The sequence below is a fragment of the Oncorhynchus keta genome, chromosome 10 (assembly GCF_023373465.1).
Source record: "Oncorhynchus keta strain PuntledgeMale-10-30-2019 chromosome 10, Oket_V2, whole genome shotgun sequence".
Lineage (NCBI taxonomy): Eukaryota > Metazoa > Chordata > Actinopteri > Salmoniformes > Salmonidae > Oncorhynchus > Oncorhynchus keta.
The window spans coordinates 63,161,713-63,222,660 of NC_068430.1; the positions used below are offsets into that span (position 1 = coordinate 63,161,713).

The 60,948-nt window shown below is 42.0% G+C and overlaps 5 protein-coding genes across 8 annotated transcripts; 2 read left to right on the forward strand and 3 right to left on the reverse strand.

Moving 5' to 3' along the window:
* Window positions 1-1,081: 1,081 nt before the first annotated feature.
* LOC118389180 (protein FAM161A-like) lies at window positions 1,082-9,315 on the reverse strand. Its single transcript, XM_035778997.2, has 7 exons — window positions 9,035-9,315; window positions 7,290-7,552; window positions 5,903-7,129; window positions 5,434-5,601; window positions 5,001-5,100; window positions 2,903-3,060; window positions 1,082-2,170 (listed from the first exon to the last, which is right to left on the reverse strand). The coding sequence occupies exons 1-7, from the start codon at window positions 9,191-9,193 to the stop codon at window positions 1,741-1,743; spliced, it is 2,505 nt and encodes an 834-aa protein (XP_035634890.1). The 5' UTR covers window positions 9,194-9,315; the 3' UTR covers window positions 1,082-1,740.
* A 13,504-nt stretch (window positions 9,316-22,819) lies between these two features.
* Window positions 22,820-29,255, reverse strand: cct4 (chaperonin containing TCP1, subunit 4 (delta)). Its single transcript, XM_035779000.2, has 13 exons — window positions 28,915-29,255; window positions 28,389-28,441; window positions 28,208-28,297; window positions 27,841-27,949; window positions 27,351-27,615; window positions 26,492-26,624; window positions 26,192-26,331; window positions 25,830-25,926; window positions 25,601-25,711; window positions 24,843-24,973; window positions 23,743-23,977; window positions 23,213-23,326; window positions 22,820-22,992 (listed from the first exon to the last, which is right to left on the reverse strand). Exons 1-13 carry the CDS (start codon window positions 29,036-29,038, stop codon window positions 22,978-22,980), a joined length of 1,617 nt encoding a protein of 538 aa, XP_035634893.1. The 5' UTR covers window positions 29,039-29,255; the 3' UTR covers window positions 22,820-22,977.
* Window positions 29,256-29,478: 223 nt separating this feature from the next.
* LOC118389181 (tRNA pseudouridine synthase Pus10-like) lies at window positions 29,479-39,214 on the forward strand. The gene is made up of 18 exons (XM_035778999.2): window positions 29,479-29,645; window positions 30,134-30,266; window positions 30,521-30,787; window positions 31,126-31,212; window positions 31,671-31,705; window positions 33,811-33,925; window positions 34,339-34,415; window positions 34,619-34,664; window positions 34,871-34,935; window positions 35,061-35,146; window positions 35,411-35,536; window positions 36,215-36,271; window positions 36,363-36,439; window positions 36,628-36,683; window positions 36,784-36,901; window positions 37,095-37,237; window positions 37,422-37,521; window positions 37,820-39,214. Exons 2-18 carry the CDS (start codon window positions 30,141-30,143, stop codon window positions 37,856-37,858), a joined length of 1,620 nt encoding a protein of 539 aa, XP_035634892.1. The 5' UTR covers window positions 29,479-29,645; window positions 30,134-30,140; the 3' UTR covers window positions 37,859-39,214.
* A 282-nt stretch (window positions 39,215-39,496) lies between these two features.
* Window positions 39,497-53,045, reverse strand: LOC118389183 (RAC-gamma serine/threonine-protein kinase-like). 2 transcript variants are annotated; one of them, XM_035779001.2, is made up of 15 exons: window positions 52,799-53,045; window positions 50,992-51,072; window positions 50,095-50,431; window positions 48,141-48,266; window positions 46,218-46,329; window positions 45,564-45,711; window positions 45,292-45,423; window positions 44,657-44,722; window positions 44,295-44,363; window positions 43,722-43,844; window positions 43,382-43,510; window positions 42,598-42,812; window positions 41,915-42,002; window positions 41,467-41,569; window positions 39,497-41,142 (listed from the first exon to the last, which is right to left on the reverse strand). In XM_035779001.2, exons 3-15 carry the CDS (start codon window positions 50,138-50,140, stop codon window positions 41,057-41,059), a joined length of 1,443 nt encoding a protein of 480 aa, XP_035634894.1. In that variant the 5' UTR covers window positions 50,141-50,431; window positions 50,992-51,072; window positions 52,799-53,045; the 3' UTR covers window positions 39,497-41,056. The 2 variants fall into 2 exon arrangements, with proteins under 2 accessions (XP_035634894.1, XP_035634895.1); XM_035779002.2 differs by lacking the exon at window positions 50,992-51,072.
* A 30-nt stretch (window positions 53,046-53,075) lies between these two features.
* On the forward strand, window positions 53,076-60,602 carry LOC118389184 (uncharacterized protein C1orf100 homolog). 3 transcript variants are annotated; one of them, XM_052527497.1, is made up of 5 exons: window positions 53,076-53,214; window positions 55,209-55,323; window positions 55,865-55,948; window positions 57,695-57,879; window positions 59,241-60,602. In XM_052527497.1, the coding sequence occupies exons 1-5, from the start codon at window positions 53,166-53,168 to the stop codon at window positions 59,342-59,344; spliced, it is 537 nt and encodes a 178-aa protein (XP_052383457.1). In that variant the 5' UTR covers window positions 53,076-53,165; the 3' UTR covers window positions 59,345-60,602. The 3 variants fall into 3 exon arrangements, with proteins under 3 accessions (XP_052383457.1, XP_035634896.1, XP_052383458.1); XM_035779003.2 differs by lacking the exon at window positions 53,076-53,214 and adding an exon at window positions 54,378-54,790; XM_052527498.1 differs by lacking the exons at window positions 53,076-53,214; window positions 55,209-55,323; window positions 55,865-55,948 and adding an exon at window positions 56,946-57,570.
* The last annotated feature ends 346 nt before the right edge of the window (window positions 60,603-60,948 follow it).

Here is a 60,948-nt window from a genome sequence, read left to right on the forward strand (position 1 = left end):
TTTGATGATTTATTGCCAAATTGTTTTATGACAACTAAACTCAGCAAAAAAAGAAACGGCCCTTTTTCAGGACCCTGTCTTTCAAACGATAATTCGTAAAAATCCAAATAACTTCATTATAAAGGGTTTAAACACTGTTCCCCGTGCTTGTTCAATGAACATGCACCTGTGGAACGGTCGTTAAGATACTAACAGCTTACAGACGGTAGACAATTAAGGCCACAGTTATGAAAACTTAGGACACTAAAGAGGCCTTTCTACTGACTCTGAAAAACACCAAAAGAAAGATGCAACAACAACTGCCCGAGTTACACCAGGAATGCACAATCCCTCCATCAGTGCTCAGACTGTCCGCAATAGGCTGAGAGAGGCTGGATGGAAGGCTTGTAAGGCCTGTTGTAAAGGCAGGTCCTCACCAGACATCACCGGCAACTACGTTGCCTGGACCAGACAGGACTGGCAAAAAGTGCTCTTCACTGATGAGTCGCGGTTTTGTCTGACCAGGGGTGATGATCGGATTCGCGGTTTTCGTCGAAGGAATGAGCGTTACACCGAGGCCTGTACTCTGGAGCGGGATCGATTTGAAGGTAGAGGGTCCGTCAGGGTCTGGGGCGGTGTGTTACAGCATCATCGGACTGAGCTTGTTGTCATGGCAGGCAATCTCAGCGCTGTGAGTTACAGGGAAGACATCCCTCATGTGGTACCCTTCCTGCTGGCTCATCCTGACATGACCCTCCAGCATGACAAAGCCACCAGACATACTGCTCGTTCTGTGTGTGATTTCCTGCAAGACAGGAATGTCAGTGTCCTGCCATGGCCAGCGAAGAGCCCAGATCTCAATCCCATTGAGCACGTCTGGGACCTGTTGGATCGGAGGGTGAGGGCTTGGGCCATTCCCCCCAGAAATGTCAAGGGGACGCAGGTGCCTTGGTGGAAGAGTGGGGTAACATCTCTCAGAAATAACTGGCAAATCTGGTGCAGTCCATGAGGAGAAGATGAACTGCAGTACTTAATGCAGCTGGTAGCCACACCAGATACTGACTGTTACTTTTGATTTTGCCCCCCCCCCTTTGTTCAGGGACACATTATTCCATTTCTGTTAGTCACATGTCTGTGGAACTTCTTCAGGTTATGTCTCAGATGTTGAATCTTATGTTCATATAAATATTAACACATGTTAAGTTTGCTGAAAATAAACGCAGTTGACAGTGATAGGAAGTTTCTTTTTTTGTTGAGTGTAGTACAGAAATATAAATATCCCATAATGTACATGAAATACATAACACCTTTATGTTCCCAAATGTGATGTATATACGCAACGATTGAAAAAAGTATGACCCTGAAATATATAGCAAATGTTAGGCTACATATATTTAGTCACAAAACATTAGACAAATAATTGTCGAAAGAAAATGTATCACAAGCATCCAAATGTAAGTGGTCAACCTATTGTATTTCCAGCAAAGTAGGATATCACAAGACAAAGAGTACCCTAAACTGTTCAATGTGATCCTTTTTATAACCATAGCCTAGTACTATAATTCACTTTGGTCTGTCTCACACAACAAAATAATGTAATAAACATGAAATTCCCCATTATTACTGTATGTATACAGATATCCTACCATGCATTTATCCTTTATTATAATAGAAGCACCTCGACCACTGTGTGTCAGTGTTGTAGACGTTCGCCTCAATGTAGCCCTGCCTACCTGTCAGAAAATGCACTCCTTTTACTTTTTAGTCATCCTCATTACTTTTCTTTTCCGCTAATTGCTGTGTTTTCCTATCCCTCTCTGACTTCTGACTGTTTCGGCTGTGCTGGCCGCTTCTATAGCTTGGGCTGCTCTGGGTACTCTCGGGCCTTTTGAGGATGTCACTCCCTTTATTCTTTTCATCGTCCAGGGGCAAGTAATGCTCACTGGCATCTGAGTAATGGTCATCGGCATCTGAGTAATCGCAATCATCTGAATAATGCCCAATATCTGCCCTCCCCCGCCCTGCTTCATCATGGCCTTCATCCTCATCTTCTTTTTTGGACTTTAATTCATCTTTCTCAGCCTCCTGCTCTCCTTCCCGTTTTTGGTCAGCAAAGCTGTCTTCATAATAGTCTGGGTATTCATCCTGGAAGACCGTGTTGTAAATAGCTGGTGTATCTGTCTCCTTTTCACTGAGAAAACAAAATGAATAAACATTTAAAACAAAAATATATATAAACTCTTATACCATGGCATTGTTGAATACTCGTTTCTGATGGACTTGAAGGGCATTCTAGAGCGTGCATTATGTCAGCACGGTAGAATTCAATAGCTTTAGTTCATTCTTACATGTTCTATGTTTGAGCCGCTTTTGAAACCAAAAGTCAAACTGAAAACATTATTGGCATTGTTGAATTCGATTTTTAGAAGAGCAAGCTAATGGTGCGTTTGTAAATTAAATCTGGAGTGCCAGAGTTCGCTCTGGGCGTTCGTAAATTCAGAGCGTGTCGCTCTCGGAGCGCACACTGGACGCTCTGGCCAAGGAGAAAAATGGATCCAAGCGTTCTGACCTCCCAACCGCAGTCAAGCACCCAAGCTAACTGCTAGCAACTTCCAGACACAAATGAGAGAACACCTCACTCTGACCATTTTACACGCCCTAGCAGAGCTGGTTCGTATGTTTTCATGTTATCCAGAGCGTTGGTGACTGTAACTGTACTGCTGGCAACAATTTAATTATGATATTTTTACTAACACCGGGGCCATATTCAACGGGTATTGAACGATCGCAAATCCATCAGTTATTCTGCGCTAAAACTGATGGTTTGGCTAGCTAAACTAGCAAGTATGTTTGACTAATGATTTTGACTAATGAAGTATGTTTACAAAATGTATAATTCACTGTCATTGAGCCAGAAGTCTACCTTTGTTTTGGGTCACTGGAGGAGGTGGTCCAGCATGCAGATTCTTGGCCACCTGGCTGCTGGGACTTGGGCACCTTGCCACTGACAAAGTCCTCACTCACTCCACAGCCTCGCAGGGTGTCTGTGTAGCGCTTCACTGCAGCGTGTTTGGCATTCATCTGTCAATAGACAGAAGTGAAAAATTGACCAGCGATGGGAAAATAGTCAGTCATACCTTTATTATCCATGCAATATACACTACCGTTCAAATGTTTGGGGTCACTTAGAAATGTCCTTGTTTTTGAAATAAAAAATGTTGTCCATTAAAATAACATAAAATTGACTGATGTTTGGCAGGTACTATTTAATGAAGCTGCCAGTTGAGGACTTCAGAGTCAGAGTTTCTAGTAGAGGTCAACCGATTAATCGGAATTGCCGATTAATTAGGGACGATTTCAAGTTCATAACAATCGGAAATCGGTATTTTTATTTATTTACCTTTATTTAACTAGGCAAGTCAGTGAAGAACACATTCTTATTTTCAATGACGCTTCACCTTGTCAGCTCGGGGGATCCAATCTTGCAACCTTACAGTTAACTAGTCCAACGCAATAACGACCTGCCTCCCTCTCGTTGCACTCCACAAGGAGACTGCCTATTACGCGAATGCAGTAAACCAAGGTAAGTTGCTAGCTAGCATTAAACTTATTTTATGAAAACAATCAATAATAATCACTAGTTAACTACACATGGTTTATGATATTACTAGATATTATCTAGCGTGTCCTGCATTGCATATAATCTGACTGAACAGATGCAGAAGCAGGCGTGTAAACATTCATTCAAACAGCACTTTCGTGCGTTTTGCCAGCAGCTCTTCGTTGTGCGTCAACTATTGCGCTGTTTATGACTTCAAGCCTATCAACTCCGAGATGAGGCTGGTGTAACCGAAGTGAAAAGGCTAGCTAGTTAGCGTGCGCTAATAGCGTTTCAAACGTCACTCGCTCTGAACCATCTAGTAGTTGTTCCCCTTGCTCTGCATGGGTTATGCTGCTTCGTGGTGGCTGTTGTAGTTGTGTTGCTGGTCAAGCCCAGGGAGGGACGGAAGCTATACTGTTACACTGGCAATACTAAAGTGCCTATAAGAACATCCAGTAGTCAAAGGTTAATGAAATACAAATGGTATATAGGGAAATAGTCCTATAATTCCTATAATAACTACAACCTAAAACTTCTTACCTGGGAATATTGAAGACTCATGTTAAAAAGGAATCACCAGCTTTCATATGTTCTCATGTTCTGAGCAAGGAACTGAAACGTTAGCTTTCTTACATAGCACATATTGCATTTTTACTTTCTTCTCCAACACTTTGTTTTTGCATTATTTAAACCAAATTGAACATGTTTCATTATTTACTTGAGGCTAAATTGATTTTATTGATGTATTATATTAAGTTAAAATAAGTGTTCATTCAGTATTGTTGTAATTGTCATTATTACAAATAAATAAATAAATGTTATTGGTCCTCCAATAATCGGTATTGCCGTTGAAAAATCATAATCAGTCGACCTCTAGTGTCTAGTTTGTAAAACAAATGTCCTTGTCTTCTTGCTCAGTTGTGCACCAGGGCCTCGACTCCTTTTTCAAGTTTTATAGCTTCTTTCAATCAGCACACCAGTTATCAGCTGTGCTAACATAATTGCAAAAGGGTTTTCTAATGATCAATTAGCCCTTTAAAATTATAAACTTGGATTAGCTAACACAACATGCCATTGGAACACAGGAGTGATGGTTGCTGATAATGGGCCTCTGTACGCCTATGTAGATATTCCATTAAAAATCATCCGTTTCCAGCTACAATAGTCATTTTCAAAATGAACAATGTCTACACTGTTCCTGATCAATTTGATGTTATCTTAATGAACAAAATAAATATATTTTTCTTCCAAAATCAAGGACATTTCTCAGTGACCTCAAACTTTTGAACGGTAGTGTATATTTGTGTGAATGAGTGGTGTGAGGAGATATGGAAAGGATGCCACTTATAACTACTGAAATGCAATCCATGTCATGTCACTCCACGACTCAAACGCGCGTGTGTGTGTCGTCTCTGGTCACCTGTGCAACCTGCTCCAACAGCAGAGGCCTCCCCTTCACTCTCTCCTGGATTTCCTTCATCTCCTCCTGGTACTCCTTCCTCCGCTGAAAGTCCTGCTTTCTGTTTGAAACACACAGACAACCTTTCACCCCTGTCATCCCACAACCCTCAGCCCTGAAATAACCCTCAGCCCTGACCTATTCAACAAAAACATCACTTTTACAACCACAGCTTACTATTACTGATATGGAAAACATAGTCATAATTGAGACTATTGAGGCAATGTTCAGTTCAGTCTTCAGGTTTGCATTTCCACTCATCATTTTCATATGAAAAGACCCAGATACATCAGATTGATAAACTGTTTGGGGGGGTTCGTACTGGTCTCAGGTGGGGTGAGTTTCTTGGTTGCTACAAGTATAATTATAATGTTATGGATTTCTATATGGGTACCTGAACTGCTTGAGCTTGGAATGGTTGGTCTGGGAGAGGGGCACGTGGGCATCATTGGCTTGGGCGCACTTCGAGACCACCTTTGCAAGCTTCTTCTCTCTCTGCTTCTGTCTCTCACTCCATCTCTCCTCCTCTTCTTCTGCCTTCTTTCTCTGCTCAAGCACCTTTCTACTCAAGGAGACAAGGCAGTCATCGATGACAGGAAGTCATTGGTGGAGGAAGGACTTTGTCAAAAGAGAAAATGAAGGCCAAGGGCACTAGAAGTAGGACTAGGGGGGGTAATGTCAGAGGTTGGGTATTTTATTGTTTTGGAGCTGGGAGTGTATAGGAAGTCCACAGGATTCAACAGACAAGGGTTTCAACTTTCAGGCCACAACTATTCCTAAAAAGAGCAACTAAAAGGTCTTCTGAGGCTCTGACTAGCTTGTCTAAAAAGGAGACGCCCCTTGCTATTCTATGTGGGTAGTACCTTACAGCCTCTTGGCGTTTTTTGCTGGCATCGGTGACTTTGGCAGGCAGCTGTTCCAGACTGCCTGAGAGGGAAGAGCAGAGGCTAGAGTTGTGTGAGTGGACGAGCCCAGCTGTGCTGACGTAAGGCCAGCGCTTGGCCCGCGGACTCATCTGCTCCTTCTCGATGTCGGCCAGGATGCGTCCGCGGTGCGAGTGGATCTGTGACGTCCGGAGCTGGAACGGCTCGCACGTCGTCAAAGGCTTCACGTCACGCCGGCTCTCCAGCTGCTTCTTGAACCTCCTGTAGCTGGCGTCGAAGTCGGGCACCACCGGGTTTATCTTAGGCCTGTAAGGGGCCCTGTTGTCATCCTCGGATCCAGCGGTGTCCCCCCGGGCTCCATCCTTAGCATGCTCCCTTTTGCTAAGGTGGCGTGCCAGCATGCTGGGTGGCATGGAGGCGCTGTGGAGCAGCTCCTGGGCCCTCATCTGCATCTTGAAGGCACGGTACAGCTGCTCCTCCTTCAGTTGCTCGCCCGTAGCCGCCTCATACACGGCCTTGGGCACGGGTTTGGCCCTGAATGGTCGGACTCTCTCCTGGCTGATTTGCTGGAGGTTGCGGAGCTGCTTCTCTCTCTGCTCCCTCTTAAGACATTCACGCTCCAGGAAACTGAAGGGCTGCTGGGTGGAGCACAGACGCTGCTGCTCCCGCTCGTGCATGGCCCGCCGCGCCTCGTCGCGTTCGTGGAGCTCCTCGTATGGGGGCAGGCGGACGTGGACGGAGCTTGCACGGAATTTGTGCTGGCACTCTGTCAGCTCCTCCAGCTGCTTCCGCAAGGCCGCGTTCTCCAGCTCGATCTCTGACCATGTCTTCACACCTTTATGGCCCTTCTGGTTCTCCCGCAGCGTCATGTGGAATGGCTTGGGGACGGTCACTCTGGGTTTCCAAGGCTCGTGTTTGACATCTTTGCACCCTTGCTTCTGGTCCTTACCCTTGATGCCTTTCTTGTGGCCCCCAATGAGGCTCTGGAGGGAGGATGTGGACGGGTGGCGCTGGCGAGGCGACAGCTTGAAGTCATGCCACATGTTCTTGATGTGCTCTTTGGGGGAGGACTGCAGACCCTTCTCCACGTTGTTGACTACAGCACCTTCCTCGTCAGATGTGTCCGATAGCCCAGAGCCCCTCCTCAGCTCCAGAGCCGAGTGGGCCTTCCTCAGACGCCTCACGGGCATGATCTTCGAGTACGATCTGGTGAGCGAAAAAAATATTTTTACACCATTAGAATATGAATTGACTGAGTACAGTACACCTTCCAGAAGCAGATATAATGTACCCTACCAACTTCAGAATATTATCTTGGTGGTTAATCAAGAAAAACAACCAATTCCAAGCAAGAGCAACAACACACCTGTGTGCCTGTGCCCCCTGCACGTTTTCTGAGGGTGGTGCACCTTTGGGCTCCAGCTTCTTGCGGTACATGCCCTCTAGCTCGGCCATGGTGCGGAGGTGGGCCCTCTTCAGCTCCTCCAGCTTACAATAGTACTCCTCGTTGGAGAAGTAGAACTCACGCAGGTCGATGTGGTCCCCCGTAACTCGGTAGTCTTTGATCATCAGGGATCTGCCCTTCCCGGGGGCATCCCCATCACCGTAGTCAGACCTCGAGACGTCATACTGCAGCAGAAAAGTCAAAGAACGTCAATAAAAAAAACATTTACGTTGTGCACGGACTGTAGATAATGTGTCTGTGGAATCCATCCCATACAAATAATAAATGTTGCCTACATTTTGCATTGGTCAAATGCAAAATCGACCTTGTCTCTGGCCGTAACAACACCCGTGCCAACATACCCTCCAAACACTGGCTTCTCTGGCATTATCACTTAAGTAAGCAATTGGAAGCAAAGGATATCTTGGATAGGATTGTGGCTCCAGGAAGAAAAAGCCTTTCAACTGTATTTCTATGAAGCCCCATATATGTTAATATGCCAAATGCATGGAAGTGTATCATCATGTAAGAGTAGCACTGATGACTGGACGTGTTGTAGATGGTTAAAGCATAAGGCCTAATATGAATTGAGTAGAGCATAATATGAGATGGCTACTTCATGCCTAAGCTCATTATCCCCAGCTCTGTGGGTTTGGATGACCTATCCATATGGTCACACACAGAAGGTGGGGGGATAATGGAAGGAGCATGTGTTCAACTGTCATACTAGCTGCTCTGCCTCCAACCATTTCGATCTTCTTTCCTTCCGGTGATGAATGGATGAGATCCAATCATACATTTACAAATATTAAGAAAAGAAGTCTAAAGCTTGGACAAGCAATTCTAACGAGTATCCTACTGATTACGGTACAAGCCAGATCAAAATGAATGTACTTTCTAAATTTAAAAAACTATTTGGAGATGCCCAGATGTAGGGCAAATCCTTGTCCAGTGAGGAAAATAAAATGGGATTGGAAATCATGTTGTCCAAAGGTAATTAAGCATTTAGGATTACTGGCAATGTGACGTCAGTGTAATCTAGTAAATGAGGGAAGCCATAAATAGGCCAGTAACAAATTATGAAGGTCAAATCCTCTCCCACACAGGCAAGTTGACCTGAACAGGCAAATCTCTGTAGTAACATTTGAGAACAACATACATTTTATGAGAATCCACCTACATAAGTAAATGCTTCACCTGAATTTCCCAATCTTCAACATGAGTCTGACATGAAAGATAATTCAAGGCATATCCACTTAAATGTACATCACTATCCAGTGTCATAGGCTTGTAGGCTATAAATGATGCCGAGTTACATCAATTTAGATGTTTGGTAGCAATGTATGATCAATATGTTGTATGACTAAACCATCGAGCAGATCAATGAGGGAGGATCCAAGAATTAGCCTATTATGGAATGAAGAACCAGAAATAAAATAAAAAACGCTGGCTTCCTGTGTGCAACTGGTGTTCTATTTGTCTTCAGGTCAACATAATGAATGAGGGTATAACGTTGATGGATTAGTTAGTCGGATGAATGGCATCTCGGCAAGTGTCGGATGGTGTCCTCTTTCTACCCGTATGATGGATTTCATCCAATCATTTAAGAATATTTCTGGATGCTTAGCTCAGGTTTCAAATACAAAACTCATCTGCCTATAGCTTACCTCTTTTTCGTAGTCTCGATTGTCAATATGACCAGCTACTGAAGAATATGGAAGAGTTCGCTGCCTTTCATACAACGCCAACGGAGCCTTGGTATGTGGGTCTACCGGCGTTTTCAAACAGGAGGTCACCAGGACGTTGGCGCGATGGGCATTCGCCATTGTTTCCCCTGTTCTTGCTTTCGTTGTCAAAGTTGAATCTAATAGAGACGCTGCAACTACTTGGCAAAAGCTGATAAAAGCACAGCAGATGCTCTCCAGAGCACCAGCATCGTGTGGTTGTAAAGGAAATTACTAGCCGTTTCAGGAAGTGAATAGTTTTTCCTTTAACTGTTAGATTTACATGTATTAGCATTTATATCCTAACGGATTTTTTGTTGGTAGAGTATTTAATTGTCTTAATATAGTTAATTATATATAATAGTATATATTATAGTTTATTTTTGCAAGGTATGAAAATGTGTTTTGTTTGTACATTTACGAATATGACATTTGGCCAAAATAAGGAAATTACATAAAATTGTTTCAACTTATTTCTATCGTAAGTAAAGAATCCAAGCAGTACTTCTCTCCATAACAGTGCAAAATCGTCATGAATGTGTTCAGTTATAAATTTACTGTTGTCTTGCCACAGATTCCTTACATGAATACAATGCCAAAAACAATATGCTACACGTTTCTGGGTGGTCATTACAAAAGGTAACGTTACAATTATATATTTTTAAACTTCCTCATATAGAAGTTGGCAGGATAATATGTATCAATCATTTTAAAATAAACTTCATTTTGTTATTGAGTATGTGTGTGTGTGTGGCAACATCCAACCTTTTTTCCAGTGGTGGAAAAAGTATCCAATTGTCATACTTGAGTAAAATTAAAGATACCTTAATAGAAAATAACTCATGTAAAAGTCACCCAGTAAAATCTTACTTGAGTAAAAGTCTTAAAGTAGTTGGTTTTTAATATACTAAGTAAAATAATAAATCATTTCAAATTCCTTGTATAAAGCACTTACAGACAGCCAGGGCACGCGCCAACATTTAGACATAATTTACAAATGAAGCATGTGTTTAGTAAGTCCACCAGATCAGAGACAGTAGGAATGACCAGGGATGTTCTTGTAAGGGATTTCCTCGTCTGAAGAGGAGAGGCGAGAAGGATCGGAGGACCAAAATGCAGCGTGGTAAGTGTCCGTGGTTTTTAATAGGAAAACTCAAACATGAACACAACAAGAACCGTGAAAACCCTAAAACAGTCCCGTGAGCCACTGACACAGTAGACAACCACCCACAAAATACCCAAAGAATATGGCTGCCTAAATATGGTTCGCAATCAGAGACAACGATAAACACCTGCCTCTGATTGAGAACCACTCTAGGCAACCATAGACTTACCTAGACAACTACACTGAACACAACGATTAATCTAATAAACCCCTAGACAAGACGAAACACAATAAATCACCCATGTCACACCCTGGCCTAACCAAAATAATAAAGAAAACTAAGATAACTAAGGCCAGGGCGTGACAGTTCTCTTGATAAGTGTGTGAATTATACCATTTTCCTGTCCTGCTAAGCATTCCAAATGTAACGTGTACTTTTGGGTGTCAGGGAAAATGTATCAAGTAAAAAAGACATTTTTCTTTAAGAATGTAGTGACATAAAAGTTGTGAAAAATATCAATAGTAAACTACAGATACCCCAAAAAGTACTTTTTACTTAAGTACTTTACACCACTGCTTTTTTCCAACCGATATTATCAATAAAACCATTCCAATAAGGCATGACATAAGGTATAGATAGATAAGGTACAACGTCCTGTTGAAACAAGGCTCTTATAGCTCTATTGTTGTTTAATGGACAAGAAGAAAAACACATTTTCTTTCCTACTGATGAGTTTCATACTGATGAGTCAATTCATTAATTCTAGGTATGTTCTGAGGATCAGGTCTTAACATGTTCCTGAATAATAAAGCAACACCTGAGGGAATGGCATCTAAAACAATTGAAAAATCTTCAGGTGTTACAGGGATCTTGTAAAGTGATAAGAATTCCTTGAAAAGCAGAGTTTCACTGGAACTTTGTCAATATTATAATTGAAAACCAACATGAAGTTAAAAGGCCACCAAAAAGTAGAGAAGACATGATGACGAATAAAGTTCGACATAGAAGTGTGTCTTAGGATTTTTTTTATCCAATTGATCTTAAAAGTATTATTTAAGGAAAATTATCATACTCATAAGTGTTCATTACAACAGTTTTCCTGATGAAATGGGTTCGGTTTCTCCAAAGAAAGTTGAGAAGCATCTGGTCTATCTCTTTGCTTATTTTACCGTCAAGATCTAAAGACAGAATAGCATATGTTAGTCAAGAGATACCTTCAGCCTTGGTTATTAGGACTCTTCCTTTTAAAGATAAGTCACTCTGTAGCCATTGACTTATCTTCTTCTGGGTTGTTTTTAATAACAAGGTTAAATTTTAGTAAGCATCTATATTTCTGATCCTTAGTAATGGTTATGCCTAAATATGAAACTTCTTTTTTCACTGGAATACCATAATATGAAGTTGCCACACAACATTTGACAACCATGAGTTCCCATGTATTAATGTTTAGACATAGAATCCTTTTCCAAAGCATCTGGTCTATCACATTGATCGATATGGGAATCTGACTAGCATCTTTCATAAAGTGTAGTATCGTCAGACAGCTGGCTTATAATAATGTATTTACCAGCTATGGAAATACCGTGTATAGGACTACTATTTAAAGAATTTGTAAGAAGTTAATTAATAAACACAGATAGTGAGATAGGACAACCTTTAACTCAAATCTAGGTGAGGTGCTATGTTTGTTTGATAGAGATGTGACCATTCCTATAGAGAGTCTTGAAACCCTTACAGAAAAAAATTGCTGAAGACATATTTCCCAAGGGAGTGGAAGAGGAACTGATGCTCCACTGTGTCAAAAGCTGTATAAAAATAATATGAAGCTATCCTCGGTTATTAGGTCTGAGTAGTCAAGTATGTCTAATACTAGTCTGACATTGTTAGAAATATGTATGTTCCTCATAAAGCCAGACTGTGTTTCATCAATGATTCCATCCAGGACTTCTTTAATTATTTTTGCAAGTAGTAATGCTAATATCTTAGTCATTATTCAGAAGACAAATTGATAACCCCAGAGTCATTGTAGGAGGGATAACATTGTTTTTAATACTCTTTAAAAAGCTACTTTTTCAGAAAATAACTTGTACAATTCTGCAGTAATTCCATCAATACCTGGGGATTTATTGTTCTTTTGATGGCTAATTACACTCGATAATCTCTTCAACTATGATGGGTTCATCACACTGTTTAGATTCTGTATCACTGATAGGGTGAACATTATTCAGGGAGTCAAAAAACATCTGTGATTCCTGATTGTACGTAGAGCTATACAATTCTCTGTAAATGACCTTCAGTGTTGTCTTGTGATCATGCCATCAATGTTATGTGATTATTGGTGTCGTAAAAATGTTAGCTAACGGTCAGCAATTAGTATGTTTGACATTTCAGTGGAAATGCTAATCATATTTTTGATTAACGGCTTGGCAAAAAAAATATAGGTCCCGTATTATCGGCAACCTTACTATTTTCCGAAGTGTTTATTAGATAGTTGACTAGTTGGCTAGCCTCCCTTAAAAAAATAAAAAAGACTTGCATGGCAACTTTTCATTGCGTAGCCCGGTGCGCCCTCCTGTGGACTCATTAAAAAAAGTTTCTTCAGCAACATTCAGTGCTGTAACCAAATAAAGTCTCATTTGTTTTACAGATTAATCTTATGTTTTGAGAAAGAAGATAAGTTTAATACTAAAATATGAGTTTAAATCAATACACCTTTAGTTTCAGAGTTATGTGCATTGTGTCACGAACCGGCTCTAAGTTCGTAGCAAAAAGGGAGATAACGTGGAGATAAGGAATAACTAAATATATTTATTAACTGAAGTAAACTAAAGAAGTAAAATTAAATTAAATTTAAAAATTAAAAATTAGGGATAAAAGAACGTCATTAAAATTATAGCTCACAGCTGTGCATGGGGAGAGGGGTGGGGGTGCTAAGGAGTACATTCACATATATCTACACATTTTTTTTCCCTCTCTTCCAGGTCAGTTTCAGAATTATGGACATGGGTGTATCTGTGGTGCATTTGGCCTGTCCCACGGTTTCCTTCAATGATGGGTTGTGGGTGGCTCTGTTGATGAACTTCTGACCAATGATTGACTGCCTATTGTTGATTGATGTCAGTCCAGATATGCTGTTAACGTAGTGGTTGCTGACGTATCTTGGTAGTCTGTAAGACATTTTTGCTGCCATGTTTTGGACTATCTGTAGCCGATTAATCTGCTGCGGTGAAGCTGTTATCCAGGCTGGCAGGGCGTATTCAAAGAGGGATCGGATGTAGCTGATGTAGACTTTCAGCACTGTGTGAGGTGAGGCTCCAAATTTTCTTCCGCACAGCGTTTTTAGGTGGTTTAGTCTTTTTCGTCCCGCTCTCTCTATGTTGGTGGTGACTCCATCACAATTGACAAACAATTAAAACACTGTTGGAGTTTGTGTTGCAGAGATGAACTTGGAAAGCAAAGGATGAAATACACAAGATGGGTTGAATAAATATTATATTTTAGACATGTTTTTATGAATAAAAAATGTAATATGAAAACAAACAATTACATCTCGACCTCCATCCCTATATTGTCACAGAAACCACAAAAAAAAATCCAGCTTCACCACCACCTCTAGAACCCACTGCAGGTAACCAGTGCTGGCAGAAGTCACAGCACACCCATAGCACCTCGGACCTACACTCCTGCGGGAGCTTGCAGATGGATCATGCTCCCTGCAGTGAGCACAGCAGGTGGTGTCATCTTTTATTTGGAAAACATAAATTCAAAAACACATTAAATTGATAAACATGGTTTTGCAAAATGTAGAAGTACTACAGCAACAAAAGTAATTGATACAACAGAGAGAGAAAGAAAGATGATGATGTACCTGAGAATGCTGCCATGGGTGGCATGACAGAGGTGGCCGGTGGAGCTTTTCTCTTCCTTTTCTGTGCTGCAGTTAAGAGAAGAAGTAGTGTTAGACAGAGCATGTTTCATGAAAACGGGGAGACGGAGGTGGCAGTTGGTTCAGAGGAAGCCACATCTTCAGCTGGACGGCTCCTACAGGTGTTGCACACTGGGAGGCACTGGTCAGGAATGGTTCCAGCGAGAGGTCCAGCAGAGGCAATGGAGTCAATGGTTCTGAGGGCTGCCCGACGCTCTTTCTCCTCTGCCTCGGCCCTCTCCTTCTAACCCTTCTCCTGCCACTGGAGCGTGTATTTCTCCCTGGTGAGGTATGTGGCAACCACAGAACCACAGGGAGTCTTCTGTATCGGTCTAGACGATACTTCAGGACCCAAGGTCCTTCGCTATCAGCCCCCCCCTCTATTAGGGGGTGCTCTTCTAGACCTAGGGCTGGGACTGGAGCATGGACTGGAGCACTGAGGGTCCTCCTGTGGTTGCTGGGGAGGAGGTGCTGATGGACGGCACAGTGTTGCTGGTTCCAGGAGAGGCGGTAGTTGGACCCGGTAGAGACCGAGATGGCATTAAACGGGACCCTTCAAATGGCTGAAGGGTCAAAAGGGAAGAGGCCACACTTCTTAAACCCTTCCACCACGTAGCGCATGTCCTTGAAGTGCTGGTACGGGTAGTGGAATACTCTGGCAAATTCTGATTTGTTTACAATCTAGGAGTGGTCAAAATGGCTGAGGTCTCCAGCTACCTTGGAGAACTCAGCATTTAAAGGGCCAAAGTATGCCACATCCAGCAGCTGCAGGACATGGGTGCAGTGTGGTGAAAGACAAAGAAGTATAACCCCTTCCCTTAGTGCCGCCACGAGCACCTCCAGGTCCATGTAGCTCGTGTCCATTGAAGAGAAAGAGAGGGCGCTCCTTCAGTGCTGAAACCACTTCCTGAACAGGTCCCCGTCAATGTAGCCACTGTTTGACCGTCCATACAAGGCTTGGGCCACCGGACTACAATTGTGATATGGTAAAGCTTGACAACATTCCATTGTTTTCGTGATATTTATTATCTAACGCTTACAATGTATTTCCTTTTTGCTTACTTAGCAATTACTAATATATCAACATTTGGCAACCAAGCTAGCAACATTAGCAAATCCGTTAGCTATATTTCAGAGGTAAAAAGTTGGATATTAAATGATGTGTGGTCTGTTGCGCAGTGGAATTTTACGCTATACAGTGGGTCCTACAAAATGTCCAACATGTGACTTTTTTTGAAAACTCTCAAACCCAAAATTACATAAATTGCAATAAAATAGAAATCGATCAGCTAGCTAGAAGGGTGTCTTTAGTTGCAAAACTAACGGTTATTTTACAATCCATTTAAAATATTGAGATCAAGGTGATTTAGTCCTCCAACCTCTAGAGAGTGTCCGAAGTTAGGCGGCGGCCGATATTGGGGGAAAATTTGCTATATTATCCAGTTTATTTAATCTATATCTATTATTCAGGTTATTTTGTAACTCAATCAGTTCTATCTTCTCCTCCCCGAGAGGCCGGCTGGGGACCTCTGAGAAAGGGAAGTTATCTTAATGATCACATTTTCTTCCTCAGCTCTTCTAGTTTTAGCAAGATTACTAAAGATTTAAGGTATTTGGCCATTTCAAAATTTAAAGAGCTCCCAGTTCTTGCAATACGATTTTTCTTCACAAGCTCTTTCCCAAAAGTGTGAGAGCAGACCTTTAACCTAAAATGTAACTATAATAAGAAGCAATTTAGCTTCCAGTAGGATTCTCTACCAAGGTTAGTATCAGGGGTAAATATTTTGACATCAATGTAAATGGCGCTATGGTCTGTGAGGGGAGTAGTACAAATATTTGTAATAACACACTATCAATACATTTCGATATAAGCCAACAATCTATCCTGGACTGTCTGGAACTTGCTTTGTTACTCAAAGTGAATGATCTGTCAACCAGAAACCTCTGTCTCCATAAAATCAAACTTTTCCATAAAAAATATTAATCCCAAATTCTGATTGGTTGGACTACCTGGGGGACATCGATCAGTTGTATTATCTATAGTAATATTAAAGTCCCCTCCTGTCAATAATAACGAATTGGGAAATTTAGATAACCAATTAATGTTTCTCTACAGATTCAAGAAACTCATCATTCTCATGTTTGGTGTTGTACCAGTAGAAGTTTACAGTAATGAGTGTAATGTCATTGTAACTGATCACAAGACAAATAAAGTGACCATTGGGGTCACAGTCTGAGTGTAGAATATTACCACCAAATGTATTTTTTATTGTAATGACCCCAGCGAAGCATTCAGAGCCATGGGAAAGCCAAATATCGTTGCCCTAACTTCCAAAAGTTGGCATCAGCAGAAATTGAGTGTGACTCTAATATATATATATTTTTTTTTCTTCATCTGTTTTAAGTTGTTTCACATTGTTTCGTAACCCCCTAGAATTAAGATACACTATAGACAAAGACAAAACAAAAAAGGTAATATAAAAGTATAAACTGTATTATGAGGCAAAAACGCAGGAGCAGTGAACGTAAACTATAAGGAACCGAGATCTGCACAGAGCACTTTTTTCTGAAACTCGTCAGTCTATTCTTGTTCTGAGAAATGAAGGCTATTCCAGGCGAGAAATTGTGTACTACTCCATTCACAGAACAGCTCAAACTGGCTCTAACCAGTATAGAAAGAGGAGTAGGAGGCCCCGGTGCACAACTGAGCAAGAGGACAAGTACATTAGTGTCTAGTCTGAGAAACAGACGCCTCAAGTCCTCAACTGGCAGCTTCATTAAATAGTACCCACAAAACACCAGTCTCAATGTCAACAGTGAAGAGGCGACTCCGGGATGCTGGCGACTCCGGGATGCTGCCTAGAAGGCCAGCATCCCGGAGTCGCCTCTTCACTGTTGACGTTGAGAGTGGTGTTTTGCGGGTGAGTAGGGACATCTTTTGTATACCACCACTACCTTGTCACAACACAGCTGATTGGCTCAAACGCATTAAGAAGGAAAGAAACTCCACAAATTAACTTTTAACAAGGCACACCTGTTAATTGAAATGCATTCCAGGTGACTACCTCATTAAGCTAGTTGAGAGAATGCTAAGAGTGTGCAAAGCTGTCAAGGCAAAGGGTGGCTACTTTTTTTGGTTACTACACTATTCCATGTGTTATTTCATAGTTTTGATGTCTTGACTATTATTCTACAATGTAGAAAATAGTAAATATAAAGAAAAACCCTTGAATTAATAAGTGTTCTAAAACTTTTAACCGATAGTGTATATTGTCCATAATGTCTATACACACCACCATATATATACATACAGTTGAAGTCAGAAGTTTACATACACTTAGGTTGGAGTCATTAAAACTAATTTTTTCAACCACTTCACAAATTTCTTGTAAACAAACTATAGTTTTGGCAAGTCAGTTAGAACATCTACTTTGTGCATGACACAAGTCATTTTTCCAACAATTGTTTACAGACAGATTATTTCACTGTATCACAATTCCAGTGGGGTCAGAAGTTTACATACACTAAGTTGACTGCCTTTATACAGCTTGGAAAATTCCAGAAAATTATGTCCTGTCTTTAGAAGCTTCTGATAGGCTAATTGACATCATTTGAGTCAATTGGAGGTGTACCTGTGGATGGATTTCAAGGCCTACCTTCAAACTCAGTGCCTCTTTGCTTGCCATCATGGGAAAATCAAAAGAAATCAGCCAAGACCTCAGAGAAAAAATGTAGACCTCCACAAGTCTGGTTCATCCTTGGGAGCAATTTCCAAACGCCTCAAGGTTCCACGTTCATCTGTACAAACAATAGTATGCAAGTATAAACACATTGGGACCACACAGCCGTCATACCGCTCAGAAAGGAGATGCGTTCTGTCTCCTAGAGATTAACGTACTTTGGTGTGAAAAGTGCAAATCAATCCCAGAACAACAGCAAAGGACCTTGTGAAGATGCTGAAGGAAACCGGTACAAAAGTATCTATATCCACAGTAAAACGAGTCCTATATCGTCATAACCTGAAAGCCGTTCAGCAATGAAGAAGCCACTGCTCCAAAACTGCCATAAAAAAGCCAGACTACAGTTTGCAACTGCACATGGGGACAAAGATCATACTTTTGGAGAAATGTCCTTTGGTCTGATGAAACAAAAATAGAACTGTTTGGCCATAATGATCATCATTATGTTTGGAGGAAAAATGAGGAGGCTTGCAAGCAGAAGAACAACATCCCAACCATGAAGCCCGGGGGTGGCAGCATCATGTTGTGGGAGTGCTTTGCTGTAAGAGGGACTGGTGCACTTCACAAAATAGATGGCATCATGAGGATGATGTGGATATATTGAATCAACATCTCAAGACATCAGTCAGGAAGTTAAAGCTTGGTCGCAAATGGGTGTTCCAAATGGACAATGGCCCCAAGCATACTTCCAAAGTTATGACAAAATGGCTTAAGGACAACATTGTCAAGGTATTGGAGTGGCATTCACAAAGCTTTGACCTCAATTCCATAGAAAATTTGTGGGCAGAACTGAAAAAGCATGTGCAAGCAAGGAGGCCTGCTAACCTGACTCGGTTACAGCAGCTCTGTCAGGAGGAATGGGCCAAAATTCACCCAAATTATTGTGGGAAGTTTATGGAAGGCTACCCAAAACATTTGACCCAAGTTAAACAATTTAAAGGCAATGCTACCAAATACTAATTGAGTGTATGTAAACTTCTGACCCACTGAGAATGTGATGAAAGAAATGAAAGCTGAAATAAATCACTACTATTATTTTGACATTACACATTCTTAAAATTAAGTGTCAGGAATTGTGAAACTGAGTTTAAATTTGGTTAAGGTGTATGTAAACTTCTGATTTCAACTGTATATATTTCAGACTGACATTGCTTGTTCTGATATTTCCTCTCTTTTTTGAGGATTTCTGTGTATTGTTAGGTATTACTACACTGATGGAGCTAGGAACACAAGCATTTAGCTGCACCTGCGATAACATGAAAAAAATGTGTACGTGACCAATAACATTATATGTCCATTAGACATTGGACTCAGAATCACTGTTTTCTTTTTCCCGTTCAAGTGGGACCATAGTCAATTCTGCAGTGATATATGGTTACATTAGGTTGTTACCGTTCCCCTCCTTTTTTGTACCATAGTACTAGTTTTGTTTGTGTCATTCTAGACAGTGTTACCCAGTCTTGTTCAGAGTCAAAAAGGCACCTCTCTTTCAGTCGCTGAAGGATGATATTGTTGGATGCATTACTAAAGTCTGTTTTTTATCCAATTGTTTTTTTGATTGTTTGCCTGTTTGTTTTCTTACCAAAACATTAGGGCAAGAAACCAATAGTGGACTTGCATGGTAGTATTTATTTTGAATTAAATTAAAGAATACATTTCAGGGTTTTTCATGGTGTAAATATTTGTATTTTTATTGCCCTTCTGATGTTTCAATGAGTGTGTTCCCTTTGGAAAGCATTTCCCTAAACAATGTTCAGCAAGGGTCATGTTCAATAGGAACCAAACAAAATAAAACTGAAAGAGGGAGATAGAAACTAGTCTTTTTCCATCTACGTGGGCGGGGACCCGTGTCTGACTGGGCGGTGGCTCCGACGGGCCTGCTCTGACTTGTAGCCAAGGCAAGGCCATGGGTACTTTTTTTTTTAGCTTGGATTTACATAACAATGGCAAACTGAATATTAACACCTCAAAAAGCAACAGTCTTGAATGGTGCAGAGGTTTGGGAAACAACACGAGAGCTTACATTAAAGGGATACTTCGGGTTTTGCCAATGAGGCACTGTATCTACTTTCCCAGATTCACATGAACTCGTGGATACCATTTTTATGTCTCTGTGTCCAGTATGAAGTAAACTAGAGATTCACGAGCCAATGCTAAGTAGCGTTACCCATAGACTTCCAGTCACTTCCTTAAAACTTCACGCAGAGACATAAAAATGGTATCCACGAGTTCCTGTGACTCCGGGGAAATAAATTGCCAAAATCCTGAAGTTTACCTTTAACATAAAACATAGGCAACACCCAGTGCTTCATTTGTAAGTCGGGTGGTGCCGGAACAAACGTGAGCATGAGAGGGGGGTGACCTGGGGAGTTCGGAGGTAACAGAATGCATGATGAAACATTTATTTTTTATAATAAATATTGCATTCATACAATCACATTTGTGTAGTGGCATAGAGCAGTAGAGGCACTTTCAGAAGTTGCATACGTGGGATAATTTTTTTGTAGCATAATGTTCAGGAAAATGTTGGCCTTTTATAAACGCATTTCATGCAATTCTACGTAATTTTACACGATTGGAGACTTTGGCAGAAGCTTTCTTAATACCACACAAATGATGGAAATGGCAGGCTACTTTGACACTGATAAACTAAGAATCAGAGATCAATAAAAAACAACCTTGTCCTGAATCCATCAATAGCCCAGGCCTAGGTGTGTGGAGACACATATTGTAGGCTACAAAATTAAGTGGAAATTATAGTCCTAAAAATGCTTTCCAGTTTCATTGACTCACCCAATGATGCGCAGCTCACTCGCTGTTGATGGCCGATGCGCTCGTGCCAAAAGCCTCATTCTCTTTTGTACAATAATATTTGGAAGTTGATCAAATATTTTGGTGGCCTACCGCAGAGTAAATACATTATCAAGCATAACGCTTGAGAGATAAGGCTCATGTCTATCAGAGCAGAGGGAGAGAGATCATAGAAATTGAATCTCATTCTAGTTACAGTGCATTTGGAAAGTATTCACACCTCTTCACTTTTTCCACATATGTAACGTTGATTTGAACCTTCTGGCCAGCTAGTGGGTCAGGGGTCGCCCCACTGTTTGATTCATATTGCGTGATTTCTGATGATAGTTCTGGATAATATCGACTGATCACAATTTTAAGGGGTAGCCTACTAGCTAGTGGAAGTTCCGGTGATGATGCTGAACAAGGCAGTTAACTCACTGTTCATAGGCCGTCATTGCGAATATGAATTTGTTAAATAAAATAAATAAAAATGCTGAACTGGCGGGATAAGCAGCACTGCTTGCTAAGGCATCTCCACCAGGAGCAGTTTGCTTCTCACTCCTCTCATCCGGCACCAGGGCCGGCCCTCCCATTAGGCAAGATTAGGGTGCCTTGCCCCAGCTGGTAACAGTTGCTGCAGTTCCCGCCCCCACCCCATTCCTACTTCTCCCTAAATTCACTCCCACTATCCTTGGTAGCTATGGTGATACGTGTTTTTACAGGATTATCCAATTGTGAAACATAAAAATAAAAAAAATCTGCCAATTAAACTATTGTATTGTTTTTTTGTTTGTGTGATTTAGAGGATTAATGACTAGGGCAGTAGGCTAACCTAGCCTGCTAACTAGTGGAAATAATTTTATCTGAAAGTAAACTACAGAGATTCTATCAGGCAGCGAATATATATATAAAACTAATGAGAAAAGAGGGACAATCTAAGCCAAAGAGATTCGCTGATGAAATGCATCAGCTGTCCATCAGCCAGTGTGGAGAACAAGCCTCCAAGGACAGGCCGTTCAATCGCAGAGACTGACTAGCCCGTTGGCTGGTTCTAGCAGCGAAGAGGGCAAACCGGAGTACGAGCCTTCCACTTCCACGGATGATGACAGTTCTCTGGATGGACAAGAACAGGTGGTCACACCTAACAATGCCGGGGGAGACAGTAATATCTGGGACCCAGACAAATAACATGAACAAAAAACAAGATTGAAATGCTTCTTTATGGGATTTGTTATGGCAGGCTGAGCCACATCAGGATAAGGGAAGAGGCTCATAGCCCTGATACGTGTAACTACCACTCATAATATTGCGTTACGTAGGACCACCGACAGGCTGAAAGAGCCAAATAATGGGAACTTTCTGAAAATGCTGGGTATCTTTGATTTCAGGACCATTAACAGCTACAAAGACAAAACATCGCTGACTGTAATACAGCACCACAGCAGAGGAAAGAGGCCACTCTAGGTGGGCCATGAAATGCTGAAAATTATGTAACTTAACAAAATCCGTTAACTGCGTTAACCGTTATTTTACGCTGCTCCAGCAAAGCCCGCCATGCATTTGCTCTTCTACAGGAATATTAAATTGTTAAATGTGCAAAAAAAAAAAATTGTAACAATTGTGTTGTGCCATGTGTTATAACAGGTGTCAAATTGTTAGTAAGAAACTGTTTCCTACTATAGGCAGCCTAATGATTGCAACATTTTGTCAAATTAAAGCAAAATTCCTTTATGCCCAGTAAGTGACCTCCTATATTTGCACACGAGCACCAACAATTTTTATGGGCCTAATCTTAGAATTGGACCCTATGACAGCTCTCATATTGAAGTTTTAGCAGTGGCTTTAAAATGCTCCCATAATTCCCCCAGATTAATACCAAAAACATGGCATTTAAATTGAAAAAATATAGAGTCAACACTTTATTCCATTTCTAAATTGATCACTTTCAGGCATAAAATACATCATGACCCACAGATTGATTTATGTATTAAAATGCAAAATGGTGATAACGGTCAACCCTGGTTTTGGTAGTTGACTGCCAACGCCACCTGTCGTTAACACCATGCCGTTGGTGACACGAGCCTGAGATTTAAAGATTAACTGCTCAGTGGGGTCAGTCACTGAGGGAGCCCAAGGAAGAAGTACACAAAAATACAAAGACATGGCTTGTCAAAAAAACCTGTTTAATTAAATTACAGAATGCATCAACTACAGAGGACTTCTGGACATACGGGTCTTTGTAAACAGCCAGTCCTTTGATTCCTTGTGGCACAAGCATGTGCAGTAACACACTGCTACATTGACAAATCTTCTCATAACTCCTTATCGGGTGTTCACCTGCAAGACAAGGGTAAAATATTATTACCATATAAAGGACAATTTAAGTGAAGGGGGGGGGCTTTCAATAATTACAGCAATGTGTGTTTTTTCTGCTGTTCTGTTCCATACTAAAAAAATCTATCATAATTTAAAAGGCATACAAGATATAATGCAGGTTTAATGAGAGATCTGGTGGAGATCTCCACCAGTGACACCAGAGGGTGGTCTGGTCTCTTACCACGTCATCAATTTTAAGGATGCTGCGGACCGTCTCGGTGGCGAGGGTCAGAGCGCTGACAGACACCAGCAGAGGCTGCACCACCAGCTCCTCTAGAATGTTGGAGATACCGCCCTGAGAGGAATGGGGAGATTATTACCCCAGGGGTGTTTAACCAGATGTGAAACATTTCAAACGATGCAGAGATGTAATTAGAGGAGACAAGTCAAATCCCCATTCTACATGATAAACAATCCCATATCTGGTATGCAAACTGCAGTAATGTAAATCTGAACGACACTCAAAAATGAAGGTCCTGTATCGAGCTGGTGAATGGCTGGGCCACAAGAGACTACAGTCAATGAATAGGCAAATAAGTTTACTGCGAGCACACCAGGACAATGAGGTGTTGTCAAGGCGTGCCTTTAGCCTCAGGAGAGTCACATTTGTTCGAAATCTGAAGGTTCTCAGGATGCAACGTTGAACAAACTATGGCAGGGTGAAAATAAGCATCAAACAAAACAGAATCCAGGAGTGTGGCAGGGCCGTACCTTGCGGACATTGATCCCGGCAGTCTTCTCGCCTTGGGCGTGCCTATTGCGGAGCTCTGTGACAGTGGAGATTGGGTTGAGGCCAGCGTTCTCGGCCAGTGTGGACGGAACAACCTCCAGAGCGTCTGCGTAGGCCCTCACGCAGTATGCCTCCATGCCTGGCAGCGTGCGGGAGTACTCAGCCAGACGCAAGGCCAACTCGATCTCAGGGGCGCCGCCACCGGCGATCAGAGCCCTGGGAGGGAGAGAAAGTCAAGGTATAGAGATTAAAACCTAAGTGTCCCCCCCATTCTTATAAACTGGTGAAAGCAAATAGGCTGTAGTAGAGTGGGGCGATAGGGACAAAAATCCATACCGCAATAAATTAACTGTATTAATATAAGTTAAAGATAAATTTACAACATTGTGAACCACTGTTATTCACATGTCCAGTATAGGCTACCTACAGTAAGGAACTGCAAAATGCCCACGATAAGTGGTTGGTATAGTCAGAGTCGATCGTTTTTGGTTTATTGTCAAAGCTTGAGGCTATAGTGCTAACATATACTACATTTTCAGATCAGATTGAGTGAAGGATATGGGGATGGAGATGAACCCCACTGATAGAAGTTAACCAAACAAGGAATTTAATGAATGCATAGAAAATGGTTATTAGCAAATTACTAAGCTGGTATATACTTTGGTGCCCCCCTCTTTCGTCTGTAATAAAAAGGAATTAGATCTGACCAAACTGGATGATATCAAAACAGAAATAGCTATGGTTGGTTTCAAGATCTATTGGGATCGAACACAAGATCTTTTAAACTCTTTAACAAGGTGCACATCCGTCACAGCTATTTTAGGCGTAGTTGCAGTCTCTCAGAGGAGTATGTTCCTCTCAACAGGTCCAGAGCCAGGGGTGAAGCCACTGACCCAGGTTGAAGAGAGGGTTTCTCTGTCCCCCGGAAATGGCCACTTGTGACATGGACAGCCACGAGTGGGCAAAGCTTAAAGGGACTGGTGCTTACTTTTCTATGTAATAATGCCACATACGTCACTGCATGCATCTACAGAGGCAAGTGTTGCTCAGACAGCAGACCAGAGCGACTGCAGTAACGCACCTCTTCTTCACCAGGCAGCGGATGACACACAGAGCGTCGTGGATGGAGCGCTCCGCCTCCTCGATCACCAGCTTGTTGGAGCCGCGCACCACGATGCTCACCGTCTTACCGGGGTTGGTGCAGCCTGTGATCTATGGAGGGGAACAGGCCAGAGAGAAACGGCATGAATTCACTTTCAATTGGAATTTGAAACCAGACGCATGTCAAAGTTATTATGCAACATGCTGACCAGACCAGGACACGCAGGTTGAAATATCAAAACAAACTCTGAACCAACTATATTCACCCCTATAAACCAATGAGAAAGGAGAGGTGGGACTTGCAGGGTCTCAAATAGAAAATAGTTACATTTTAGCGCAAGCATTGTGAGTGCAATGACTGAATAGCATGTGCGTGAGCGTTGCAAAATACATTTACACGCGACGCGAAGGGTGTGGTTAGCATGTTAGAGTAAGTTTTTCTGAAACATTCAATCGTTATTACATTGAACATTAATAGCAAATAATTTACATTTTCATTCAAGGTTACCTGAGGATGGACTTCTGGATACACGTAGTGACCATTTTAGGGATTGCATGTAGCCGGTTTGATGACCATTTAGTTCCAAGGCTATTATCATTAGGATAAAACGTAGGTATTTTGACACAAGTCTTTCTTCCACATGCATAGTTGTGATGGAAGCAAGAAAGCAGTCCCGTATCCAAGCACGGGAGATTACTTGAACCAAAATTGTGATTAGTTTAAGTGAATTTGTATACCTTGACTAGCTTGCCAGAGCCATCCAGGCTGACCTCCTCTGCCAGCTCGGCGGTGCCCATCATCTCAGGAAGGAACTGATCAATGTGGGCGATGGGCTTGGTGCCAATAGTCTGTAGGTGTGAAAGGTGGGGGGGGGCAAGGTTAGCGCAGCATCAGTCAGCCAGCATTTGGCTGTAACAGAACATGACCAACAAAGTAAAAGCCAATCGAACATTATTTTTGTTTTACCTTGCAGATGAACTCAATATCCTCCCTCTCGATCTCCTTGACCACCATGATCTTCATCTTATTCAGGAAGTGGAGGGCCAGATCGCTCAGAGCATCTCTGAAAGAAGTAGGGTCTACTTTTTAACCATGTCTACATCCGCACATCATCCAGTGATCGAATCAACAGAGAAGCAGACAGAGGTCCACCTACGGGAAGAGTCTAACATACAGTGGAACACCTAGCAATTATGCTAATGCTTGCCCTTCTATTGAACACATTTCTAGATATTGTGAGTGATTGGACAAAGTGAATTGATTACATTACAGTGACGTGAAATAATGACTCGACAGTGATAATGTGACAGTAATGCATCAGGTGTTACCTGAGGATGGACTTCTGGATGAGCAGGACGTTGCAGCCCGCCTTCTTGATCTGTTTGACGAGGTTGAGGATGTAGGCGCGCTCCTCGCGTAGCACGCGGTCCATCTGGGCATAGTCTGACACTACTATCTGGTTGTCCATCTGGATACAACACGCGAGGGACCAAAAAAAAAGTACATTGAGATGGAACAAAACAATTAAGAAAATTAGAAGATTGAGGGGTAATAAAAAGGTAACATAAAATACTTGTCGTAGTCCATAACGTCAAGGACATTGACTGACAAACATTGGGATGACTTACGTCGGTTTTGGGCGGGGACAAGCAGAACTGGATGAGGGCGATCTTGGCCTTCTCCACACGGGACACGCTGGAGTTGACCACCTTCTGGGTCAACACTAAGCCATCCACCAGCTCACAATCATCAATGGTCCCACTGCAGAGAAACACCCAGGACATTATTATGGGTGGAACATTGTCTAAGAGCAGCAGCGTCTACCTAGCTGAGTAATTAACAAGAAAGCATGACGAAATAATTTGCATTGTCGATTGTGATCAGTGGATTGTATGTCTATTCATACACAAGCCATTGATAAACACTCAAGTAGGACATCAGTGTGGTTGTGTTGCTGATTACACAACTATGTTTTTGATGTGAGATTGTCAGAAGGTGACTGGCAGGGAAAGCAAAGTGGAGCCATTCTGCTAATAGACCGCCTGAGATTGATCTGGCACATCAGACATATCCACATCCCCACAGAGAGAGAACTGGGGAGTGAAAATGTGCATAGCCAAACTGAAATTTTAACTGTTGGAAGCTGTCAGAAGCTTCAGGGAAGGGATGGTAACGGTATGACACTGATAATATATTAGTAACCCATGGTATACTATTGGATCATGTTTTCATTAGGCACGAAATGGCAGAAAAGGAACTACATAAGGGGAGGGACTACCTGGACTTTATCAATAAGAAAAGCTAATTTTCCATTGCTAAACATATTAACATTTCCTGTTGCGTGCCCTAATGAACATGACCCAGAAGTCAATCCTGTTTGTAATCCTAACATTTACATTTTGGTCATTTAGCAGACGCCCTTATCCAGAGCAATTTACAGTAGTGAGTGCATAATCTGGAGCCACCACCCTTCCCCTCCCTCCTCACCCCAGCTTTTTGACAATGTGGATATCGTGCAGGTCCACGCCAGTGGCGGTGGCCGGGTCGATGACGCGCATCACGGCGTCCACGCTCATGGGCGCTAGCAGGCTGGAGTACTGCGACACCACCTTGGAGCACAGAGAGGTGGTAGCACTGTTCAGCAGTGTCTCGCGGTCGCTCAGGAGCACCGGCTGGCTCATGCCCGTCAGCACCTCCACGCCCTTATCCACCGCCTTCTGGAACGACTCAGAGATTGTGGTGGGATGGATTCCTGGTGGAGAAGGAAAGGACAGGCAGTTTGTATTAAAGCTTTCGGATGCAGGGACTCCGTTAGATTAGAACTGATTCGGGTCTAGGAGTTTATAGTGTAAACCAGTTGCCTGGTCCTAGGAGACAGCCTGGCATAAACAATATATATATTTTTTTTTAAATATGTCTGCAAGACGGGTGGGATTTGTCCTTTTGATAACTATTCCATTGGTTCCTCATCATTTACCCTTCTGAAGCAACTTGGCGCATGCGTCAAGCAGGGCACCAGCAATCACCACCACTGAAGTTGTGCCGTCGCCAGCCTCAATATCCTGGGCTTTGGACAGCTCCACCATCTGAAAGACAAGCATAGCTTCAGACTCCTGATATTGGTGATCTTTCAAAGGGACATAGACGCTAGAGAGGAATGTTCCCAAAACATGCCTTTAAGAAATAACCTTTAAGAAAATTTGAATTATCACTCAAAATGACAGTGCCTTGCCAGATGTTAGCGCAGTAATTTAACATTTCAACAAAAAAAATGCCACAACAATTGTTGATGACAGTGCAGAAACTTGGTAACATATCCCCAGCTCCCTTATCTTCAACCTTACCATCTTGGCCGCAGGGTGCAGCACTTGCATTTGTTTCAGGATGGTGGCCCCATCGTTGGTGATGGTCACATCACCCTTCCCATCTTGAATCTGAAAGAATCAATTCCTCTAAGTTACAAAATGACCAAACCTTGAGAGATGGTGAAGAGAAGTCAAGATGTAAATAACTACATTTAATTACCATTTTGTCCATGCCCTTAGGGCCAAGGCTGGTTCTGATGCATTCAGCCACAGCTGTCAAACAAAACAAATCTGTTACTTCCACAAAGGGGACACTCCTCTAACACTAGGACACGGACAATATTTACTGCTTGACTACTGAGGGGGATAAGACGACTCCAACATACTCCATTGGTTAAAGAGTACATAAATGGATGCTCATGACAGTTCATTTTGTCAATTGTTGGTCCTAACAAAGCTAGGGTACAATAATCATCTGGTCACTGTTGCTAGTTAGCTAGATTGCGCACTAATGCCAATGTTCTTTAGAACCTTCATGATTTTCTCTGTAACAGATTCTAGCTTGCTAACTGGGTACCAACTTGTGGCTAACGGTGGCCCTGCCCAGATTGAGCCAGCAGTAGCATCCATCCATTCATTCATTCGTAAAGGGAGTGTCGCAGCAGCCGTCTGGGACAAACAGAGGCGTCAGGGGTAGGTATTTATTCGTCCAACAATGAAATACGAATACTGTATTTGTAGTTTACCCTTTCCTGCGGAGATGTTACTGAAACGAATCTGCGCTGGCTTGTCACGGTCCACATATGCCCCTCGTCCTTTGTTTTTCATCCCACCACTTGGCATCTTCGGTCCAGCCATTGCTTCAGGCATCCTTACTTATTTTCTTCGGAATATGTTACTAAAATACTTTTGATGGGGACAGATGTAACAAAAAACACAGAAAGGGCTGCTTGACTTCAGATGGGTCCAGATTCGAATTTATCTCTCCTTCCTTCCAGAAGCTTCCAGAGCCACCGATTACGACCCTAGTAGAAAAAGGACCCTCCTGTCAACTTCGCAGGCGCCTTGATATGACGTGTTTAGCTGTCTGACAATTTGCCATGCGGGTTTATATGTGGGATGAGACAAGGCTAGTAGAGCACTGTGCGCATCAAACTATTTTTTGGGGGTACATTTTAACGAATTAATATGTATATACAGTCATGTAAATGTACTGGTAGAGATATTGTATACAATTAAGGGACGTGTGGTGTTGATCAAAATGATTAAATCCATCATCATCAACAGATGAATCTATCTAATTTGACTAGTTGTGTCTACCTCTGATGACGTCTTGTTCCTGTAACGTTAGCTGCATGCTGAGAAACCAAATGACTGAACCACAGAATTTTCTAAACTATCTTTGACTGAACTGTGTTCTCGCTCTACATAAACATTTGATTGTCTTGCAAATGCTGTAATTCATTTGCCATTCAAGGTAGGTTTATGACTTGTTGTTTTTTGCTTCGCAAGCTTGTGCTTATTTGTATTCTCAGATAAAGCTATAGCTATTTTAGAAACTACAGTAGCGAGCTAGCTGTATTGGCTAGCTGCACATCATAACATGAAATGCATCAACATCCACACAGCGCTGCGAGTGTGACCTAGTGCTAGCAATGTGTGGACAGGTCTCAGAGCAAGCAGCCTTGTCCAGTATTGTACAGTAGTACACATTACATTTTACTTCTGGGTTAACAGAGATTATAGCCCCCCATAACTAGATTTGTAGTGCAACGTGTTCTTGCAAGCTTAGCTTCAGCTACCAATGATAGTAACCTTGGTGATGTGCATATGATATTACTCTGAGATAACTTACAGTAGTACTGGTTCTACTGTCAGCTAACTTGTAGTGGGTTTGCCAGACATAACTGTACATTCAATTTTCTTACTGATCTCATTAATCTATGATCTCTGTCCATTTTACAGCAGTATTATGTTGCCCTTGAAGGAGAAAGATAGACCAATAGTGAAGAAGCTGCTGGAAGCAGGATGCTGCGCCCGCTGTGTCCTGAGGTTCTGCTGCTTGGGTGTGCAGTCGGCCTACCGCCAGTCTTATGAGGCCAGTGCTCTTGCTGCATTGTATTGTCTTTGCACTTAAAGCAGGGACATATATACAGACATTTCAGAGATACAAGTGCAAAGACAATTAAGTAGCTCCAACATTCTTCTTTGTAGGTAGCCTTGGTGTGCTCCTTTTGAAGAATTGTGCCCATGACCTAACTTGCTGTCATATATTTGGTTAACTGAACTGCTGGCAGACATTTTAATATATTTTCTGTTGCTGAATAATGTTCTTCTGTTTGTCATACTCAGGATACAGCAAGGGAACTTTGTGCTTTCGTCAGTGATTCAGAGAATAACGAATCCCAAGATGCAGCCGTGCTGGAGCAGCACAAAGAAGACCCCCCTAGTAAAAAAATGAAGATGGATGCCGCAAAGACGGACGTCCAATCAGAAGGCGATTCTGCTGTGGTTGCCACGGTGATGGAGGAAGGCGACGCCGAGCCAGCGGACTCAGACGTGTGTGTGGTGTGCCTGGGAGTTCTACAGCAGTTCTGTGATGAAGCCTATGCCATAAAGGTGTGTTTGGTCACTATTAATCCTATTGCATTAGGAGCCACTGTTGTTTTACACCTATGACTATGTATGTCTTTATGTGTGTCCCAAATGACACCCTGGTCAAAAGTAGTGCACTATATAGATAATAGGGTACCATTTTAGGACACAACCTTGAAGATTAAAATGAAATGAAAGACCTTAGTACCTGCCTAGTGATCAAATACCCCATCATCATCATCATGATCAATCAATGCTCCAGGCTACCAGAATATGCCTTAAATACCACAGCTTGAGGCCAGAACCAACACTGGAATTTGGGGGGGGGGGATTCATGAAACTGTTTTTGTGTGTGTGTGCAGATATCGGAGGTGGTGAAGGCCAAAAACTACCAGTTTGACACAATGGTACTGTCCGTCTCCCTACCGGCCCAGCTGTCTGTCAGAGAGGTCAGTGGTTACATTGTAGGCCTTGGCTGATAACTGATGTACCGCAATTGTCTACCTATCAGCTTACAGTATATCCAAATGGTTTGTCTCAAAACAACTTCCATTCAATAGAAAAGTATGATTATTTCAACCTCAGTTGATTCTGTCATAGAAAATCTGTCAGTCTAGCCTGGACCTGAGTCGTTCTATACAGGGTGATGTGTGGCAGTGCGAGACTTCGATACAGTCAATAATGCAGTATCATGTCCCTGGGTTGGCCATTAGAGTGCATAGTTACCTCAAAGTTAGTGTTACTGCGTCTGTCTACTCCAGAGTAGACTGAAGTGCAATCGCAAGAGCCATTGTTTCTACAGATGTAGCACTCCCATTAGGGTGTGCATGACGGATGCTTGTAAACAGACAGGGGGTTACTCATTTCTGAACATGTACCCTCCTCTCTCTCTGCCACACTCCTACAGCACTCTTGTTGGCTGCATGTAAAGAAGGAAGTGAGGTAAGTTCGCTACACCAGAGTGGCAGCCATCTATCTAGCCTAATTTCTGTCCGTTCAAGAAATCATTCTAATCTCAAAGTATCATCACATTGAAATATTACAGTGTTCTATACTATATTATGACCACACATCTTTCACGTTACCTTTTAAGTCGGGGGAGGGCGGGGTTCTACTAAGCTATATGGAATTGTTTTAAGAAGGTCATACCAAGGATCAGTTAGCTATTTGATTTTGAATTGTAAGACCCCTGGAAGATTCCCCAAAATATATTTAAAACATTTTTTTAATGAAAAATGCTATCTGGCCTTACTGCTATTAGCCCATACAAACGCATTGAATAACAGTCACTACATGGAACAACAGATAGTCCCCCCCAAAATAAATCTAAAGGAAGTTTGTTCTGAAGTGTCTGTCCACTATCTGAGAGATATAAGAAAGATCAAGAAATATTTGTTGTTGTTTTTTGGACGAAACAGTCTCCATATATACTTACATTCATTTTATCAACTTGTACGGGGGGCCTCTGGACGTCCTAGAGCAAAACAACCGACATGTACGTGTTCCTGAGAGTCTCGCCCATATTATTTTGGCCTGGACCCTTTATTTCCGACACGGAGCCCCGCCGATCCATCACGACTGGTCTGCCGACGTAATCGTCCGATGTGGTTTGCACAGGCTTTTCGGTTGCGATGTCACCGACGACCCATCTGATAGCCCCTGAACAGGCAGTTAATCCCACTGTTCCTAGGCCGTCAATGAAAATAAGAATTTCTTCTTAACTGACTTGCCTAATAAAGGTAAAATAAATAAAAATTCAAATCTACGATAATCGAGAATTTCAATAACCATTTTTCTACGGCTGGCCAACTGTTACAGACCTATATCCATCTTGCCTTTCTAAAATCTTCGAAAGCCAAGTTAACGAACAGATCACTGACCATTTCGAATCCCACCGTACCTTCTCGACTATGCAATCTGGTTTCCGAGCTGGTCATGGGTGCACCTCAGCCACGCTCAAGGTTCTAAACGATATCATAACCTTTTTCAACAACCTGGCCAAGGCTTTCGACTCTGTCAATCACCGCATTCCTATCGGCAGACTCAACAGCCTTGGTTTCTCAAATGACTGCCTTGCCTGCTTCACCAACTACTTCTCAGATAGAGTTCGGTGTGTCAAATGGAGGGCCTGTTGTCCAGACCTCTGGCAGTCTCAATGGGGGTGCCACAGGGTTCAATTCTTGGGCTGACTATTTTCTCTGTATTTATCAATGATGTCGCTCTTGCTGCTGGTGATTCTCTGATCCACCTCTACGCAGGCGACACCATTCTGTATACATTTGGCCCTTCCTTGGACACTGTGTTAACAAACCTCCAAACGAGATTCGATGCCATACAACACTCCTGTACCTGTACACAGCCCATCTGTAAATAGCACACCCAACTACCTCATCCCCATATTTTTTATTTTTTGCACCCCAGTATCTATACTTGCACATCATCATCTGCACATCTATCACTCCAGTGTTAATGCTAAATTGAAATTATTTCACCTCTATGGCCTATTTATTGCCTTACTTCCCTACTCTTCTACATTTCCACACACTGTACATAGATTTTTCTATTGTGTTATTGACTGTACCTTTGTTTATCCCATGTATAACTCTGTTGTAGTTTTTGTCGCACTGCTTTGATTTATCTTGGTCCCAGGTTGCAGTGGTAAATGAGAACTTGTTCTCAACTGGTCTACCTGGTAAAATAAAATAAAGAATAAATCAAATGAGTGTGTAGCCCAAACTGTTCGGACGCTACAGACAGAAGTTGAAGTTCTGATGTACCGACTTCAGGGGTCGTAGAGTAAAACGGAGAACACCATTGTGTTTGTGAGTAATAAACCGTTCAGACAATTTTGTGAGTAGGCCGAAGTCTCATGGTCTGACAAACACTGCTCTAGTTCTGTCACCTTTCACCTCCGATGCGGAAGTGATGGATCAAGGCGCATCCAATGCAAAAAAACAGTATCTCTAGATTAAACTGACAGGGCACGGACATCGACATTAGGGGTTTTTAATACTTTAATTAATCATGTTGAATTTGTTACCAAACAGGGAGAAGTCTATGTGCCTCGATATGGATGATGTCATCCAGGTGAAGGAGGCTTTCAAGTGGACCATGCAGGGTCTGGTGTCCAAAGAGCTGGGGGGCATACCTGTGGTGACCAAGGTCAGTGACCCATGACCCGGAAGTAGCCATACAGTAGCCTCACTTGCTGATGGGTCAGACACCGCTGTTGAAAAATACTTGTCATACAGTTATGATATAATGCACTACTTGTGTCTATAGCAATAACCTGTAATGAGCTAGCCTGGTCCCAGATCTGTTTGTGACCTTGTCAAGTCAATTGCTATTGACAAGAAAAACATGACCGGGAGTTGACATGGCGGCACAAACCGACTTGCACTCAGGCTAGTACTGTGATAAGTGTTCTCTCAGTCAATTTACCCTGGTAAAATAAAGGCAAATAGATCAAATGTAAGTGTCAAAATTATATGAATTCCTGAAGGGATTTAATTTTTATTCTGGATTTTATTAGTTCTATTTTTATTACATTATTTATTTTCCTCCTCATCCCACAGATCAATCGACAAACTGAACAGTTTGAGGTGGGCATGGGGTTTACACACCCAGAGACAGACTCAGACTGCCACTTCCTGTAAGTCCTCCAATCACACTACTCAGGGAATAGATAAGATGAATAGATTGACTAGACAGCTAGATGGATGGAGGGAGGGATGGATGGACGGACTTGCGGAAGGAATGATTGACTGACTGATAGCAAAATACATGTAATATTGAATGTCATGTAGCATTTTTATGAAACTACATTCTACTTCTCTGCTTTATTCTTGCAATCAGGGCTGGCATCTGTTCAGACTGCTTCAGACCAACTAAGAACAAACAGGTGAGTGAAAAAGCCAATTGGAGCCATGTCACGTGACATTTGAGCAAAATGGGTCATTGGTATAAATGGTTTTGATAAGTTCTGTAAATGTTTTCGTCCAATTGCTTTTTTGTTACCAATGGCGACATACCGCTCATTCTTTGTCATTCCATATCTCTTTGTGTTACTGTCTTTTCTCTGATCTCTAGTTTATTGTCTCACAACAGAATGTCTTCACTAGAATGGCCGTGGTCAAAGCCCTTGAGAAGGTTTCTGATGAGAAGTTTCTAAAGTAAGTAATCACGTTATTCTTGCTTTTTTTATTATTTTTTTACTGTTTCTCTGTCTTCACTCTTTTTAGGGAACTCACAATCTAACTACATGTATTGCTTAATGATATTTATTTTCTCTCTCTAGAAAGTTCCCATGTCCCCCTACAAGGCCAGCGAGCAAATGCATCGCTCAAGACGTCCAGTGTCTTCACGTTTCTGTATTTGTGGCGGGTAAGGTTGTTTATGACATCCCTTTTCGATGATTTGAACCAAAGGAGGGCTTTCAGATTATCAAGAGTGGGGTCCGTTCACTTTACACTTCAGGAATGTATTCAGTTGGGGGCAAATCCTAACATCCACTTAGGTAAGTCAAATGTTCACTTAGTCCCCCATTGACATCAATGCATGACTAAGTAAGGAAAAGTTAGGATTAACCCTTCATGATTTGGGATTTTAGGGTTTGAATTGACTCCTTTTTTGTCCCTGTGTTTTTAGGGAGGTACAACAAGTTCTCCCGCACCCTGCCCCAGACCCCCTGGGTGATTGACGGAGAGAGGAGGATGGAGTCCTCGGTGGAGGAGCTAATCGCTGCCCCCCTCCTCTCCTCTTTCCGGGCCGAGGGTGAGCGTATACTGGGTGGTGTTCAGAAGGCCAAACCGTAGCAAAATGTTTTGCAACAGGAAACAAAAATATGTGTGCTTATTGGATGAGTTCAGGTAGAACCTCCTTGTTTCGCTCTGTTTCTAAACGTTATCTCCTTACTGAACCTGGTAGGCTCTACAAATTATTACGTGATTGTGATAGACAGACCATAGAGATAGGTAGAGGGCCCAAAAGCCTGTTTTAGCATGGGCAGCGCCATTGAGAACTTTCACCATTTTGAAGTAGTCAACTGGTGGGACTTCCTATGGGTTAATGAAGAATCACATGATTCCATCCAGGTCATCAGACGGGATTAGCCAATGAATTATACTCGTGAGCAAACATGCCATAGCTGCAGGTGGTAGTCAATCAGGAACCTTGGCTTCATACCTGCTCAAACACACTACAGGTAGCAGTATGCACCCTTTCAGTTCTTTTGCCAATTCATAGAAGTAGAAGAAGAAGAAAATGGACTAGTTCAAAAGAGATGGCCTAAATGGCACTGCCCATGCTCTCACTGATGCCATAATGGGACAGATGCAATGATCCAATGTCTATCTAAGTCAATAAGAAAGACAGATCCAAAAGAACACACTGGTGAATGAATCTGGTATCTCAAGTAATGTCTTTCTCCTCTTGTCCTTCTGCTCTTCGCAGGGTTTAATTTCTCCTCCTCAGGAAGGGAGGACGTGGATGTGCGGACACTTGGAAATGGTCAGACACACAACATACATGTATGTTCACACATCCTCAGTCCTTGTTTCCGTCAATGTGGAGTGTAACGGAGGTGTCTCCACCTTCGCAGGTCGTCCGTTTGCACTGGAGCTGCTAAATCCTCACAGAGCCAGGTTCAATAAGGCAGAGGTCCGACAGCTGCAGGAGGTACACACACAGCGTCTCTGCAGGGTCACACACACACAGCGTCTCTGCAGGGTCACACACACACAGCGTCTCTTGCAGGGTCACACACACACAGCGTCTCTTGCAGGGTCTCACACACACACACACAGCATCTCTTGTAGGGTCACACACACAGGACTTGACCACAGCCCTAACTTTTCTTCTCACAGAGCATCAACCAGTCCTCTGACAAAATCCGAGTACGAGATCTACAGATCGTAAGCAGGTGAGCGACGCAGTAGAAAAATGGGTCTCACTTCTGTCCAGAGACCTAAGAATGATGCTGACAGGTCATATTCTGTGTGTTTGTTTGTGTGTGTGCGTAGAGATGCTATGGGCCACATGAAGGAGGGTGAGGAGGACAAGACCAAGTCATACACCGCCCTCATATGGACCCAGAAAGCCATCAACAAAGACGACATCACGTTCTTAGAGGAAACCAAAGTGAGTGTTAAATGCTATTTTTAAACGACATTATATTTGTATATAAAATAAGTGGTTAAACATCTTGGTTGTAGTTTATTTTATGGTATGTGTTCTATAATCTTTGGTTTACTCATTCAGTGTAAACAGTACCTTAAAATAAAGTTCTGCCTCCCTACAGTATGTGTTGATATTCTTTGGCTTGGTCATATAGGAGTTGAAGCTAGCTCAGAAGACGCCACTAAGAGTGTTGCATCGCAGGCCGCTGGCCGTCAGAGAGCGCGTCATCCACACCATGAGTACATGCTTCCTGGACGTGCATCACTTCCACCTGAAGCTGCGCACGCAGGCAGGGACGTATCCTTTACACAGAACGAAGCGAAACAGTGCGATACACCAATAGTCATACACAAAACCACACAAGAAGGGAGGTGTTAAGGTTGAGACACATTCAGTTATATACTTACACACACAATAACACATTCAATTTTTTTTATCTTGAACAACTCACCGAATGTCTTTTTACCTTAGCTGTTCCCAGTTACATCAAGGAGTTTGTCCACGGAGACTTTGGTCGCACCAAACCCAATCTGTGTGATCTGCTGAAGACTGAGACTGATATCCTAGAGCTGGACGTTGAGGTGGGTATTTTAGAAAGTTGACAATAAATGTATCTAGCTTTTTGTGGGATATTAAAATAAGACGCAGTGCACGGGGATTATTGTATAAAAAATATTGAGACAGTTGAAAAGTTAATTAATCATTTAAAAGGATAAAGCGATTTTACTTATTTCGATATTGGTTTCCTTAACTTGAAAGCAGTCTGTGCTTTCAAGCTAAGGAAACAAATATAGGAAATTGCCGAATTGTGATTGAACATGCAGTTGACTCAAAAGGGTTCTTCTGAGTTTAGTCTTTCTCTTTCTGTGTGTTCCTCAGTCTGTAGATGTGGACTGGCCACCCTCCATCCCGGAGTGAGCCTCGTCTCACTGATGCTGTTGGGGATGCCAAAAGGAGCCCTAGTTCTGATGGGCCATACCTTCACCTATTGGACCCTCACCACCACCAACTCTGTTTAGCTCAGTTCCACTGATCTCTAGATGATATGGATAGTGTCAATATATTTGTTTTTCTTGAGGTCAATACAGATGATTTTGAAATGACTGAATCTGTGCAGCACGTGCGCTGAGGCCTTGAACTGATCTTAGATATACATGTCTTTGAGAGACATGGCAGGGACTGGGTGTGAATGGCACTGCTGATGGAAAGAACTACAATCCAAGTTAATTGCACCCTGGTGTCCCAAGTCTGAATTAGTCCCTTATTAGCAGAGGATGAAAAGCAGAAGTGTTTCAGCCCTCCAGGACAGACATTGAACAGCCCTTTTATAGAGCATCGCAGTAGTATATGGTCAGTATTTTGTGTGTATTTTCCTCAGTTAATTTAGATGTTTTTGTTCAGCCTTAAAATCTTATTTACCCATGGATTGTCCCATAGGCAAAAGTAATGCTATACTTTTTTGTATGAATGAAAATATTTGATTGATATCTCCCATCAGCATAATGTTCCCCATTGTACATCCCATCCAAATAAAGGCCTGGGTTATGTTGTTGTGCACACAAAGGAATACTTTTTGGAACAGAAAACCAAACATGTTGCTTCATTTTGAACAAGTCCACAAGTGTTTTATGTTAAAGGGAAACTTCAGGATCTACTGCCCCGGAATCACAGGAACTCATGGATAACATTTCTCTTTGTGCCATTTGAAGGGAGTTGCTAACTAGCGTTAGCACAATGACTGGAAGTGTATGGGTAGCAGATACCCATAATTTTCCAGTCACTGCGCTAGTTAGTATTGGCTTGTGAAACTACTTCTTGCTTCCTTTATACTGGAGAGAGAAAAATGGTATCAATGACTTCATGTGATTCTGGGAAAGTAGATAAAGGCCTCTGCCAAAATCCCGAAGTATCCCTTTAATGTAAGCTCTCAGTCTCCATCAGGAGAGTGACACTAAAGACTTGTGGTGAGAAGAGTCACAGACCTTTGCATCGTTCAAGACTGGTGCTTTTTGAGGTGTTGAAGTTCAGAATTTGCCATTGTTATGTAAATGCAAGCTAAAACAAAGTACCCGGGGCCCAGTGAGACACTGGTAGCGGCCCGTGTAGATGGAAAAAGAAGGCTGAGCCTTTTGGGTAAAACACGGTAAATCTGTCAGTGGAAATGCGCCAGTAGTTTCTTCCTCCCGGTTTGTTTTATTTTATTTGGTTCCTTTGGTTTCCAAAGGGAACACACTCATTGAAATATCAGAAGGGCAATAAAAATAATAAGATTTACACCATGAAAAACCCTGAAATGTATTCTTTAATTTAATTCAAAATAAATACTACCACGGCAATGCAAGTCCACTATTGGTTTCTTGCCCTAATGTTTTGGTAAGAAAACAAACAGGCAAACAATCAAAAAACAATTGGATAAAAAAAAAAACTTTAGTAATGCATCCAACAATATCATCCTTCAGCGACTGAAAGAGAGGTGCCTTTTTGACTCTGAACAAGACTGGGTAACACTGCCTAGAATGACAAACATAAATAAAACTAGTACTATGGTACAAAAAAAAAAGGGGGGATGGTAACAACCTGATGTAACCATATATCACTGCAGAATTGACCATGGTCCCATTTGAAAGGGAAAAATAAAACATTACAATGGGTGTCAATCCATTCGACCAACAGCGAAAAGAGGTCTCATCTCCATGGAAACCTCTTCTGAACAGACAGGTCGAGGCGACGATGACAGCCACCAAATGGGAGCTTCCAGCCAGTCTTTAACATTGTAGTTTACGTTGTTTTAACCCAAAATGTAGCTCTCAGTCTTTCTTTTCCTCCGGTCTTGGTTCTCGTCAGCAAGCTTGAAGTACAGTCACACACATAAGTTCATGTCTGGCCAAGACGCCACTAAGAACAAAAAAAGGCATTGCATATTTACATCACAAAAGGTGTGGGGGGGAACTGCTTTCCTTTTCTCTCTCCATTCTCACAGTTCTCATCCTATCATCATACACAAGTATATTCATGGCTCAGTTTCACATGATCTGTGGCCCAACATGGTTAGAAATTATTGATGCTTTCCGCCCACCTTGTCGATTTGGAAAGAAAACCAAGTGTATGTGTGTGTGTGTGTGATTGATGGGGAGATAGTTCTTTTTTACAGATTTCATAGTCTGTCACAAGTCATATCAGCAGAGCTCAGAGCTGGCTCTGATGTTAGTGTGTGTGTGTGTGATGACAGCACAAGGTGGACCTGTATAAGCCACATACCTTGTGTAAATATCCATACCACTATTTTTTCTATAGCTATGAAAATAAGTTATTAAATCAAATGACTGTGGAAAAAGATGCATAAAAGGCTTGTATATTCATAGTAGCTTTTCCCTGATGGGTGTGTAAAGCTAAACTGGTAGCTGAGTTGAATGCGGTTGTGCTGTGTGTTGCCTGAGTGAACCGTGCAGTATCTGGCAGTTTAGTGTTTCTGTCAAACAATAACCAAGTAGAAATCTCTGGCTGAAAAAGAAAAGGTCAAAAAGGATGAAAAGAAATAACACCAACAATGAAATTGGATTGAAAGAAACTCTGTCAGTTCTGTCTTTTTTTGTTGATTTTAGTAGACAGTGATTCTCGTTGCCATGGGATTGGAGAATGTGCGCCGCCATGGCATTGTATATGAGAAAAATAATAGTTTGAATGAGCCACAAGCCCCCCGACCCAAACCCTGTCTGTATGATACGAAACATCTGCACATGTAAGGCAACATTTTTGGTTTTGTTCCCTAGAACGGCTCTTCCAAACCAAGTGCAAAAAAGTTGAAAATAAAATAAAAAACGAACAAAGAACGTAACAGGTCGACAACCTAATACTGACGGATAAAAATACATAACAAAAACATTGCCTTCTGCAGTATATAGCGTTGAAAATGTAAGATACTTTTTTTTTGTGTGGAGAGACCAGCTTGAGTCTATCCCACTGTGCAAAACCCCTTTTATAGTCCCTAAAAAGACGACTTCTCCCAGTCTGCACTTGAATACAGAGAAGGAGAAAAGAGGGGAGACTTTTCCTAAAATGGCTACGTGTTTTCCTCGAAACGGCAGGGGGGCAATACTGGCTGACTGGCAATGACTTTCACTCCCGTCCGCTGGCCGAATACGAGAATTGTGGGAAATGAGGCCTCCGTTCGCTGTCACCCTCGCCCATCCCGTCTTCATCGTCTGCAGAAAGAGAGTAATGGGAGGGGGAGAAGGACAGGTACGTCTGGGCTCAATAACAAACTTAATTAAGTTAAGTCTGTTATAACCTGCAATTAAGTTTCATTAATTAGATGCACTTGAGTAACAGTTATCTTAGAAGAATCACTAAATAACACCCAACAAGTCAACAGACTAATCATCCTTTCAAATAGTAATTGCTGTGTATCATAGGGTAATATGCTACGAATGGACCTGTCCGTTTGCGGTGGAGTCTATGGCAGAAAAAACCCTATTAAAAAAAAGTGGGCTGAGGGAGCCGTGCTGAGGGAGCCGACGGACACTTACATTTTTCCGGGGGAGTGATGGTAATCGTCTGTGCCGTGAACTCCTCATCAAAATACCGGGTGTCCGTCTCTGAGGAGACCTGGGGCATGAAGGGGGGAACCAACTAGGGGAGAGGGAGGGGACACCGTCGTCACATGTAATACATTTAGCAGACGCTTTTATCCAAAGCCACTGACATTAGTGCGTGCATACATTTTTGTATCGGTGACCTTAGCAGGAATCAAACCAAAGATCTTGACATCATGCTTAATCAACTGAGCCATACAGGAACACAGTGACATACTAATGTCCGTGCCTTGTGTGTGACATGTCAGTATTTGCATATTTGACTGGAAAAACGCTAGTCATTTTGACCTGCATGGAATAATCTGAATTTGTTCAGAAGTCAGTGGGAGGGCACAGAAATCGTGAAATCGTACACGTAAGTGGTCAAGTGAAGAAGACTCACCTTTTTGTCGTAGACGTCTTGCCAGTCTACTGCCACAAAAAAACTGTGGCGCATGATCTCCTTTGCGTCGTCTGGACCGCCACCGAGTCTGTCGGAAATGTAAAAAACGTACAAATGTGAACACTTTCTAGAAAGCCTGTCGTGAAACAAGACAAGAACATGAGCTAGGTGTAAATCCTGGAATAGCATCATGTGGTGAATGAGAGAATGTTCTCCCTTGGGTTTTCCACTAACCTAGCAGCCTCTCAAGCTTTTTCATCAAGCTTTTGAGTGACAAATGGCTTTGTATGAGAGCGATAAACAAATGAAAACAAATGTGGCTAGGTAGTATTTCATAAAGTAGGATCAGTGTGAGCCAGTAACTCCTATACAAAAAAAATACTAAATTATGGGAAGTTACAGTTGAGGGCTGGTTAGCTGATTAGCATGAGTCAATAACCCATTTCAAGTTGATCTGTTATGAAGTAGGAAATGCAGTGTGTCAAAACTATTTGGTAGAGTTTGTTGGCTGATCACTGACCCAGCTTCATAATCCCCCACTGGAGCCTTGGTGTGTGCGTGTTGTTCTGTATGTGTATCTGTGCCTCTGTGTTTACATCTCTCTTGCTTCAGTGCATGCATGCAACGCACTGTCTGTCTGTGTCTCCGAGCGTCTGTTTCTAGCTCTCGCTGTGTGTCTGTACCGTTTGTTGGGGTCCTTGATGAGCAGGCCGGAGAGCAGAGACTTGGAGTCAGAGGAGAGCGTGCGCGGAAACTTGATCTCCTCCATGAGGATCAGCTCAAACAGCTTCTCGTGGTCCTGGTTGTAGAAGGGCAGCCGGCCGCACATCATCTCATACATGACCACGCCCAGACCCCACCAGTCCACCGCCCGGCCGTAGTCATTGTCCTCCAGCACCTAGCATAGGGACATCACACAGTGCGTTTTACCCACTTCATATGTATATACTGTACTCTAGTCAAGGCTCATCCTATATAACAACTGCATATATATTGGCCATAATGTTTATACACACCACCACATACATATATATTTCAGACTGACATTGCTTGTTCTGATATTTCCTCTTTTTATTTGGGGGATTTCTGTGTATTGTTTGGTATTACTACACTGATGGAGCTAGGAACACAAGCATTTCACTGCAACTGCGATAACGTGAAAAATAGGTGTACGTGACCAATAACACTACATTTTATTAGTATGTGACTTTGGGAGCATGGAGCAATGGGCGTCCACCATCGGGGCCTCCTCGGGAGCATACAGCATTCATAACGTTCTTCTCTCCACCTCACTCTTTTCCGTGCAAGGGCTTTTGACACTTGCCTGGCGATCCCCGCTTTACTCAGCATTAGTATGTAGTTTGTATATATTAGACAGCTAAAATATTTCCTCCCATAAGAAAACCTGGACATATCTTACAACATGGCATTTTGGGAAGTGTAGTGTACATCAATGTGAGCTCTGACCTCTGGAGCCAGGTACTCCGGCGTGCCGCAGAAGGTCTTCATGGTGGCCGCGTCTGTGATGCCCTCTTTGCAGAGGCCGAAGTCCGTGATCTTGACGTGTCCGTCTTTATCCAGCATCAAGTTCTCCAGCTGCCAATGAGCATAAATACCATATCATATGTTGAATATATGCCCCAATAATATATCCATCCTCAACAGCATACAGCAGGTTCAAGTCAAATTTTCACTTAGTCTCCCATTGGACTTAGTTAGGATTGGAAGTAAGGATTCGCCTCTAAGAGAAGTTGTAGAATGGTGTTATGATAGATATAGAGATGACTGTCCATATGAATGCATGTACCTTCAGATCGCGGTACACTATCTTGGCAGAGTGAAGGTAGTCTAAAGCGGAGACGATCTCAGCTCCGTAGAATCGCGTGCGGTCCTCAGAGAACACTCGCTCTCTTGACAAATGGAAAAACAGCTGCGGGGGAAGACAAAAAAAAATTCATGGGAAAGAAAGGAATAAATGGTAAAAACACATAAGAAAATGTACAATTATTTAAAGTTATGTTAAAATCAAATATATATTTACACATCGGCATATAACGGTATAGTTCCATTCACTAATAGCTCTCTAAAAAAAAATGTCCTAGGCCAGTATTCACATATCGTTTCAGAGTAGGAGTGATGATATAAGATCAGTTTTGCCTTTTAAATCAGAATGAATAAGAAGGGGACTTGATCCTAGATCAGCATTCCTAATCTGAGACGGTCCCTGGAAATAATTACTTTGGCTCCCAGAAAGAATTCTACATTGTGGAAGAGGAAGGTGCAACTGTCTCAGGGAATCCACATCAACACACCTACAGTGTCTGGGGAAAAAAGTGCTCATCTTTCCCCATGTATCTCAGGTAGCACAGGCATCCCTTACCTCTCCTCCGTTTACATACTCCATGACGAAGCACAACCGGTCCTTGGTCTGAAAAGAGTACTTCAGAGACTGGAGAAAAATAAGAGTTGCACCATCGCTGTTGTTTTGTTTCTTTACATCCACACAAACAGATGTTCATATCTAATGACACGTGCAACAGTAGAACAACTTAAACATTTATTCAATCAGACTTTGCTTTTGACTGAGTCTGTGGATGCATCCCAAGTGGCACCCTATTTCCTATATAGTGCACTACTTTTGATCAGAGCCCTATGGGTGCCATTTGAGACATGGCCTCCAAGTGAATAATATAGGCTTACAGTATAAAGTTTGCCTTTAAGTCTTTGCTAAACAATACTCACTGTTAGGAATGGATGCCGGGTGTTTTTTAACACTCTGCTTTCTGTGAGGGTGTGAGCAACTTCGTCCTGCATTACAAGGAAAGAGAGGAAAATCCAGAAATGGGGGTAGAGAGAGAGAGGGAAAGAGAGCGAACAGGAGAGAAAAACAGAATGTTAGGATGTGGAAGGTGAAAAGGTGCCAAATGGCGATATCTGCATCCATTCCAACAGGGCTCAGTTCTTTCAACCAGTGTTTCTCGATCTCCAGTCTGTGGAATGGTCAGACACTCATTTAGTCAGTTCTATAGTGCAAGTTTAAATGTACTTCCAAGCAGGAAAAAAAAAACAGTTAGAGCTTGCAGATGTACATGTTCACATTACCTCGACTGAAAAATCTGTGCCCACGCATATTAACTCTGTACCGGTACCCCCTGTATAGCCTCGATACTGTTATTTTACTGCTGCTCTAATTACTTGTTACTTTTATTTTTTACTTAACATGCATTTCTCTTAAAACTGCATTGTTGGTTAAGGGCTTTTAAGTAAGCATTTCACTGTAAGGTCTACACATGCTGTATTTGGCACATGTGACAAATAAAATTGGATCCCCCTAGTATAAAAAAGGTTGAGAAAAACTGCTTTACACCAGCCAGTACCTTGGCGATGATGACTTCCTTCTTCAGGATCTTCATGGCGTAATAAGTTCCGCTCGCCTTCTCCTTCACCAGAATGACTTTCCCAAAAGTGCCTTTGCCCAGTAGTTTCAGATAGTCAAAGTCATTCATTGTCTGTCAGAGAGGAGAGAAGATGAAAGTACAGGAGAAAAGATAAGAGAAGCCTTCATTGAGATGAAAGAGACAATCTTGGTTGGTGTTTACGTGCCTATCTACCAATGTATGACCTGTGCTCAGTCCCCAGGGCGGCTTACCTTCCGTTTGTGTTGGCTGGTGGAGGTGTCCATCTCCTCCTCGTTGACCTCATTCTCGATCTGCGACGTGGGGCTGCACAGGCTCCCCTCCTCCTCCTGCTTGGCCAGGGAGTCAGCCACCATCTGGATGGCCTCGGCCCACTCATCCCTGGAACCAACCAACAGCAGCTCACTTTAATACACTGCTATACCGTGTGTGTGTGTTTGTGAGAGAGATGTATGTATGTATGTATGTATGTATGTATGTATGTATGTATGTATGCATGTATGCATGTATGTATGTATGCATGTATGCATGTATGCATGTATGTGTGTATGCATGTATGCATGTATGTGTGTATGCATGTATGCATGTATGCTGAGGAAAGCACACATTTAGAAAAGTGCAGGGTACAAAACAAATGCCATGGAGAAATCTAGAGACATACCCCCATTCTGTCTGGATGCTCCCGTGGTTTGCTAAAACTAGTTACGTCAAAACATGCAACTGCTGCTGTAGAAGTTATGTTTAGATTAATACGTTTTAGCAGCATCTAAACAGTGTTTAGGTATTTCACTTCATTTTTCAATGGCGTTTTTCCTAAAAGCGAAATATTGAGTAGGCAAGGCTGTAGTAGAGGGAGAGAGGAGGGAGTGAGCGAGAGGGTGACCCACCTCTCATCAGGCGTGTCCACGTGGAATGTCCTCTCAATAACCGTGGTCCACTGCAAACAGCGGATGATGAACGTGTTGGGCTTGGGCCGCTCCGTCTTCATCAGCTGACATTCTGAGGAGAGAGAAAGAGGGTGTCGAGAAGGAGAGAGGCAAGAAAGAGGGAGAGCGAGGTGGGAGAGATAGAAGGTAAAAAATACAAATGACAAAGCATCACAGAATATAGTGTTGTACTATATTCAAGTACCACTACTTAGCTCTGAACGTTTGACAGGGACACATTGGCTCTAGGGAGTGCACACTGCCTAACATAGGAACCTTCATTGATATTTTAAATTATGAAATGTCAAATGTAGTACCTTGCCTTTGGAAAGTACTCAGACCCCTTGACTTTTCCCACATTTTGTTACATTACAGCCTTTTATAAAATGTATTAAATAGTTTTTCCCCTTCAATCTACACACAATACCCCATAATGACAAAGCAAAAACAGGTTTTTATACATTTTTGCTAATTTATTACAAATACAAACTGAAATATCACATTTACATAGGTATTCAGACCATTTTTGGCAGAAATAACAGCATTGAGTCTTCTTGGGTATATAAGCTTAGCACACCTGTATTTGGGAATGTATTGCATTCTTCTCTGCAGATGCTCTCAAGCTCTGTCAGGTTGGTGTCAGGTTGGATGGGGAGCGTTGCTGCACAGCTATTGTCAGGTCTCTCCAGAGATGTTTGTTCGGGTTCAAGTCCGGGCTCTGGCTGGGCCACTCAAGGACATTCAGAGACTTGTCCCGAAGTCACTCCTGCGTTGACTTGGCTGTGTGCTTAGGGACGTTGTCCTGTTGCAAGTTGAACCTTTGCCCCAGTCTGAGGTCCTGAGCAGGTTTTCATCAAGGATCTATTTGTACTTTGCTCCTTTCATCTTTCCTTCGATCCTGATTCCTGACTAGTCTCCCAGTCCCTGCCGCTGAAAAACATCTTCACAGCATGATGCTGCCACCATCATCATCATGCTTCACCGTAGGGATGATGCCAGGTTTCCTCCAGATGTGATGCTTGGCATTCAGGCCAAAGAGTTCAATCTTGGCTTCATCAGACCAGAGAATCTTGTTTCTTATGGACAGTCTATGTGCCTTTTGGAAAACTCCAAGCAGGCTGTCATGTGCCTTTTACTGAGGAGTGGCTTTGGTCTGGCCACTCTACCATAAAGGCCTGATTGGTGTAGTGCTGCAGAGATGGGAGAATCTTCCAGAAGGACAACCATCTCCAGAGAGGAACTTGCGTTCTGTCAGAGTGACCATCAGGTTCGTGGTCACATCCCTGACCAAGGCCCTTCTCCCCCGATCGATCAGTTTGGCTGGGCGGTCAGCTCTAGGAAGAGTCTTGGTGGTTCCAAACTTGTTCCATTTAAGAGTGAGAGGGCACTGTGTTCTTGGGGACCTTCAATGCTGCAGAAATGCGTTGGTACCCTTCCCAGATCTGTGCCTCGACACAATCCTTTCTCGGAGCACTACAAACAATTTCTTCGACCTCGTGGCTTGGTTTTTGCTCTGACATGCACTGTCAACTGTGGGACTTATTTTTAATACATTTGCAAAAAAATAGAACACCCTATTTCGCTTTGTCATTATGGGGTATTGTGTAGGATTTTTTATTGATTCAATCAATTTCAGAATAAAATGTGGAAAAAGTCAAGGGGTCTGAATACTTTCCAAAGGCAATGTATATTGTAATACAATACACGCAACACACCAAGGGGCGGTTTCCCAGGACAGATTAAACCCAGTCCCGGAGTCAATCATTTTCTATTGAGATTCTCCATTATGTTTGCTTTTTATTCCAGGACTAGGTTTAATCTGTGTCTGAGAAACCGCCCCCAAATGGTCTAAAATTGAGACTGACAAAGGCGAGGAGGACCTACTTGCTACAGAGAAGTTATTGAGGGGATAGGCCAGGTCTGCGTCCTGGGGTTTGTCTTTGTAGCCGATGAAGGATCCGTCGGTCTTCAGCAGGAAGTAACGCGGCCTCCAGTTCTTTATGTACTCACCTGCAACAAGTCCAGCAGGGATTGGTTCATACTGGAAACTTAGCTTATCAGTTTTTATAGTTACTGACTGACTGGCTGTAGCAGTGGTCAGACCTTCACTGCATCCTAAATGGCAATCTTTCCTTTATAGTGCCAGGGCTATGGGCCCTGGACAAAAGTAGTGTATTATAAAGGGAATGTGATGCCATCTGGGATGTACCCTTACGTACGGCTTTAAGTAAGTGCATTTTCATTCAACAGTATGGCCCGATTCATTATGGTTCAAGCAGGTTAATACATAATTAATTAATACACGAGGGTCCATGCTGGTGTTTTCTTGCAAGATGTCCATGTGGACACTGTTGTAGAAGAGCTCCATCTTGCTAATAGGCTATATGGTATCATTGAAGTTTTTATTTTTTTACCACAAGTGACATAATGTGCAAAAATACAAGTATAAAATGGATTGTTTGCTACTAGTTTAACTCTAAACCACTTGCTACCCTTCAGTGTTTAGAAGACTGTAACTGAATTTTGTACAAGCACAAAAGTGCCTGAAACAATTCAGTGGCTCCTGGGCTCTGAAAGGAAGGAACTGGAGAGTTAAGCCATCCTCCAAGAGCTCAAATGTGTCTGTGGCAGTGTCACAGCCTGAGGCTGTGTATATAGACACACACACTGCACGCACACACAATCCATGTGTTCAACCAGTCAACACAGCTTAAAATCCTCCATACCACATGCTGTGCATACTAGCTATAAGTCAGGGGGTTGGAACTGGTTCAGGGAACAGAACCGAAAACCGGAAAATAACAAAATTAAACTAAAGTAATCTAAACTGTTCCGGAACAGAACCGTTATATTAAAATCATGGGAATCAGTTAATAATGTTATTTTATGTTCCGGGCATTTTTTTCTGGTCCCATAAAAATGGCAACAAACCACCCATGCAAAGCCCTTACTTCATCACTCGGAAACGTATTCCCGTGTCGACCTGCCAACTGGAAATCTTTGCCAGTGTGTCGGCTACCTGCCCCTCCGAAGCATAGGCTACTGATGACGTTACAAGTGTGATTCAGAAATTAGGGAGACCGTTTTAATTAGAGAAGAATGGATTAACTTTTTCAATGCTAGTTAAGGATACTATAGTTATCATGTTTCACATTGGATGAATTAACAAAAGTTAAGACGTGTTTTTTAATTCTAGTGCAGCTCTGCACACACAAGTTTGTTAGCTAGCTAGCTAACGTTAGCTCTAGTCCAACATTAGGCCAACTCTAGGAAGTTCAAAGAAATTCAAAGTTCCTTGACAGAAGCCGCTTCTCCGTAGGTATAATTCTGTGGGCCTAATTCAGATAATGCATATCATAACAAGATGCCCCGCGCTTCAAGACAAGCCTCCTCCTCCTCCATCTTCTCTCGCCTCAAAATTTCAGTCGCATCTCTCGCCCTGCTCTATCTACACTGATTGGTGAAGTCATTTAATGTTGAACTAAATGTTTATTTTTTATTTTTAGAGGTTTAAAAAGGAACAATATAAACAGTACTTGTTTTGTTTCAAACTGGTTCAGAACTTTATTCTGCTGTTTGGAACAGTGGAACGTAATGAAAAAAATAATGGTTCTGTTCAGAACGAAACGATTGGGCAAATGATTTTGGTTCCAACCCCTGGTTATAATAATACAATATTCCATTTATTCCCTTCCCTGTTTGTTTCCATGTTTATGGATAAACAGGTATGTGGAAACTGGGGGTGTTTGAAAAGGGGTGTTTGTTTTCTTGATGAACTGTGAAAAAATATATGTTCAAAGACTGTAAACATCACCGATCATCAAATCAATCGACTCACCTCTCTTCTGAACCCAGCCTTCCTTGACAACGTTTTGGTCGCTCATAGTGGCTTCGCCTTGACCGTCAGCCCAGTGCTCAGACCCAGGGGGGTGGGGGGGGGGGTCAGCAGTCCTGACCTTGCTGTCTCTTCCTCAGACACACACCCACTCTCCTCTCCTCACTCAGTCTCTGTGTGTTGTCTCGGGCCGTCTTTTCCCCAACTCCCTTGGCCCTCTCTACTCCTGTTTTCCCCTCACTCTTTACTCCCCTAATCGTCTCTCTCACACTGCCTCTCTTTCACTCTTGTTCTCCACGTCTTCCTTTGCTCTCTCAAGGCACTCCAGCGGTGACTCAGCCTGGAAGGAAGCAGGGGAGAGAGAAGGGGGAGAGGAGGTCTATGGATCGCTCTCTGCACACACACACACACACTACATCCCCGCTCCCGTTCCTTTACAAACACTTATGTGAGAACTGGAGTCATTGTTAAGACCCAGAATGCGCTTCCCGTCCCGTCCCCTCCCTGCCCACCAGCAGATTTGTCCCCTTTCCGCTCTTTGGCGGGCCTAAAACTGCTTATGCAGCACCATTGATCAGATTTTCTTAAAGGTACACATCCTTTACGGCCACCTTGAGTCTATTCTAGTTCGGATGGATTATTCTAAATGGTCTGTTAGGATATACACAAACAACATCAGAGGCGAGGTCAGAGCCGCGTAGAAGGTCCACGCAAGGCTTTGCCGCTTTTGAACTTAAGATGTTCTGAGTATCTTCGACACTGTTAGATAATGTGTGCCTTGAGGACTCTACATAGACTTTGTTTGATTGAGCGACATATGTGCTTTGATGGCAATGAAAGAACCAAATAGCCCCGATATAGCAGCAGGGTATACCACCCTGCATCCCACTGCTGGCGTACCTCTGATGCTAGGCACGTTTGGTCCCTGGATGGGAGACCAGATGCTGCTGGAAGTGGTGTTGGAGGAACCTTTCCCAGGGTCTAAAAAACAAAACAAATCACCAGACCTCAACCCAATTGAGATGAGTTGGACAGCAGAGGGAAGGAAAAGCAGCAAACAAGTTCTCAGCATATGTGGGAACTCCTTCAAGAGTGTTGGAAAAGCATTCCTCATGAAGCTGGTTGAGAGAATGCCAAGAGTGTGCAAAGCTGTCATCAGGGCAAAGGGTGGCTATTTGAAGAATCTCAAATATAAAATATATTTTGATTTGTTTAACACTTTTTGGGTTACTACATGATTCCATATGTGTTATTTCATAGTTTTGATGTCTACATTATTTTTCTACAATGTTGAAAATAGTAAAAATAAAGAAAATCCCTGAAATGAGTAGGTGTGTCCAAACTTTTGACTGGTACTGTATATATCTTGAATCCCAACCTAGCCTGTCTGATGTCTCTAAAAGCATTTATCTTCAGTTACTTTTCACTGCGTATATTTAGATGTGACTAAGTATGATGGCTATTGGCTACAACGATGAAAACATTAGCACGGACCTGAATCAATCAGTCTAAATCCCAATAGGTGATCGATGGGAAAAGCAGCCAGCATGTCAAAAGCATTACGTAGGCTTAGTCTACAAAAGGATTTCATTCTGGGTACACAATCATAATCATCAGTTCAGAAACCGCTTCTGTGGTCCAATTCATGTCCTTTGTGGAGAGTAACCAGTGATACAAGGTGCCAAAATAGAGGCCAAATTGCCTGTGACAACCTATGAGTTTATTTTTGTTCAAAGTGAAGCACTACTACTGTACTAGGAGAAAACTGCACAGTGTTTTGTTGTCAGGGATTGGATACCTGTCAAAAGCAGCCGACTGATGTGAAAGACCTGGCTCTGGGATGGAAAATAAATTATATCAATCCAATGACAACAAAAACAATGGCTGACATGACCAGACTTTCATTTTAGAAGCCATTACAAGTCACATGTGCAGACCTTTTCCGCAATAATCGTCTCTGCCATCAATGTACAAGACATGGATAGGCCTTGCACCACATAGAAATAAGCAAATATTGAAACAACAGCTTTTGTTTCAAGGGCGTGTGGTGTCATTTGCTCTTACATAATAACATCCGCCTGCCATAACGTTACACAGTTAATTATACAACAATAATAAGAGGCACAAAATCATTACTGGGTAAATGGTGATTTTTAAATAACGTTCACGTGCCCAAACAGATAAAATGTCAAGTGTTTGGGGGAATAATTTGAAAATCGAGCTAGCTAGCCACTGAACGAGGCTAACGAACGTAGCAAACGTTTGTCAGCTAGCTGCTAGCTGTCTCCTCTTGACGTTTTGCCCTTTTTACGATTCCCTACATTTATTCCTAGGTCGTTATCGTTTTTAAAAATATATATATATTGACCATAGAAACATGTGGATTTATATTTTAATAAAGACAATTTGTTTAGGGCGCAAAAACTGGGCCGAAGCCAGGCAGTAACACCACCCCATCATTGTAGCTCACGCTTGAGAATGCCCGAGCCCTCCCGTTGCAGCATCCCAGCAGCATCACATCCCAAACTTGCAAATGACGTGCATTCATGCTAGCTAGCCCGCTACAGGCTAACGGTTGTTCCCACCCATTTTATGTTGAAAATATGCTTCCACAGGCCCCAAAATAATGAACCCCAAACACAGGGATTCTTAAACCCGTTCTGCTTTAATTTTTATAATGAGTATTTATTATAGTGACATAGCTTACCAGGCAGTCGAATAATGATAGTTAGGGACACCCCCCTTCGAGCGCTTGCGTGCTTCCAACGCAGCAAAATATTTGGAAAGAACAGTCAGTCAGTGATAAAAATAGAAGGAGGACCGTGATCTATCCATTGCTGCGGATGCTGCGGCCAATTATAATGCCCGAAAATAATACTTTGTCGACAGAAATTGCGGCGATAGTCCTCCCCGGCTCTGCGACTAGCTTCAGCAGCTGCCGCTTGTTCTAAGGAAATCTCGTGACGTCACATGTAGCCAGATTTCGGACGACTTCCCTCTCCTCACGGCATCCATTCGCTTTTGTTGGTCCCCGGCTTTTGTTGGTCCCTCTCCCCCTTGGCTTGTATGTTTGCATGATCAGAGATGCAATCCAGTATAGGTTTACACTTGCTCATGACAATGGTAAGGCATTTAGACATTCGACACTGTTCAAACCAGCGAGATTAATTTGTGATTATTGTTGATAAAACATTAGAGATTTGTTATTTCAAATGAATTAATTTGGAATCCTATTATTCAAGTCATATCTTTCACTATCTGAATGGGGGCTTTGTTTAAAGATTCTCATACCAGTCTAACCTACTTCATCGGAGCATGACAAGGAACACACATGCAGCTCCTGGTACAGCAAGATCACAATAACCTGCAACAAATCCATTCAGATAGGTTGTTGTATTTGGGGACAATTTGAACTATAAAAAAAATATATATATATCCATCTCCATCCCATGTTTGGAAAATAATATGCCATTGTCTGATCATATCTGATTTAGGGTAGCAGTGATGTTGGACTATGGGTGTGTTTTTATTCTACCAACATTTTAAGATAGGCAAAAAAAAAAATTGGGCCTGAGTGATAGCACTTAGAGTGTGGTGCCTCCACCCAAATAAAAAGGATACAGTATTGATTTTAGAGTCGGCTACTTGTACAGAGCAGACAGAGGTGATGTTTCGAGAGAAACACCACCCTATAGTGTTATTAAAGGAAAACTGAAGGGATCCAACACGAGAGAACCCTCTCACCCCCAACTGAGCACCCGATAGCCTACTAACTACACTACCCTAACCATAACGCGTTTAATTCTAAAGGCATGGTTAATCCTGCTTAAATTAGTGCAGTTTGTCATGGTCACACTGAACAACTTGATTAATTTGCTCAATCTGGCCATTCAGATTGTCAACCATACAATTTTTTGATGCAACACAGCTGCCAAGTGTCCCATACGGTACACACATTTAGACCAGAACCCATAATCCCTATACAGTCATATAATAATATATATATATTTTTCATATAGCGCTTTTCATTACAAGTAGAATTTTAAAGTTGCTTTCATTTGATGCAAAACGCATCAACATGATGATGTGGCAAGTGACACTGCTTCTTGAAAGTCCAATATCTTGAAAATTTGACAGCCGACATGCAAAATATTTTGGGTCTTTATTAACAGTGGACTATAATGAATAAAATACAGAAATATAGTTTTATAGAGCACTACAGTATATAGGGAATTGGGTGCCAGTTTCGAAGCAGACCAGCCTAGATGAGTTTTCATCCAATTACTTGTAGGTTACGAGTTGTACTGGTTTCCCTGAAACCTCTTGATTATAGAGGTGAATGAGTTGACCCTTTTTTCTCCCAGTGTCAGTTTGCTGAGTTCCATTGGTTTGCTGTAGAGATGGAAGGGTTGGGTTTCTCTCTCCTGGTAACTAAAGCAGGATGTGGGTCACCTGCCGAGTCATTAGATAGTATGTATGGGTTGCATCCCAGTGGCACCCTAGTCCCTATAAAGCACACTACTACGCACACTACTTTTGACCAGAGCCCTATGGACCTTGGTCAAAAGCACTTTATAGGGAATAGAACACCATTTGGGACATAGTCCTCTCTCTCCATATGGCAATGACTGAGGGCTCTGATGTGAACACAACAGAGTGAGCAGCACATCTCCTCTCTATCTGAACCCTAAAGCCACAGGTAAGACTGATACTGTTTAATAGGAGGGAATTCAAATTAATATAGGCCTAACCGGTATTGAACATAACCAGTTGATAGAGACCTAACCTGTATTAAACATATACATTTAGATTGATTCGGATTATGTTAAAACAGTTGTGAAAAAAATGAATATTTGTTTTCCGGTCGATTTAGAAGACCTTGTTTTTTTTCTCCATTTTAACCATCTACTTCTTACTGTTGGTTTCAAAATTCCATTGACTGTGTTTAGAATTGTATTGATTTAAGAGCTGTAGCCAAAGTTCTAAAATGCCTCGTAGCTGATTTTAGTGAATACAATCAATCGCTATAGCTACTGTCCTTATGCTTAAACAACATCTTGTGGATAGCAGGGTTGAGGGTGGTAGACAGGCAACACAATGTAGCATATTTTCTGCAGCTGAAGCCTCCAGGATGGCCGGATCAGGGGCGGCTCTGAGACTGCATGAGTTCAAGGAGTACCAGGAAAGACGGGACTCTGGCTCATTTAAAAGACAACCCGAAGCAACACTGAGGTGAGAGATAGAAAAGGTTTTACTGTTTTTCAATGAGATATTGTACAACTGGCAGCAATAAGCTGCATTGCTTTGAGATGTAGAAACAATACAGCCCCAAATTGTATAGAAAAATATTTATATTCATTTTAATTTACATTCCATATTTGATACAACTTCTAACAAGTAGGCTTTTTTAAAAATCTGTTCATAAGGGTACCTGCATGGAAGTGTGTGAAGGAAGTAGTAACTAACTCTCACTATGATACTGTAGTTAGGAGGAAGTTATGTTCACTTGAAAACACCTACTGTGTGCTGATGCTGCTAGCTACCGCACTGTATTTAGTTCAGAGGTTTCTTCCCTGTTGAGTCATGAGCTGAATATCTTGCGGTGTGCATATGCACATGTTGACATTGACCTTAACTTGCTACCTTAAATGCAATATGTAAGCCTATATATCCGATTTGCATGTATGAATATGGTCTTTGACCTTAACTCTGCTCTTAGTAATTCTTACTTTTACTCTAACTCTAAAATAAACTCTTGTCATTGTAATTGCAGAGTACCACGTCAGGGGAAGGATGTGCAAGGTCTGTACCCTGGTCAGCTGGGTAGAATCCACGTTTTTCACTCTCAGGATCACAGGTAGAATAATGCAGTCAATCAAAATCGCACTGCGGTATTTACGTAGCAGCTCTTTCAGTAGCTGTTTTACCCATGGTCACATAGGTTAAGCCCAAAAGGAACCCTATTCCCTACATAGTGCACTACTTTTGACCAGGGCCCAATAAGGGGAAGGGGTGCCATTTGGGACAGGACTATTAACGCAGACTGTTAGTGGGTCGTGGTACTCTATGGACATCTACAACTAGCCTACAACTAGCCTACTACCAGGTACTCTCCTCGCAGATATGCATTCATCACTTTTCAGAATAACAAGTGTATGGGCTCAGGGTTAGGTTTCTAAACAAAGACTGTGTAAAGATTTCTGTTAAATATATATTTTTTAAATTAATTTTTCACCCCAATTTCGTGGGATCCAATTGGTAGTAGTTATAGCCTTGTCTCATCGCTACAACTTCTGTACGGACTCGGGAGAGGCGGAGGTCGAGAGCCATGCGTCCTCCGAAACACAACCCAACCAAGCCGCACTGCTTCTTGACACAATGCCCCTCCAACCTGGAAGCCAGCCGCAACAATGTGTAGGAGGAAACACCGTAACCCTGCCAACCTGGTCAGCGTGCACTGCGCCCGGCCCGCCACAGGAGTCACTAGTGAACGATGAGACAAGGATAGTTCTGCACACCTGGATTGTACAATACTTGGACATTATTATTTTTTTTTAATCCTTCAAGCTCTGTCAAGTTGAATGTTGATCATTGCTAGATAGCCATTTTCAAGTCTTCCCAATTGTATAGTGCCTTATTGCAAACAGGATGCATATTTTGGAATATTTGTATTCTGTACAGGCTTCCTTCTTTTCCCTCTGTCATTTAGGTTAGTATTGTGGAGTAAATGCAATGGTGTTGATCCATCCTCAGTTTTCTCCTATCACAGCCATTCACAGTCTTTGTCGTTGAATCTTGTGTTTGAAATTCAGTGCTCGATTGAGGGACCTTACAGATAATTGTATGTGTGGGGTACAGTAATGAGGTAGTCATTCAAAAATTATGTTAAACACTATTATTGCACACAGAATGAGTCCATGCAACATATTATTTGACTTGTTAATCACATCTTTACTCCTGAACTTATTGAGGCCATATCAAAAGGGTTGAATATTTGACTCAAGACTTCAGTTTTTTATTCATTTGTAAAACTTTGAAAAAACAATTTAACTTTGATGTTATGGGGTATTGTGTGTAAGACAGTGACACAAACGGTGCTTTCGTAAATTCACTCTGAAATCTGCTCCGATTTCAGAGGACTATTGTCTAAGTGTGCCAAAGTGCAGAATATCTGATCAATTTACGAACGTGCAACACCCGTTGAATATGGCCTGTGTTGGTAAACGTCGGCAAAAAAATTTGTAATTAAGTTGTTGCCAGCAGCACAGTTAGTCACCAATGCTCTGGATAAAATGAAAACAGCATAACCAGCTCTGCTAGGGCGAGTAAAATGGTCAGAATGAGGTGTTCTTGCATGTGTCTGGAAGTAGCTACCAAAGTAGCCAACGTTAGACAGTTAGCTTGGGTGCCGTTGTGTGGTCGGGACGCTCGGACCAACCCTACTCCGTTAGAGCGTCTACTGTGTGAAAAAGTCAAGGGGTGTGAGTACTTTCTGGAGGCACTGTATATGGTTATGTGTAAAGCAACTAGAAATGTCTTATTCAAAACACTGTTGAACTCTGTTACTCTATTCCATTCTGTAACATCTGTTTTTATCCCGCAGAGTGAGGTTCGCATCCTTGGATTACTCTCCGGGGCCTTACCGTGAACACTATGAAGACTACCCGAGGAGTTTCGACCTCCAGACATTCCACGCCCTGGACGTTCTACGCCAGAGCACCAGCGCCTCTCAATGTGCCACTGAGACGGCTTACCAAGAGGAGTTTGGCCTGCAGTCCCACCTCAACCGTCAGTGCTGCTTCACTACTAGCTCTGGTCCAGAGTGTTACTTGCGGTTTGCTGATGATTGAGGAAAGCTCAGAATCAGCAAGTCACATGTAACGCCCTGGACTAGAGCTACTTCACTACCATCTCCCTTTTCATCTATTGATCTGCTCCATTAATACATCCGAAGAGTGTAATGCAGGGGTAGGCAACCCTGTTCCTGGATTTTGTTCCAACTAGGCACCACACCGGATCAACTGAGTTAATTGATCAGTTTAGTGATTGCCTAAATTCAACACACCTGGTCTTCCAGGTCGGTTAAATCAAATATCCCTGGTATCCCTGGTATAGAGTGATTCCTCACGATACCAGGGCAGCAACAAAACAAACAAATTGGGGAATTGTCATGAAATGTTTGGAGGAAGGATTGTTAACATATATTTGACATTTGTATATAAAAGCGTATATAAAAGCATAATTAAGAAATAATGAATAGCCTGCCAGGCCTCCTTAAGACTCCATGTTTCATATGTGAGCTACAAAGCAAATATTGGTTTCATATGACCCTTTACCGCTTGCTCTGTATTATGAGTAGTATTTGGATTTCAATAAAACATGTTTTACATTCATTTATAATTATTGACAAATGTAAACATGAATATTGAAAACATGTTTTTTTAATTGAAAATGTTCTATATATTGTTGAACGTAAAAAAAACTCTACTGCCATAGCAAAGTTCCAGAGTGGGATCTGCTACTTTTGGAGTTATGATTCAATTTGTAAGCATTACCAACAGACTGAATGTGAAAATGCTTTTCAAAATGGTCGCCCCCTGCTGGTGATTTGCAGGATGTGCAACGATACAAGCTAAAGTAGGGATGTGATTGGTTACATTGCCTGCTACGCCAATTTCTCTGTATAAAATGGGCCATTATTTAAAACTAGCAAAAATGCCACTCAGGAACGTTGATATGCACATATGAGTATATTAAGTTCAAATTTGCAGAACAAGCGATAAAAGCTTCATATGTCACCAATGTTTGCTTTGTAGCACATACAAACATAATGGAGTCTTAAAGGAGGCCTGGGTGAGCCCAAAATGTCATAAAGATGCCAACTTTTATTCATTATTTCTCAATTATTTCAATTATTTCTCAATTGGGATTTTAGATACAAATGTCAAATATACACAGAGTGTACAAAATAGTATTGTCACTTGTTTAATCAACTTTTGCTAACGTGTTTGCTAACGTGTATGTCTAAAAAATTAGTAAATCTACTAACTTTAAACTCTCATCATTTATAAAGGCCTAACACAGCATAAGAAGTATATAAGAAGTATATGTTGTAACACAAATAATGTGTTTAATATGTGTTATTTCAGCTCCGGATAACACTAAGTTTACCCTGTACTCTCACCCTGGGCCTATGCAACGGTTGGAGACAGGGAGTGAAGAGGAACATTTTACACCATGGCAATCAAACTGAACTCCATCCATGAAAAGTAACCAATGAAAATGGTGCATTGCATGTATTTTTGTTTGAATGACAGGTTGTAAAATCTTGCATTGCAATCATATATATGACTCTAGAAGCATTTCATCTCAAGTAATGCTGATATATAATGTGTTTATTATATATACAGTACCAGTCAAAAGTTTGGACCCACCTACTCATTCAAGGGTTTCTCTTTATTTTGACTATTTTTGACATTGTTGAATAATGGTGAAGACGTCACAACACGTGGAATCACGAAGTGCAAAGCTGTCATCAAGGCAAAGGGTGGCCATTTGGTCCATATGTGCCATTTCAAACTTTCAACTGGTACTGTATATTTCTATGAAAGTCCATTGGCACAAAAAGTGTAATTAAATCCAAAAATGGCAGCAAACACGAATCAAATCAAATCAGTCTTTATTTATTTATATAGCACATTTCAGACATGGAAGCACAGGGGGGGGAAAAAATGAAATAAATATAAATAAAAACAGAAATATTTACTAAACAACAAACATCAGAGGATAAAAAAAACTAAAGAATAACAATAAAAAATGAAAAGCACCCTAAGGAAAAGCAGAGCCAAAAAGATGTGTTTTAAGATCGCTTTTAAATATGTCCACAGTTTCGGCCCACTCAGGTTCTCTGGCAGGCTATTCCAGAGTCTGGGGGCATAGTAACTAAAGTCTGCCTCTCTATGACTCTTGGTCCTTGGCTTTGGGATAGTTAAAAGGCCAGTGCCAGAGGACCTGAAGGACATACTGAGTACATAACTGTCATGTCTGGCATGTTTTGGGGTGCAACAATCGTGGATTGATTTCAAAACCAAAAGAATAATCTTGAAATGAATTATAAAAACTCACAGGCAGCCAGTGCAGAGACTTTAAACCAGGTGTAATGTGTGCTCTCTGTCTGGTCTTGGTCAGTACCCGCGCTGCAGTATCCTGTATGTTTTGCAGTTGACCAATGGCTTTCTTGGGTAGACCAGACATGAGAGCATTACAGTAGTCAAGCTTACTTGTGATAAAAGCATGGATGAGTCTCTCTGTATCAGCCTGAGAGAGGAACGGCCGGACCTTGGCAATGTTCATCAGGTGGTAAAAACCTATTTGGGTCACATTCCTAATGTGTGATTCGAAATTGAGTTCATAATCTAAAATGACACCTAGGGTTTTTACCTGGTGTTTTATCTTTATTGCCCGTGAATAAAAATGTGCAGCCAGAGTCTCTCTCTGTGCTTTGACTCCAACAATAAGCACCCCGGTCTTGTCTTGATTTAGCTGGAGGAAGTTCTAGCCATCCAAGTATTTAAATCACAAATACAGTCTAATCATTTATCCGTGGAGCTCACATTCTCTAGTGACATAGAAATGTAAAAATGTTTACCGTCTGCATAGCGGTGAAAACCAATGCTATGCTTTCTGATAACGCTGCCAAGGGGTAACATATATAAATTGAACAGTAATGGACCCAAAATCGAACCTTGCGGAACAACATCTAAAATAGAGGATATGTCAGTAGAAAGCCCCTTGGTAATGACCAGGTCCTGAGTATGGCTACGGTTATGGGTGGGCCCAGTAACATGTTGGATAAAG

What these genes read in the sequence shown, in the direction of transcription:
- LOC118389180 (XM_035778997.2), bottom strand. Translation starts at nt 9,193, where the DNA reads ATGGCGAATGCCCATCGCGCCAACGTCCTGGTGACCTCCTGTTTGAAA. An exon ending in AAACGCCAAGAGGCTGTAAG is followed by an intron (nt 5,602 to 5,902) that starts GTACTACCCACA and finishes CTCCTTGAGTAG; the next exon opens with AAAGGTGCTTGAGCAGAGAA. An exon ending in TCCAAGCTCAAGCAGTTCAG is followed by an intron (nt 5,101 to 5,433) that starts GTACCCATATAG and finishes TGTTTCAAACAG; the next exon opens with AAAGCAGGACTTTCAGCGGA.
- cct4 (XM_035779000.2), bottom strand. Translation starts at nt 29,038, where the DNA reads ATGCCTGAAGCAATGGCTGGACCGAAGATGCCAAGTGGTGGGATGAAA. An exon ending in TAACATCTCCGCAGGAAAGG is followed by an intron (nt 28,442 to 28,914) that starts GTAAACTACAAA and finishes TTTGTTTGACAG; the next exon opens with CTGTGGCTGAATGCATCAGA. An exon ending in CCGGGATCAATGTCCGCAAG is followed by an intron (nt 23,327 to 23,742) that starts GTACGGCCCTGC and finishes CATTCCTCTCAG; the next exon opens with GGCGGTATCTCCAACATTCT.
- LOC118389181 (XM_035778999.2), top strand. Translation starts at nt 30,141, where the DNA reads ATGTTGCCCTTGAAGGAGAAAGATAGACCAATAGTGAAGAAGCTGCTG. An exon ending in CATGTAAAGAAGGAAGTGAG is followed by an intron (nt 31,706 to 33,810) that starts GTAAGTTCGCTA and finishes GTTACCAAACAG; the next exon opens with GGAGAAGTCTATGTGCCTCG. An exon ending in TCCTAGAGCTGGACGTTGAG is followed by an intron (nt 37,522 to 37,819) that starts GTGGGTATTTTA and finishes TGTGTTCCTCAG; the next exon opens with TCTGTAGATGTGGACTGGCC.
- LOC118389183 (XM_035779002.2), bottom strand. Translation starts at nt 50,140, where the DNA reads ATGAGCGACCAAAACGTTGTCAAGGAAGGCTGGGTTCAGAAGAGAG. An exon ending in CCAGCCAACACAAACGGAAG is followed by an intron (nt 45,424 to 45,563) that starts GTAAGCCGCCCT and finishes CCTCTCTGACAG; the next exon opens with ACAATGAATGACTTTGACTA. An exon ending in CGGAGTACCTGGCTCCAGAG is followed by an intron (nt 42,813 to 43,381) that starts GTCAGAGCTCAC and finishes TCCCTATGCTAG; the next exon opens with GTGCTGGAGGACAATGACTA.
- LOC118389184 (XM_052527497.1), top strand. Translation starts at nt 53,166, where the DNA reads ATGATCAGAGATGCAATCCAGTATAGGTTTACACTTGCTCATGACAAT. An exon ending in TACACTTGCTCATGACAATG is followed by an intron (nt 53,215 to 55,208) that starts GTAAGGCATTTA and finishes TATTTTCTGCAG; the next exon opens with CTGAAGCCTCCAGGATGGCC. An exon ending in CCTGCAGTCCCACCTCAACC is followed by an intron (nt 57,880 to 59,240) that starts GTCAGTGCTGCT and finishes GTGTTATTTCAG; the next exon opens with CTCCGGATAACACTAAGTTT.